Source organism: Plecotus auritus (assembly GCF_963455305.1).
Source record: "Plecotus auritus genome assembly, chromosome: 10".
NCBI classification, from domain to species: domain Eukaryota; kingdom Metazoa; phylum Chordata; class Mammalia; order Chiroptera; family Vespertilionidae; genus Plecotus; species Plecotus auritus.
This window is the reverse complement of record NC_137785.1, coordinates 59633423-59703651: the sequence shown is the minus strand read 5'-3', so window position 1 is coordinate 59703651 and position 70229 is coordinate 59633423. Positions and strand designations below refer to the sequence as shown.

General features: G+C 55.5%; 1 protein-coding gene and 1 long non-coding RNA gene across 3 annotated transcripts; one reads left to right on the top strand and one right to left on the bottom strand.

Annotated features, from left to right (window-relative positions):
- Positions 1 to 48354: 48354 nt before the first annotated feature.
- CBLN1 (cerebellin 1 precursor) lies at positions 48355 to 51869 on the bottom strand. Of its 2 annotated transcripts, XM_080646025.1 has the most exons (3): positions 51571 to 51869; positions 51300 to 51419; positions 48355 to 50020 (listed from the first exon to the last, which is right to left on the bottom strand). In XM_080646025.1, exons 1-3 carry the CDS (start codon positions 51832 to 51834, stop codon positions 49823 to 49825), a joined length of 582 nt encoding a protein of 193 aa, XP_080502151.1. In that variant the 5' UTR covers positions 51835 to 51869; the 3' UTR covers positions 48355 to 49822. The 2 variants fall into 2 exon arrangements, with proteins under 2 accessions (XP_080502151.1, XP_080502150.1); XM_080646024.1 differs by lacking the exon at positions 48355 to 50020 and having other exon boundaries at positions 50300 to 51419.
- Positions 51870 to 52385: 516 nt separating this feature from the next.
- Positions 52386 to 69634, top strand: LOC308236374. The gene is made up of 3 exons (XR_013959271.1): positions 52386 to 52580; positions 64754 to 64898; positions 68752 to 69634. It is a non-coding gene; the product is annotated as an uncharacterized lncRNA (long non-coding RNA).
- The last annotated feature ends 595 nt before the right edge of the window (positions 69635 to 70229 follow it).

The following is a 70229-nucleotide window of genomic DNA, read 5'->3' as shown; positions in this document are numbered from 1 at the left end:
TTCCTAAGTCGCCGCTCAACCCCTGAGCCACACTGGTAGCTACAAATGACCCAAATGCCCATTAACCGGTAACTGGATGAATGAACTATGGTAATTCATACAGTGGTTTACCACTCAGCAATCAAAAGGAATGAACTGTTCATAAATACTGTTCAAAGTCTAGGAAATCCTGGTGGGGATGCAACTGTTCGAGAACAGACTGACAGCTGTCAGGAGGGGGTGCGGGTAGGGAGGCTGGGCGAAGAAGGAGAAGGGATTAAGGGGGGGAAAAACCCTACTTCGTAGGCAGACAACAGTTTGGCGCTTACCAGAGTGAAAGGGGGTGGGAGCGGGTAAAGAGGGGGTTCATGGTGTCGGAAGGAGACTTGACTTGGGGTGGTGAACACACAGTACAATATACCGATGCTGTGGTGTAGAATGGTTCCCCGATGCCCATGCAGAAAGACCTACCCTGGGAGAGTTCTACTTCAAAGTCTACCCTCCTGGGCACGCCCAGCATGGAGGCGTTGTATTCTCCTCTTTCTCTTGGGCTGGAACTTGCTTCCGACTTTAGATCTTTGCTGCGTGCCTCAGATCGTCGGCGTTTAGCCCTCTTCTGGGTGGTTGGGGAGGGGAGTCATTGTCCAGGGTCCAGGCGCAGGAGCTTGGAATCTTGGGCATCCCACCCCTGACCTCCCAGCCCATCCTTATAAAAGGCGACTGGGGTGGGGTTCAAATGCAATGGCAGGTGAAAACGCACCTCCGTGTTTCATGTAAAATTCTGGTGGAAGACGTTATTTTTAAAAAATTTTTTATTGATTTCAGAGAGGACGGGTAAGGCAGAGAGAGACAGACACGTCAATGATGAGAAAGAATCATGGATCGGCTGCCTCCTGCACGCCCCACACTGGGGATCGAGCCTGGAACCCAGGCATGTGCCCTGACCGGGAATCAAACCCCGACCTCCTGGTTCCTAGGTCAATGCTCAACCACCGAGCCACCATGGCCGGGCTGGAAGATCTTATTACTGGTGGCTTCTTGCAAGTTGGTCTTCCCTGAGCAGCTCTGTGACACACTCCTGAGGGCCGAGAACAATTTCTCTCCCTGTTTGATATCCCCAGAGGATCTTCCTCCTTTCTTCCTGAGGGACTCAGTGTGTGGAATGAATGAATGAATGAATGAATGAATGAATGAATGAATGAATGACTTTGGGCTTCGATTCTAATACAAATTCCTCAGGATGATTCATTTTGATCAAACTTTTTTTAAAAAACATCAATGGGTAACGATAAAGGCCTGATGCTGTGATCGCTGGCAATGTGGTGTGCGGTTCTGGGCATATCTGTAAAGGACATAAAGGCGCTGGGGGGAGTGAGGAGGAGGACGTCAGAAATGATCAAGGAGCGGGGGCCGGAATGCCGTCCAGGGACAGATCAAAATGGGCCCCTTTGTTCTGGAAACATAAAGGCTGAGAGGAAAAGCTGATCAAAGTCTAGGAAATCCTGGTGGGGATGCAAGGGCGGAGGCGATTTCCCCTGGCCCCGGCCCTCAATGCCCACTCCACAGGCAGGATCCTGGGCTCAACCCCAGGCGCTGTTGCTAAGGATGTTCAGATGGTCTGCACGTGGAGAACCACTGTCGAATGAGCCCTTTTCAAACTCGCGTCCGGCGTGGAGCCGCTGCCGCTCCGTGGACATCTGGAATCCACGGAGGACGTGGCTGAAGAAGAGCTTGTGCTGAGGGCAGTCCATCGAGAAGAGCGGATTCATCAGCAGGGCCGATGCAGGGCCGGCGCGGGAGAGACACCGGCGGTCCCGTGGCCTTCCGGTCGTGAGTGAGCAAATACGTCTGGGCGTTTACAAGAGGGAGGACTTCAGAAGCTGCCCCTACCGGCTGTCCCTGGCTGAACTGGAGGGCGGGGTTCTTGGGGGCGCCGCCTGCAGCCCCCCGGGGTTGCTGGCACCTGCTCCTCCTCTGAATGGACTGCTGGGTAGTCGGCACGCGGTGTGGACTCCGGACAGAGCTTAAGTACCGGTTTCACGACTCAGTTAGTTAGGGGTCATTTTATTGCAAAATGATAAATAATTCAAATTGGTTTCAGGACTAAAAGAATTCTTCTGGGTCAAGTTCATGCAATTGTAAAGACTAGGCAGAGCTCAAACAATGTCATCAAATAAAAATTCTTACTCTTTCTCAACCTCCTTCCTTCCCCCTTCCCCCCTCCCTCCCTCCTCCCTGCCTCCCCCTCCCTCCCCCTCCCCTCCCTCTCCCTCCTGCCTTCCTCCCTCCCTCCCTCTCCCTCCTTCCTTCCTCTCTCCCTCCCTCCCTCCCCCCTCCCGTCCCTCCCCCTCCCTCCCTCTCCCCTGCCTCCCCTCCCCTCCCTCCCTCTCCCCTCCCTCCCTCTCCCTCCTTCCTCCCTCCCTCCCTCCCTCTTCCTTCCCTCCCCCATCCCTCCCTCCTTCCTCCCTCCTCAAGAACAGGTGCACACCCACCTGTCTATCACACAAGCATAGCACAGGAAAGCTTTCTCCAGACCCATCCCGTAGCATCTCTGCTCTGGGAACCTGTACCACCTTCTGGTCGCCCTCAGATGCTGCCCTTGCAATCATGGTTTTGTGGCGGGGGGCTGGGGGGGGAGGGGCTCCCAAGAAGCCCAAATGCCAATAGAATAGAAAAGCATCTTCTCGTTCCCGTCGGAAGTCGGAGAGAACATCGCCCCGCGTTTTGAGAGTTGGGGGAAAGGGTTCTCAAAACCCTTCAGGTGCGGACGTCTGTGGAGACCCTGAGGCCCCGATGCCACCTTCTCACCCGCCGCCCCGCCCACAGCCAGGAAGCCGCTGGGACGGCCTCTCTCCCCAGCTCTGCCTGTTGCCCTGAGGGCCGGGCTTGTCCTCCTGTTTCGCAGCTGGGCACTCACTGCTGAGGGGTTAAGCCAGCCGTGGGCAAACTACGGCCCGCGGGCCGGATCTGGCTGTTCTATCCGGTTCTCTTGCTCTCCCCTCCGCTCCTTTACTTTGAATTTATATTAGTTCACACAAACACTCCATCCATGCTTTTGTTCCGGCCCTCCGGTCCAGTTTAAGAACCCATTGTGGCCCTCGAGTCAAAAAGTTTGCCCACCCCTGGTCCTCAGAGGCTCCCACGTGGGAGGGGGAAGCAGGGGGGGGGGCAGGCTGTCGCTGCATTTTCCCCTCCCCGGCCTGAGGAGTCAGAGCTCCTCCAAGACCATGAGCAATTAGCGGAGCTGCCTTCTGAGTCGGGGGCAGGCAGCCTGCTCTGCGGGCGAAGGAGGGTGTTTGCATCGTAAGGTCTCTCCCACCCCCCCACACCGGGGCTCTGTTCACGGGTCCCAGGGTCCTCAGAACGCCAGCCCGCACACTCTCCCCGGGCCGGGCGGGAGCTTCGGAAACACCCACCACGCTGGCACCATGACCGGCCCCGGGCAGAAATGTGTGGCTTTCGCCTCGCAGCGTGCATCTTCCCTTTCCTGGTGACGGCGCCTCCGTTCCCTTTTGTGGGAACAACCCTGTTCTCCACGCTCAGCCCGTTGGCTCACGCGGCGTCTCACCTTCCCATTTCAAGAGGGACCGTGACTCGGTCCTGACCCCTCAGAACCTTTCACCCCCGGGGCCCGGGGTGTCAGCTCGGGAATGGAGAGGGGACTGGCGCCGGCTAACTCAGATCCCGAAGGCTCTGTGGGAACGACGGTAAAGGGACGGGCTGAAGGCTGGCTGCTCTGCCAGGAGGACATAAGCCTGGCGTTGCCCGGGCCGCCTGGTGCACGGGGTGTGCCTGAGAGTGAAGACGGGCAGAGATGGGGGTGGGGGGGCGGGGGGGAAGGTTTATCCACCTCACCTGGCATCAGGATGTGTTCCTGCCCTGAGGCTCATCCTCTGCCTCTCGAGAGCACCAGTCTCCTCTGGCTTCTTCATCCAGTTTGAAACGCTTCCGCCTCAAACCCCTCCCTTTCCCCCGAGCCTGTCGCCTTGTTCCTCTCTCCCTGCTCGGGTGACCTCTGTGCCTTGACTTCCCCGTAAGAACACGTCCGAATCCAGCCCGGACTTCAAGGCCCAGCTCAAGTCCCATGACGCTCTCCCAAGCCGCTCACACCAAGGATCTCACCCAGGAGGTGTGTCTCCCTCTGAGCTGCCCCGTCGAGGCCTCGGTGATCCGTGGAGATGGGCAGAGGCGGGCAGACTCGGGGTGTCTTCGGGGAATACGGCGAACGGGACTGACCGATGGTTTGGATGGTGTGCTGTACACCATGGCACTGGTTTCCCTTTGACCACCGGCTCCCTCCACGTTTCTCTTTGGGAGTTACTGCAAAATCAGGCCACGGTGCCTGTTACGGATACTCTGATCCCTTCTCATTCGCCGATGACAGTTTCACCAAGTGGTCTCTCTTCCTCTTTTGACATCTTTATTGTTGAAAGTATTGTAGGTCCTCCTTCCCCCCCCCCCCCCCATTAACCTCTTCCAGCCCCCTCCCATCCCCCTCCTCCCCTTGATCTGTGTCCTCACAACCTCTTCGTCTGTGTCCACGGGTGATGCCTTAGATCAGGGGTGGGCAAACTTTTTGACTTGAGGGCCACCATGGGTTCTTAAACTGGACCGGAGGGCCGGAACAAAAGCATGGATGGAGTGTTTGTGTGAACTAATATAAATTCAAAGGAAAGGAGCGGAGGGGAGAGCAAGAGAACCCTCTGCTCTTTCGGCTCCGCGGGCCGGATAGAACAGCCGAACGGGCCGGATCCGGCCCGCGGGCCGTAGTTTGCCCACAGCTGTCTTAGATGCATACAAGTTCATCTCTTCCCTCCCACCCACCCCCCCCACCTTCCCTCCGAGGCACAGGGGGAAGACGGTGTGTTCATGCTTCTGTGTCTCTGGGTCTGTTTCTGTTCATCCGTTTATTTGGTTCCTTGGATTCCACCTATGAGTGAGGTCATGGGTTACTTGTCTTTCTCCGACTGGCTTATTTCGCTCAGCACAATGCTCTCCAGGTGCACCCACGCTGTTGCCAGTGGTAAGAGTTCTTAATTTTTTTTTACAGCCGCGTGGTACTCCATTGTGTAGCTGGACCACAGCGTTTCTACCCACTCCTCTGCTGATGGGCACGTAGGCTGTTTCCCAACCTTAGCTGTACAAAGGGTTTCCTGACACATACCATGTCTACAGTAAGACGGCAGCCACGGAAATGGTGATGCCTCAACTTTCCCCTCCAGGATACTGAGGAAAACACAAGGATAGTTCGCTGCAAGTGAAGACGGAATGAGTGAAGGTCCTTTCTGTGCTTGGGAAACTGTGTGGCGCACAGTAGGTGGCCTAGAAATGCTGGCTGTCTGTGCTCACGGGTCAGCTTCCTGGCCCCAGAGGACTCCATTCCGTCATACGGACGTGACGGAGCCACAGGACAAGAATTCTAGGAAGAACGTGTCCTGAGGACCCAGAGCAAGGCCGTGTTAGAGCTTCTAGATTTCCTTCAGAACGGGAACGCAGAATGGAACGGAAGCCAAGATCTTGAGAGCCCATCACCACCAGCCAGGTTTGCCAAAAGCTGAAAGTTGGTGTTTTGGGCGCCTGACCCCAGGGGACCTTCGGGGAGGGTGTGGGTAGGAGACCCCAGGACAGGACGTCGGGAGTTAGCTGGGAGGTGGCGGGGTGGCGGGGACCCGTTGTGTGCGAGGCGGTACCTTTTTCTCGATCTGGGACAGACTTGCTAGCCGGCTGCAGCCCCAGGAAATGTTATTAGGAGCTGCAGCAGCAGTGGGTCCAGATGCATTTTTAATATCTCCTAAATGCTTCCTTGGGCTTTGCGGGAGATGAGCTCCATCACTCTCCCCTGCTCCTTAATTAAGCTAATGACTTCATTTCTTTCTCCTTTCTGATCGGCTCACGGGCAGCGTTTCCCGCCTCGCCTCCCGCCGCAGCCTGCGGTGTGCATCTGGTTCTTAGCGTTGGAGCTCACATTGTTCCCTCCTGTTGGCGTGTATACTGGCTGAGACGGGTCCGGGCAGGGGCGGCTCTGGGGCTGGGGGCACCCCAGCTGGCACAGTCCCACCCACTCCTACAGAGAACGAAGCCCCTTACACGTGCGCCCCACCTACAGGGCACGAAGCAGTTGCACCGCATTGTTATCTGGCGGATCCTCCAGAGGAAACGCCGAGGCAGGCGCTGTTCCCCAAGGCGCACAGCCCCCCGGAGTGCGCGAGCCGGAGTGCACAGCTGGCGGGTCAGACGGCAGCCAGGCCGGGCGCTGAGGTCTCTGTTGCTGGCCTGTGCTCTCTGCCTTTCCTCCTCCCCCATCCTGCTAACCCACCCCCCCGCCCCGCTGAGCCCGCCAGGATTTTCTGGGCTCCTTGGGGCACACAGTCCTGCCACTTCAGCTGGGCAGGGGCCTCACGGGGGTCAGAGGACAGTCTTGCCCTGAGCAGGCTGGTCACCATCACTCCGTTGGTTCTCTCTCTCTCTTTTAAATCCTCACCCCATTTCCCACTGATTTTTAGGGAGAGTGGAAGGGAGAGGAGAGACAGAGAGAAATATCGATGGGTTGCCTCCTGCACTAGCCCCAACCAGGGCCCAGGCTAGGGAGGAGGAGGGGGAGCCTGCAACGAAGGCGTGTGCCCTTGACCGGAATCGAACCCGGGACCCTGCAGTCCGCAGGCCGACGCTCTATCCACTGAGCCACACCAGCTAGGGCTCTCCTTTTGTTCCCTTGTCTCCATGGAGCAGCTCAACTCGAGAGAAATCCGAGGATGACAGCGCCACCGTGGTGGACCAAGTACAGGAAGGGCAGGGCACGCCTGGTTCTCGAGAATGACATGGTGGAAATCATCTTCAGACTCCCCGAGCCAGAAGCTCCTTTGGGGCTAACGTGACACCGCCCCCCCCCCCCCCCCCCCGAGAGAGTCAGCCCCTCGCCATCCAGAGGCCCAGAAGCAAGCACTCGTGTACTCTCCCCAGGGCGGGTGACGGCGTCCCCGGTTTCAGAGCCTGGGGGGCAGCCAACAGCGCCCTGAGGGACGACACGAAATCTCTCCGGGCGCTTGAATACATGCTGTGAGCTAGGCTCATCTCTCCGCCCACTGGCTGGAGGAGGAAACCACGGCTGGTGACTTGCCCAAGATCACCCTTCTAGAGAGAGATGGTTCTCCGGCAAAGGAAGCCCTTCCCGGAGAGGAAGCAGCTCCTTCTATTGGGAGACGGCTCGCAAAGGGGGCAGCAGGTGGAAGAATTAGAACGGTCTCAGCCCGGCCCGCGTGGCTCAGGGGTGGAGCATCGACCTATGAACAGGAGGAGGTCAGGGTTCGATTCCTGGTTAAGGGCACACGCCCAGGTGGCGGCCTCGATCCCCAGTGTGGGGTGTGCAGGAGGCGGCCCATCAAGGATTCTCTCTCATCGTTACTGTTTCTATCTCTCTCTCCCTCTCCCTTCCTGTCTGAAATCAATAAAAAATGTTAAAAAATAAAAAGAGAGAGAATGGTCTTGGATCCCTTATATTCTACCCTCCCCCTTACCATAACGACTGCCAATGGGAACATGTCACCTTAGGGGAGGGACAGACACTGTTTGCTTGGGGTCCTTGTCTACGCTTCACCAAAATGGATTCATTCACTGCCAAGGTGACTGCTGAATTGCCCGGGGACACGCTAAGGACTTCATGTCTAAGATTCAAGATAGAACAGGAGTGGGAGAGCACGTCTTCTTGTTGAGCAGATGAAGGTGTGGTGTGTGACAGCTCGCACCTGGGGGTCCACAGTGACTCCTCCCCATCCCTTTCCCTCCGTGACCACAGCCAGAGCCTCCGACCCCCCAGCCCTGCATGAGGAGACCCGCCTGACCTCCCTGAGCAATGTGGGGGGCGGGGAGGATTTGAAGAGCCTTGGCGGGCCACGCATGAGTCAGGAGAAGAAAGGAGGCTCAGAATTCGGTGCAGAAAACCTGAGCAGCAGAACGCAACAAAGGAAGTTGCCCGAGGGTCTGAAACAGGCAGGCCGGCGCTCAAAATGCCCAGAGTGGGGGTGGGGCACCGAGAAGGAGGAGCCGTGGCTGTGGCTGGGAGTTGGCTGTGGAATCATCGGAGACACTTCCTTCTGGCTGACCTGCAAGTCCACCGCGTTAGGCTGCAGGGACGCCGAGAGGGCTCTTTCCCGATGACTCGAGCTGATTCCTGCCCTCGTCACCTGCCTCTGCCGCCGACTCATTGGGCCCAGAGAAGGCAAGTGGCCGCCCGGAACCACAGAGCGTGTCCACGGCAGGGACGGAAACGAGGCGGAGTAACCGCTGGCCCTTCCTCTCGTGTCCTTGCCAAGGAACAGAGCCGCCAGAGCAGCTGCGGGTTCCCTGGCGCCCAGAGATGGGCAGCCGTGCCCCCCTGCCCGCCCTCTCCCCAGCGCCCAGGTGAGCTGTGGCCTGCAGATCTGCTGAGCTCAGAAGCAGCAGCCAGCAGGCTAAGATTAGCTCACTTTTATTGCCCTGGCTGGGCCTCCTCCCCCCCCCGCTGCCGCTGGGCCATAAACCTTGGATCTGCTGATCGGGAGCTGCGCACTCCCACGGACGCCTCCTCCTCGGGGCGGGCTGAGAAAGGGGGGGCCAGAGCCAGAAACTGGCCCCTTCCCTGCAGCCGCCTCCAAGGCAACCAGCTTCGGAGCGGAGGGGGCACTGTCCCCCGGCACCCTCCTCCCCAACCTGTGTGTGGGCACCCACCTCATGATCTGCCACACAGTACCTATAGGGTGCACTTTATGTTTTCCTTCGCATTAATACGCCATTTTTAAATGTTAAATTTGCCCGCCCGGCGTGGCTCAGTGGTTGAGCGATGACCTATGAACCAGGAGGTCAGGATTCAATTCCCAGTCAGGGCACAGGCCTGGGTTGCAGGCTGGATCCCCAGTAGAGGGCATGCAGGAGGCAGCGGATCCATGATTCTCTCTCATCATGGATGTTTCCATCTCTCTCCCCCTCTCCCTTCCTCTCTGATATCAATAAAAATATATTCTTTAAATACTTATTTTTAAAAAATATATCTTTATTGATATCAGAGAGGAAGGCAGAAGGGAGAGAGAGAAACATCCATGATGAGAGAGAATCATGGATCAGCTGCCTCCTGCACGCCCCCTACTGGCGGTCAAGCCTGCAACCCAGGCATGTGCCCTTGGCTAGAATCGAACCTGGGACCCTTCAGTCCACAGGCCAATGCTCTATCCACTGAGCCAAACCAGCCAGGGCAATAAAAATATTCTTTAAAAAGTTAAATTTATTGGGGGTCACAAAGGTTAATAACATTATATAAATTTGAGGCGCACAATTCTATGAGATGCCATCTGTATATTGTATTGTGCTCTCACGACCCTGTTCGCCTCTCCGTCTCTCCCGCTTCCCTGCCGGTAACCACCCTCCTGTTGTCTGTCTATGGCAGCCGTGGGCAAACTACGGCCCGCGGGCCAGATCCGGCCCGTTCGGCTGTTCTATCCGGCCCACGGAGCCGAAAGAGCGGAGGGTTCTCTTGCTCTCCCCTCCGCTCCTTTACTTTGAATTTATATTAGTTCACACAAACACTCCATCCATGCTTTTGTTCCGGCCCTCCGGTCCAGTTTAAGAACCCATTGAGGCCCTCGAGTCAAAAAGTTTGCCCACCCCTGGGCTATGGGTTCCTTTTCTGTTTGTTTGTTTCTTTGTTCATGTATTATTTTCTGTCCCACATCCGAGTGAGGTCACGTGGTTCTTTCTTACCCTTTTCCGCCTGACATTTCGCTCAGCACAATACTCTCAAGATCCATCCATGTGGCCATACATGGCAACACTGTATCCTCTTCATGGCTGAGTCGGATTCCGCTGTGTTCATGTACCATATCTTCTTTATCTGATCCCCCGTCAAAGGACACCGAGGTGGTTAAGTTCCCATTTTAAAGCTTAAAAACTCACTTGGGAAGGAGGTTTGTAGCACACCCACCAAGAGAAAACCAATGCCACGTGCTTTCGACATCAACACGAGGGAAACAAAAGCCCTTCCTAAGTTACAGCCTGGCCTTCCCTCCGGGGGCACTCAAGCCTGGTCCGGGAACGCGTGCTACCCTTTCTCCTTGGCAGGAGGAGAACCCAACGGCATCGCAGACCCCATGACGCCGTGCGCCCCCGGAAACCAGCAACCGTCTTCCCGAGAGTTACACGGTCCAGCCCTGGGGAGACACTGACCAAAAAGCAAAGGCCGCCTCTCCCATGGAGCCTCCCGGGATTGTCCATCCAGCTCCTCCCTCCCCGCCCAGCCCTTAGCTCCTGGAGCCATCAGCACTTTCTACCTAACGTTTCTTGGGTTTATGGACAGTGATTCTCTCTCTCAGGAGGTTGAAAATGTCTGGACGACCCCTAATCTCTATTTAGGGGCAGGAGCTTGTATCTGAACATCTAACCAGACAGCTAACATGCAAAAAAAATAAAAAATAAAAAAGCTCTTGGCCTCTCTCGGCCTTGATTTCGTTCAACACCCCCAGAAGCAAGCACGGGAGTCTCAGCAGGTGGCCCCGTGGAGACAGGTGTGGGAGAAGGGCCTCCTCAGGCGGTGGATCGGGGATGGATGCGTCACCACGAGAGGAAGTGAGCCCCCTGGCGCTGAGAGGATTCAAGCCGAGTCTGGAGACCCCTTGCAGGGGGCAGGGGTGTGGCTGTGGCTGAGATCACTCAGAGGAGCCTTCTAGCCCTCAGGGTGGGGCTCTGGGCTCCAGGATAACGGGCCCTCCTGAGGGTGAGAGCCATGTGTGGACACGTGTGTGCACGTATGTGCTGTGCATGTGCACAGGGCCACCGGTGCCTTCAGGCCTCCGCCCTTCCCCACGAGCAGGGCTGGGGTAACCCCTCGGGGCCAGGCTCCGGGCTCTCCTGCTCTCCTCCGGCTGCCAGCTTCCTCGCCGAGGCCCGAGGGGTTAATTAAGTTTTATTGAACCGGAGTTTATTGCGCTGGCTCCCGCCTCGCTCCTTAAACACCTCTGCTCCGGCGGCCGGCGTCCTCGGGGACGGGCGGTATTGTCAGCGCTGTTTAGTTTACCCGTAACCGATATTTTACTTTATTTGTTTTCCGAGATCCTCGAAGGGGAGGATGCAGGAGGCCGTTTCTCCCCCGCCCCCCGCACCCCGTCTCCCTCCCCAAGCCCCGCTCCTTATCTTCGGTGACTCCATGAAATCAGGGTGTTTAAATGGAGCCCAGATGTTGCCCATTTTTCATGTAAAGGAATGCATATTCATTTCCATAAATTTCCATGAGCGATGGCAGTTTCTGCTTCCACCGTGTGTGTGTGTGCATGTATGTGTGTGTGTGTGTGTGTGTGTGTGTATGCGTGTGTTACACAGACTTGCCCGGTGGCCCCCAGCGAACACCCGTCTGAAGGGTGGCCCAGGGAATTCTGCGTGTCCATGATGTGCTCCCTTTCTTGCTTTATTCTGATGTGATCGCTGAGGCTCCCCGCCCCGCTCCCGTCATCCCCGATGGCCTAATACGATGAGAGGTCTCCTCTAATCGCGGCCGGATGGGGTTGGCTCGACTGAAGATTGATGTGCGAGCTTTATGGGACACACCTTGCTAGGATTCAGGAGGATGTGGCGGGTTATTATTCATAACATCTGCCACTTGTGGCAAAGAGCCTTCCAGCATGCCTTTAATGCGCATTTAATGGCCCTGACACGCTATAACATCGGGGGAGGCGCGCGTGGCCATGGCGGCTGTGTCGCTGCAGCCTCCGGGACCTCAGCCGTGGCTGTAAGCCTGACGCGGACGGTTTACCGCGGCCGTAACGCCGCATGGAGCGCGCCTGGGCGTGTGAGGACGCACGGAGAGAAACCGGGGTTTGCTGATGCTTCTTTGACTGCGCTTGGTACGCCGTAGCGAGGGGCCCTCTGGCCATTTAAAGCACCATTGAACCCAATGGAGAGCCGAGGCCGAGGTCCTCGGAGAAGCGTTAAGGTGGGCTATTGGAAAGCAGACCTCCCCGGCCTGTCCTGGGAGATCGGGGGCAGCCGTCTAGGCCAACACAGGCCCTGGTGGGGTTTGGCGGATTCGCCCACCAGTTTCTCTTCTTCTATTGCTCTTCCTTCACCCACCTGACCGTTGTCCCGAGCAGCGTCTATCCACCGTGAACTCATCCTCGCGTGTCCGTGTATGAAAGGTGGACGCGGCACACGTGTCTTTAGCTGAGCAGGTGCGACACCTCCTTATCCCGATGCTCCCGGAGGGTCTGTTAGGTGGCGGGGAGTCTGGCGGAGTGGGGGGCTGTGCAGCGGGAGGAAAGAATGCCGACGGGGGCTGGAATCACCGGTTCCTTCCCCGCTGCCGGGCCTCAGGCAGGGAGCCAGCCTCAGTTTGCTTGTCTGTGAAATGGGAATGTTGCTTAGGAACGACGGTTGCTTGATGAAGTAACAGAGTCAACGCGCTTCACGAAGGGTGTGGGGGTAGGGCAGGTCCCGTGTCCCCGTTTTGTGAGGCACTGATAGAATGTTTCAATGAAAGAAGCGCGTTTTGACATCTTTTAAAGGCCATCTACCCCTGCCGATCGGCACCTAGGCCTGCAGGTGACATGGTCACCACACTGCGTAACACGGTCCCAGCCCAGCGACCACCTCCCTGCTCTGAGGCCTGTGTCGCCTGGCTGCGTGGCGTCTCCGGGACCTCCCCAAGTCTCAAGTGTCCCACGTGGGGGAACCATGGAGTGACCAGGAACACCCCCATTTGCAGAAGGGGGTCCCGGGGCTCAGGAGCGGGAAGGCACGTGCCCCACACCACGGCTCCTCCCTGGGGCGGTGCCAGCCCCGCTGCTCCCGCCAGGAGAGCTGTGGTCCTCGTGGGCTCGGCGGGCGCCACTCCCCTTTGGTGAAAGCTGCGAACGCGGCTCTGCCTTCCCCCCCGTTTGTGGACCCGGTACCCACCCATCTTCCGTGACCCCGGGTCTCCAGGGTGCGCGGACTGCAGAGGAGGGTGCAGAGAGGGCCTCGCCGGGGCGGGGCGCAGCGAGCCGCAGAGGGCTCTCCTGATGCATGACCACACTGGTGATGGGGGGGCTGGGACTCCCTGGCCGAATGTGCTGAACACGTAGCTTTCAAAAGGCCCTCATTACAGACCCGCCGCCGTCTCCTTCCTGCCGGGTCTGGAGTAAAGATGTAATCGGGGAGCTTTTAAAGCTGCGTTCGGTACAGTGCAGCCTGCGCCTATGGCTCGCTTGTTTTATGGGGTCATCAAAGCTGTTGTTGGGAGGAGGCGGAGGAGGGAGGCACCGGCTGGGTGGGGCAGGCAGCCATGCAGGGTGCTCGCAACCTGTCTGGGGATGGGAGAGACCAACTCGGGCAAGACCCTCGAGGGTCTGGGAGGGGTGCGCGCCCATGCGGAAGGCTGCGTATCCCGCCCGCCCTCCCGGGAGACTCGGAGACAAGGTCACTCAGAAGGTCAACCATGGCTCTGGAATTTCTTCTTTTCCAAAAAAAAAAAAAAGTCTTATTGTACTGTCAACATTTTATGGTGAAAATATTCCAACATCAGTAAAGTTAAGGGACTTTTACAACGAACCAAGGTACCTGGAGTCGGCCATTAACATTTCCGCATGCTTGCTTTATCGCTCATCTCTCCGCCCATTAATCCATCTTATTTGGAGGATATGTCAAAGTAAATTGAAGGCATCATATATTTCCCCCTAAATAGTTCAGCGTGGATTTCATTAATTAGAATTCAACATTTGTCTACAGTCTCCTTGTTTTCATGTACAATTTACATACAAATGAAATGCACGAATTTCAAGTACATGGCATGAGGTTTTAAAAATATATACTAATATATATATATATTGATTTCAGAGAAGAAGGGAGAGGGAGAGTCAGAAACATCAAGGATGAGAGAGAATCATGGATCAGCTGCCTCCTGCTCGCCCCATACTGCGGATCGAGCCCGAAACCTGGGCATGTGCCCTGACTGGGAATCGAACTGTGACCTTCTGGTTCCTAGGTCGATGTTCAACCCCTGAGCCACGCCGGCCGGGCCATTCCATGAGTTTTAACAACTGTGTCCCTACCAAGATATTGCCCTCACCACTAGGAGGTGCCCTCCTGTCTCTTCCCAGTGAATTCTTTTTTTTTTTTTTTTTTAAATATATTTTATTGACTTTTTACAGAGAGGAAGGGAGAGGGATAGAGAGTTAGAAACATCCATGAGAGAGAGACATCGATCAGCTGCCTCCTGCACACCCCCCACTGGGGATGTGCCCGCAACCAAGGTACGTACCCTTGACCGGAATCGAACCCGGGACCCTTCCGTCCACAGGTCGACGCTCTATCCACTGAGCCAAACCGGTTAGGGCCCCAGTGAATTCTTACTCCCATTCCCCACGAGGCAACCACTGTTCTGATCCCCCCCCACTGCAGGCTGGTCCTGTCTGCTCAGAAATCTCACAGGAATACGTGCACAGCACCCGCACCTTCTGCGAGCCTTCTTCCACTCAGAATGAGGTTCTTGAGACCCATCCGTGTCGCTGGGTGAAAGAGCATTGCGTGAACATACCATGGTGTTTAGCCAGCCCCCAGGGATGACTGCTATGAATAAAGCTGCCATGGACACTCATGTACAAGCCTTTTAGTGGGCATTCCAGAGCCATCTACCATGGGACCGTACTGAGAAGTGAGATTGCTGGCTATTGGGTACTATGCTTCCTTATATAAGAAACACCAGACTTTGAAATATGGGCTCGATCGTTTTACATGCCCAGCAGTATGTGAGGGTTCAGGCTGCTCCACAGCCCGACCAGTATTTAACGTTGTCAGTGTTTTTCAGCTTAGCTGTGCTGATAGGTAGAAGTGGCCTCTCCTTACGGCTTTGATTTGCATTTCCCGATGACCAACCATGTCCATTTTTCATGTGCTTGTTGGCTATTGACACATCTTCTCGTGGGCTGTGCCTCTTCAGATCTTTCGTCCCCTTTTAATTGGATGGTGGTCTTTTTTGTTGTTAAACCGCAGGGGCTGTTTCTACATCCTGAACACGGTCCTCTTATAGCTATATGTTTTGACCACCTTTCCTTCTTACCTGCCGCCTGCTTAGTCGCCTTCTCGGGGAGCTGAACTCGGTGTACCCGTTGATGAAAAGAAGTGTTAATTTTGATAAATTCTGAAGATCTTTTTTCTTTCACGAAAAGAGCTTTCTGTGGCCTGTTTATCTGCCCCCACTTCTCTAAAATCCTTACGGTCTGTAGCTTTCTGCACATAGGTCGAGGACGCCCCTTGGATTAATTAATGTTTGTGTCTGACATGAGCTAAGAGCTGTGGTTGCTAATAAGAGTATAGCGTTTTGCCCTAGCCGGCTTGGCTCAGTGGACAGAGCGTCGGCCTGCAGACTGAAGGGTCCCAGGTTCGATTCTGGCCAAGGGCACATGCCTGGGTTGCGGGCTCGATCCCCAGTAGGGGGCGTGCAGGAGGCAACTAATCAAGGATTCTCTCTCATTGATGTTTCTATCTCTCTCTCCTTCTCCCTTCCTCTCTGAAATCAATAAAGAAATATATATATATATATATATATATATATATATATATATACACAAAGAGTATAGCGTTTTCCCGGTACAATGCATTGAAAAGACTTCCATCTCCCCACTGGATCGCCTTGGAACCTTTGCTGAAAAGCAAATGTTGCTCAAGTATGGATTCTCTACTCTATGTCACGGCCTACCGCCCGATACCCACTGAACTACTGAAGTTCTCCCCAAGTCTCGAAATCAGGTAGTGGGAGTCCCAGCTTCGTTCTTTTGCAAGATAATTTTGGATATTTTAGAACTAGCTTTCGGAATAGCTTGCAGGCGTCCTCAAACTACGGCCCGCGGGCCACAGGCGGCCCGCCGAGGACATGTATCCAGCCCGCCGGGTGCCGCTGTCTGTCCTGCTTAGCAGCCGACGCGTCCCGGGCCCGCAGTGCGCATAGGAATTTGTTCATAGTTTTTTTTTTTTAAACTATAGTCCGGCCCTCCCACGGTCTGAGGGACAGTGAACTGGCCCCCTGTTTAAAAAGTTTGAGGACTGCCCTAACCGGTTTGGCTCAGTGGATAGAGCATCGGCCTGCGGACTGAAGGGTCCCGGGTTCGATTCCGGTCAAGGGCATGTACCTGGGTTGCGGGCACATCCCCAGTAGGGGGCGTGCAGGAGGCAGCTGATCGATGTCTCTCTCTCATCGATGTTTCTAACTCTCTATCCCTCTCTCTTCCTCTCTGTAAAAAATCAATAAAATATATTAAAAAAAAAAAAAAGTTTGAGGACCCCTGGGCCTTAGCATTTTAATGCTGACGTTTAACGTGAGACCGTTTACAAGTGAAGGGGGCTTTGGGGAGCGTCCGGTCCTCTGAGCTCACTGAGCAGATGGGGTATTGGCGCTTGACTCGTGCGCTAGCCTTGTAGGCGCCGCGAGAGCAGAGACCATGCGTGCTACGACCCCCACCACGTCCCCTGTGCCTTCACATTTCCTGGTGTGTAGTTGGCGCTCAATACATTCTTCTGTTGTGGAGCGATAGTGCGTGAACGACTACAGGAGTCCAGACCAAATTAAAATGTAGGGAGCCTTCATTAGCCGGCCGGTGACTGCTCTGCCTGTCTCCACGCAGGGAGTCCAGAGAGCAGCCCCAACCCTTTGTGCAGGACCACTTTATTAACCACAACCTGTTTTTGCAGAGCAAGTAACCCGAAGACAAAACAGTTTTTCCCAAGCAACGTCAGCGTCATGCCATTGACGACCGTGTTATTCACAGGGTCATCTGTTCTTCAGAAAGCTGACAGTGATCTATGAAAGAAGGCCTACGTGCTGGGAAGGGGCCATGAGACTGTATCTCAAGGCCTGGCTTGGTGTCAGCACTGACAACTCTATCTGGGGCACAGTCCACGGCCTCTCTGGAATGGTAATAGTAAGCATGCTCAAAAATTCCCACTCTTTAACAACTTCCTGTTAAAATGGGTGGACGAATGAGGCTTAGAGGTGGTAAACTTGTCAGAGGTCCCATGGGGGAGACTTAACTGGCTGAGATGGGACTAGAATTTGAGTCTCCTGACTCCACTGGCCGATGGTCACCTACCATATCCAAGTGGAGATGGGACAGTTGACTTACTTGGGTTTGCTGACCTTGCAGGAGCACCTGGGTCAGGGCTGGCCTTGGACATGAGGTCCATTTGCCCTCCTGGCGGGACCAGGCTGCGGGAGCCCCGTGGAATGCATCCCTCCTGCCTCCCCAGGCTCTCCCGGTGGGTTTACCTGCGTCTGAGCCTTTCCATGCTGTGAGCCCCACACCTGGGCCCAGAACTGACGTCAGCAAAGCTTTGCCAAGTGAGCGTGCACGGGCTCGGGGCGCCTTCCAGGGGGCGGGGGGGGAAGGCATTTGGGGTGCTCTCCTCCCAAGTGAGAGCCAAGCCAAGGGTAAAACCAGTCAGGACCAGTTCAGAGCTGGGATGGGGTAGAGGAGGCCTTCCTATGCTTAGGTTGAATGGGAGTGTCTCGCTCCAGGTGGTTACAAACACATCCGCCTGTGGGTCCAGGCAGGATTGCCGGTTAAGTGGGCCGGGTGGGGACCAGGACCAGCAGCCAGCGTTTGCGCCCACCAGCCTATGACCCCCAGCTCTCTCTGGGTGAACCCCGATTACCAGATCTTGTGACATGGTCAGGACTCGGCCTCTCCCACTCTTCGCTCTCCTCTCCTCCAATGTGGCTCCAGTCTCAGACTTACCTGGCAGCAAGATGAGGCCAGGCCCTCCATCCATGCCTCATCCTTACCTGAAGTTTACCCCGGGGAAGGGATGGGACCAACTCAGCTCTCTCTCTGAGCCACCCCTGAGACCCTGGTTGTCTTTGACTTGGCTTCTCCCCCCACAACATGGGGAAGGGGTGCAGCTCCAAATCAAAGCCACTTTTCCTAGAGAAGCTAGAAATCTGAATGTTTCTTTAAAAAAAAAAAAAAAGAAACCTATAGATTTTTATTGATTTCAGAGAGGAAGGGAGAAGGAAAGAACGATAGAAACATCAATGATGGGAGGGAATCATGGATCAGCTGCCTCCTGCACGCCCCCTACTGGGGATGGAGCCCACAACCCAGGCATGTGCCCTGACCGGGAATCAAACCCATGACCTCCTGGTTCAGAGGTCAGCCCTCAACCACTGAGCCATGCTGGCCGGGCTGAAATCTGGGTGTCTCTATACTTAGGCCATCTATTCTGACGTTCTTCCCCGGAAGCATTATGCAGCCTAAACAAATTGTATTTAAAGGAGCTTAGGCCGGCGGTCTGCGACCTCGGAAAGATTAAAAGGCATCGCTCAGATCTTCTGCGGGCCTGTCAGGTCCTGGGGAGTCCGGGAAATCCCTGATGGAGAGGCTGGGTCAGGGCATCCAAGGATTACTTTTTGACAACAGCTGCAAAGACCTGGAGCAGCTGCTAACCGTTCTGTTGGGGGGGCGTCTGGGGCGTATCCGGGACAACATCGACCGTCCCCGCGGCCCTCGTGCGCCTGCGTCTCCTCCGGGTGTTACCTGCACTGCGGGGGCTGGTGCCGTCGATACTGTGGGCGAAGAGAGACGTCTCCCCCTAATGACGCCCTAATCGTTGCTGATTTCCGCGGCACGGATTGTGCGCCATCAGGTGCAATGAGCACATTTGCTTCTAATGCGCCTGCTACAAAGCGTTCCTGGAAAACGGCTCCACCAGGGAGGAGCTGGGGGACACTGGGGACCCGGGAGAGAGCAGGAGGTCTGCAGGTGGTGGGGGACCCCCCCGCCCCGGGCAGGACACATGCCAGCTGGGTCTGAGCCCTGCCCTCCCCTACCCTGTAAGCTCCCACCCACATTAATAATCTTAACTCCCCGACTTGCAATTAACCCAAAAGCTCTGTAATGATAATGGGATAACGTATGTAATTCCGTGCCAGGAGACGCGAGATCGGCAGGGCTGGAAGCTTCAGTAATCGGTCTGGTTGTTCTGAGCGGGGTGGGGACCCCCCCGGATCCCCGTGTCCCTGCGCAGGGAACCATGTGGGAGCTCTCCAGGTAGGCCAGCCCGCGGGCCCTCGAGCTGGGTCACAGCGGCGGGCTTCTCTGCGGGGTTGGGAAAGCATGGCCTGCCCTACCCCACCTCCCCCCGGGGGAGAACTCTGCGGTGGGCCCTGCTTTGCTGGCCCTCGTGAGGTCCTTGGCAACATTTGAGATTATGATTATGATCTGCTCTGGGGGGGGCATGGATCTGTGTTGGGGAGCATTGTTTTGCTCTGGGGGGGGAGCATTGATCTGTCCTGGGGGCACTGATCTGTCTTGGGGGCCATTGATCTGTCCTGGGGGGGTCATTCATCTGTCCTGGGGGGGCATGGATCTGTGTTGGGGAGCATTGTTCTGCTCTGGGGGGGGGGGCATTGATCTGTCCTGGGGGCATTGATCCATCCTATGGGCAGAAGTTAGACCCAGCGGAGCCTGGCGTCCCGGCTTCCACGCCTTGTGGATCGGTGGCTCTCAGGGAGCTCTTCCTGGTGGATGTGAGACCTTGATCCTCACCCCCAAAGGTTTCTGTGAAACAATCACAACAGCCTAATGACCAGCCCCATTCACTGCCACAGCGAGGACTAGGTAATTACCGTCAGCCCACCAGGAATCCCAATACAGCGTCTTTGCCACTTTTGGCTTCTTACACGCAATTATAATTGTACATAGAGAGACCATTAATTAAGGTGCAATCGCACCTGTCCTTGCCGGCGGCGGTTGCTATAGCTACTTCCCTCTGGCTGCCCTCCATCTGGAGCTGGGCTGGGGGATCCTGAAACCCACCCCGAGTTGCAGAGAGCACTCGGCGGCTCTCGGGCCGATTCGCAGCAAGGGAGGGGTCCGTGGAGACACGGTCCAGAAAGGTCAGGTGTGGAGACCTGCAGAGGTAGAGGGCTCACAGGTAGCTGGTCCCACCTGCCACCTGATGGAAGTGGAATCGGGAAGAATGAGTCCCGGACCCCATTTCTGCTGCCTTCTCGCTGCCCTTGCTGAGGTCACGGGGCTGTTCCAGCCTCGGTTTTCTCCTCTGTGATACCCACCCCCCCGCACCCCCCCCCTCACACACACACGCCCTCAGTGAGAAGCCAGGATTCACTACCGTCACCTACGCCGGAGGCCCAGCCCAAGGCACCTGCCCCCCAAGGCTGTGCTAATAAGACGAATCCGGTCACGGGCCCCCTTCACTGGGAGGAATGAAGGTTTTCATCTTTTATTAAACATGAAAAATGGCCAAAAAGTGCTGCCTCTGAGAGACAAGGTTGGGAGAAGCAAACTGATCTATTTTGCTCATTAAACCATTAAAAACCTCATTTAGGTGTAAATAAGGAAGGCACATGAAATCTTAATGTACAGCGGGGGGGGAGAGGGGTGAGCATGGCTCTTGGCTAGCTTGGACTTGACCCCAGGGAAGTGACTAAAAATAGAACTTCAGCCCGGCCAGTGTGGCTCAGTGGTTGAGCATCAACCTATGAACCAATAAGTCACTGGTTCGATTCCCAGTCAGGGCACATGCCCGGGTTGTGGGCTTGATCCCCAGTGTGAGGCATGCAGGAGGGCGCTGACTGATGTTTCTATCTCTCGCTTCTCCCTCTCCCTTCTTCTGTCTCTCCAAATCAATAAAACAAAACAAAACACATAAAAAAATAGAGCTCCGACCAAAGATTTTTCTGGCCCCTTTCAGAATGGGAGATAGTCCCCCCAACATGAGACATGCAACTCACAGAGGCCACAGTGGAAGGGAGTGTACTCCCCGCCCCCAACCTCCCCAGGTCTCCCTCCACCCTCCCGGCTGCTCATAATTTAGGGAAGGGCGGCTTCAGGACCCAGCGGATTGGGAACCGCTTAAGCCAGTGGATCTGTAAGTGGGTCCACTGGGCGTGGATGGCCCTGAGCTGTGGTTCGCGCCATCGATCAAATCGGATTGGGCGGCATCCATCTCTCCTCGCAGAATTCCATGAGGACGTAATGGGACCCTGTGTATGAAGCCGTGGTGCGGGGCCTGGAATATGATAGGTGCTCAAAAATACTTTAGAAACCTTTTCTGGAAAAAAAAAAAAAAAAGAATAGAGTAAAAATCCTTGAGAAAAACATACACTAACATTTTAGCAGTGGTATTTTCTTGGTGGGTTTGATTTCCTATTATTTACTCATCAATATTTTCTAATTTTCCATGATACATTTACATGACTTGTGAGTTTAAAAAGCGCTCGAATGACCTCTGTTTTCTTTTTTAAAAAAATATATTTCTTTATTGATTTCAGAGAGGAAGGAAGAGGGAGAGAGAGATAGAAACATCAATGATGAGAGGGAATCATGGATCAGCTGCCTCCTGCACGCTCCCCACCGGGGATGGAGCCCGCAACCCAGGCATGTGCCCTTGGCCGGAATCGAACCCGGGACCCTTCAGTCCGCAGGCCGACGCTCTATCCACTGAGCCAAACTGGCCAGGGCTGACCTTTGTTTTCTGCCGGCTCACCACCCTCAGTGCCAGACCACAGCTACCGAACCCCGAGGGGGTTACCTTGACAGTGTAGACACTTGGGCATCTTCACTTTTCTAAAACCCGACATGTTTTATCTTTTCCGAAGGGGAAGGGAGGAGTGAGTCCATTTTAAAAATAAAAACATGGGCCGAAACCGGTTTGGCTCAGTGGATAGAGCGTCGGCCTGCGGACTCAAGGGTCCCGGGTTCGATTCCGGTCAAGGGCATGTACCTTGGTTGCGGGCACATCCCCAGTGGGAGGTGTGCAGGAGGCAGCTGATCGATGTTTCTCTCTCATCGATGTTTTTAGCTCTCTATCCCTCTCCCTTCCTCTCTGTAAAATATCAATAAAATATATTTAAAATAAAAAAAAATAAATAAAAAATAAATAAAAAATAAATAAAAACATGGTTCTTTATAAGCGGCGAAAGCAAGGCTCTGGGGGAAGCAGGAGCTGTCCAGCTGCTGACTGAGGAATCCGTCCGCCCGGCCGTGTTGTGTCCCCTCAGCACGGTTTTACGTCCCATGGGACCCGCTTGAGGAACTTTTGCTTAGAAAAGGAGTTGTTCTTGTTTTTAGGGAGATGTGGTTCCTCAGGGACGATAGCAACGGCAGAGGAGAGCGAATAACCAGTGTGTCTTGGGGTGTGGCCGTGGGAGGTGAGGGTGGGGGTGGACCGGGGCTGGGTCTGCTCTGTGTTCATCCCCTCAGGCCCACGTGGAAGCAGTGCAGGCTAAAGTGTTTCTATCTCGTAATCGGTAATCGGTCGTCACAAGGGACTGCATTTTTTTTTTAATATATTTTATTGATTTTTTACAGAGAGAAAGAGAGAGGGATAGAAAGTTAGAAACATCGATGAGAGAGAGACATCGATCAGCTGCCTCCTGCACGACCCCTACTGGGGATGTGCCCGCAACCCAGGTACATGCCCTTGACCGGAATCGAACCCGGGACCCTTCAGTCCGCAGGCCGACGCTCTATCCACTGAGCCAAACCGGTTTCGGCACGAGTGACTGCATTTTATCAGGGCTGGGGTGAATGCTGTGAGTCGAGAACGACCGATCTCCCCTTTCACAGATGGAAACACCGAAGCCTAGAGTCCAAAAGGCACTTGAAAAAAAAAAAAAAAGCTCAGGTTTAACTGCTCCTCACTCCCAATTCTAGTGAACGGGCAATGTCCTTCTTCACCTATGTCCTCATGAAGCCACCTCAAGTCTTTCTCCTCAGAACAGGCTCGGTCTCAGAAAGAATCAGCCCTCCATTTGTCACAGTTTACAAAACACACGGTCCCAGTCTCACAAGAGGCAAGCTCATTCATCCTGCACCACAAGGGCCTTCGTGGTCTGATAAGGCATCGGTGAATCCTGGGAGCCAATGAGATCCTAAACCAGCCGTGGGCAAACGACGGCCCGCGGGCCGGATCCGGCTGTTCTATCCGGTTCTCTTGCTCTCCCCTCCGCTCCTTTCCTTTGAATTTATATGAGTTCACACCAACACTCCATCCATGCTTTTGTTCCGGCCCTCCGGTCCAGTTGAAGAACCCATGGTGGCCCTCGAGTCAAAAAGTTTGCCCACCCCTGTCCTAAACCCTCTTCGGACAAGGAGCCTGCCTCGCCTCCTTGTACATCCTGCCCAGCAGAGGTTCCAAACCAGATTGATAGTTGGGCTGCATCAGAGTTACTCGGGAACCTCTCAAGAACACCTATCCTTGGACTGCACTCACCGAAACCCAGATTCAGTAGATCGGAGGTGAGCGTTTCTAGAAAAAGCCCCATGGGATTGTGAGGATTAGCCAAAGTTTCGCAACAGCTCACACCGTGCTAACATATCCCACGAGGCCTCGGTAAAGACCTGCTAAATGACTTTTGAAGGATAGACCCAACTTCTTCCTCGAATACCAACAACTTCCCAGATACTTGTGAGGTTTCCAGTGACACTGTTCAGCATTAAAGACTGCAGGTGGTTCTCTCGTCCTTTTTCTTATTCAAAATCGTAATGGAATTAATCTCCTTTTCAGGATAATTTGTAACACACTGTGCAGGCGGATGACTGGAAGATATTCAGTCATTAATAATCCAGCAGAACTTAGCTTCAGTATGATGTAAAGGTATTAAAAATTATCTTCGGATCGTTTGACAAATCATGTCAAAGGTAGGGTGAGAAAGAAGATGGAAGCCCGGGGAGGGGGGAGCATTCTTGTGCCAAGACCAAAACAAATGGCACCCACTCTATTATGACAACTGCCTAGCCTGCGAGAGTTGAAAGGAAGATCATAAATAAAGATGCTCATGGCCCGAGGCCCCGTGTCTGCCTGGGAGCCAGTGGCCAATGCGTAGGTGCTTCTTCCTTGATCCAAGCCAAAGCTTCAAACACAGGACCAACAACTGGAGCCACCAAGGTGACCTAGGCTAAGTCTGATCTATCCAGATGTTGGGTGGAGACTGCCCATGAACCCCAAGTTCTAAGCCGTAAAACTGGCCAGCTATTGGGACTGGGTAAGGATAAGGCTCTTCGGTCCACGTCTGTGGAAGAACCAGCTTGTGTTCTCCAAGGAGACGCTAGGAGGACAAACTTACAAGTTAGTGTTCCATCATGCATATGGATAAGGGCTGTCGCAACTTGACTGATGACAAAGCCGCCTTCTGAGATACATATTTCTTAATCCTGCTGGCCTTTTGTTGTCGCTAAAATAACAATATTACAAGAAGGGATGAGCCAACTGGCAGAAATCCATCAGCAAGTGATCCCAATAAGAACTGCTTGTGTCTGCCCCCGGACAAGGTCACACCCTGATCTCCAAACTGCCTGTTCAGCAAACCTCCCAACATCTGCGTGTCAGCATCTCAAGAGAGCAAAGTCATCTTCAGATCAGAGAGAAGCTCAAGGAATTTAGATGAAACTAAATGATGAACGTGGGGACCTAGAGAGAGTGGAATGACAAGATTCATACTATTTTGTAAGTGTGCCCTTTCATGCACTATCAGAAATAGAGGAAGTGGTAAGAAGCAAAGGGCAATTCTCACCATATTTATCCAGTTGGATCCATGTTAGGTAACTCAGCTAAGTACTCTGAAATTTTTCTCAGATCCCTACACCATAGAACATTGGCACAGGCATACTTTGAGACATCTCACAGATATCATGAAAGAGAAAGGTATGTTGGATGGGTGGTTGGATGGATGGATGGATAGATGGTTGGATGGATGGATAGATGGGTGGATGGATGGATAGATAGATGGATTGATAGCTGCTTGGATCATTGGGATGGATGGATGGGTGGTTGGATGGATGGATGGATGGGTGGATGGATGGATGGATGGATGGATGGTTGGATGGATGGATGGATGGATTGATAGATGGCTAGATTGTTGGGATGGATAGATGGGTGGATGGATGGATGGATGGATGGATGGATGGATGGATTGATGGATGGCTGGATTGTTGGGATGGATAGATGGGTGGTTGGATGGATAGATGCATGGGTGGACAAACAGATGGATGGACCCAGGTCTTAGTGCATAGAAAAAAGTGAAGCATTTACAGAAATATAAGTCCTTTAGGAGAACTTGGATCAACAGTTTCTTCTTTCATTCACTCTTTCATCTCCTTCAACTGCCTTCATTCTCCCATAATTAAGGCAATGAAATGAAAAGTTGAAGGCTCCTGGGCCCGGCTTTAAAATTCTCTTTAATACGTACTCTCATGCCTTTGCTGAACTCATCTAGTGTCATGCTTGTACATCATCAACTAAATGTAGACAACCTCCAAGTTTGTACCCCCAGCTTGGACCTCTATCCTAACGTTAGACATATCCATCTATCTCTGCAACACCGCCCCTTGTATACATGAAAGCTATATCAAACTTAACATGTCCCAACTAGACTCCTGATCTCCAGTGCCCCACACCTGCTCTCCCCAAAACCTCCCTCTCTCTGTTAACAGCATTTCTGTTCTTTGGATGGCTTCAGCCAGAATCCTTGAGGTCATCAAAAACTCTGTTCTTTCTCTCACATCCCATAGCCAACCCATCAGCTGGTTCTACAACACAACCAGATCTCACCCTTCTTGCCGCTTATGCTGATTCAAATCATGGTCCAACCTTCCACCACCCCTCAGTTCTCCCTGGTTCTAGTTTGCCCTCCTTTGGGATATTTTCAACAGAGCATCACAATGATCTTGCTAATAGGTAGGGTTGATCGTGTCTCTGCTCAGAACCCTCGGAGAGCTTCCCCTCTCACTCAGCATGAAGACTAGATTCTTCAAGTGAACCACAAAGCCCCATGAGATCCAGACACTCTTACCTCTGAACTGGACTGCTATCTCTCCCCCCACCCCCACCCCCGACACTCTATTCAGGTACACACGGCTCCTCAGCCCCATCCTCTCTGCCTGAGTCCTCTCCCCTGATTTCTACCCAGCTCACTTCTGCCTCATCCCCTGTATATTTTATTCAAGTGTCACCTTTTCACGCCATAATATTTACAACCACACACACACACACACACACACACACATCCCTCTTCCTCTGCCTTGCTCTATTTTTCTTCAATGCAGTATGGCTTCAGAGGCAGCCAAGGAGTCGAAGAACATTCAATTATTCCTCAGAATAGCCACTGTGTCACCCTTCGCCTTCTGCTTCCTTTTCATGAAAACTGTGCAAAGTTATGAGGCTTGACTCCTTCTTCATTTCCCTGGAAATCGGGCACTAAATCCTAGAGCAAGTGGCCAAAATTAAAGATATTGATTTGCTTAAATGAAGACCACTTTCTGACACCTATTTTAAAGGAGGAAAATCTCTCGGTGCTGTCAAGACACTCCACACTCTGCATCCTTGAAACAAATGCCAGGAGAATGTCGTTTGTCTTTGCACTTTTTTTCCCCTCTGCGATTTTTCATTGTATTTGAATTTACCCTTTGTTAGCTAAAGCAGCAGGGGGAAAATTCAATAAAAATGCCATCATGGCTGAGATAAGGGGAGAAGTCTCTCTCTCTCTCTCTCTCTCTCTCTCTCTCTCTCTCTCTCTCTCTCACACACACACACACACACACACAAACACACACATGCTTCTCACATAACTGCCTTCACAAGTTTTTTATCTGCTCTTCCTGACTCAGAGACATCAACAAGGCAGGTTGGGAAGTGCGTCGGCCAATGCCAAGATCCCGCCTGGGTAGTGGGGGTTGAAGGACAAGGTCCTGGTGCTATTACTGTCTCCCAGATGCATCCATTCAAAGGCCCTTTGGTTACTTATTGTTGAAACGACCCAGCAATCATAGTCATAATTGATGTAAGCACATCGGCCGATCCATCACTCGTGTCTTGTCATTATCATCCAGGCTCCTTCCTTTTCTGTTTCCCACACTCACCACTTTTCAGTTCATGAAGGAACATGGTGACTCATGAGTGCTCATCTCTGAAAATGCTCATCTGACATCTTATGGGACCGACCAGACCTTTTTCTTTTTCTCCTGCTCCCTATACATGGAACCACGTATTCCTTTCTGGGGTGACAACAAGGATAATGATCCACTGTGTGCTGAGACCTTTGGGACATGCCAGAGTGGCAGCTTCCTAACGGATCTTCCTGTTTCTAGACTTGTCCCCAGAGGCAACCGCACATGCCTTTTATAAAAGGAAGTCAGAGGTTTTCCTTGTCCCGTTAGGCCCCCTGCACTGGATTCCAATTCAGATGAGAAGTAAATCCCAATTCCGTAGCCTGGTTCTTCCGGTCCTGAGTGATCTGGCCATTGCTTTCCTCTCAACCTCACATCCCACCTCTTTCTATCTCATTGATTTCAGAGAGGAAGGGAGAGGGCGAGAGAGAAACATCCATGATGAGAGAGAATCATGGATGGGCTGACTCCTGCATGCCCCTCACTGGGGATCGAGACTCCAACCCGGGCATGTGCCCTGACCGGGAATCGAACCATGACCCCCTGGTACATAGGAAGATGCTCAACCACTGAGCCACCGCAGCCGGGCTCCGGCTCATATTTTACTCTCCGTTCACACTGGCCTTCTTTCTGTTCTTCTACCAGCCACGCTTATTCCTGTTTCAAGGCCTTTGCACATTTTGTTACCTTTGCCTAGAAGACCAGTCACTGAGAGGCCTGCCTATAACTCAGATCTCATTTCTTCTCTTTCCCCACCACCCCACTCCCCCACCCACCCCAGGAGTTTCCTCTACTCATGACTCTTTGTAGAATTCTCATATGTATTGATTTGCTTACTTGTTTACCATCTGACTTCCCGATGAGAATCGAAGTGCCAGCCGCGGCTGCTTGCTGCATCCCCAAAGCCCGGAACGGTTCCTGGCATGGAGTAGAAGCCCAATAAAAAATTTCTAACATGAAAGAATGAGGACGTGATCTCACTTCGTTCTCACAGTTGCCCAGTTCAGATACTGCCGGCAAGGCTTCCCAACGTCAGATTGTTTTTCCAAGGCTGTTACCAGAGGCAGCAACGATGCCCAGGTCTCCTAAACCACCGTTGCTAGGGGAAGACTCTGGGGTCCTTTGTCTGCTTGTTTTTCCTGCTTCTACAATGCTTAGAGGCATGCCTCCACCCTGACCCAGCCCATCCAGGTCCAGCACCACAGAATTAATGGTTCAGGTGGTTTATGCAAACTCCCATGCCAATCCTCACTCCGCACCTGGCCCTCTCTCAGGCAGATGTGTCTATTCAAGCCCTGTTTCAAGGCAGGCAGACCTATGTTTGTGTCCCAGCTGAGTGGCCATCACGCCAGGTCTTAATCCCCTTATTCTTCCTCTCAAAATGGGAGCCTGCCTCCTAGGGTTGCTGTCCAGATTAACCGAGACAGTAGACACAGAGCACTTCATCCTGGGCCTGGAACACGTAACGGTCCATCACAAACGCCCTATCTGTAATGTTGTTGCCGTGGTTGAACATGGGGTAACACATAACGGTCCATCAAAAAACGCCCTATCTGTAATGTTGTTGCCGTGGTTGAACATGGGGTAACATGTAACGGTCCATCACAAACGCCCTATCTGTAATGTTGTTGCCGTGGTTGAACATGGGGTAACACGTAACGGTCCATCACAAACGCCCTATCTGTAATGTTGTTGCCGTGGTTGAACATGGGGTAACATGTAACGGTCCATCACAAACGCCCTATCTGTAATGTTGTTGCCGTGGTTGAACATGGGGTAACACGTAACGGTCCATCACAAACGCCCTATCTGTAATGTTGTTGCCATGGTTGGACATGGGGTAACACGTAACGGTCCATCACAAATGCCCTATCTGTAATGTTGTTGCCGTGGTTGAACATGGGGTAACACATAACGGTCCATCAAAAAACGCCCTATCTGTAATGTTGTTGCCGTGGTTGAACATGGGGTAACATGTAACGGTCCATCACAAACGCCCTATCTGTAATGTTGTTGCCGTGGTTGAACATGGGGTAATTCGTAACGGTCCATCACAAACGCCCTATCTGTAATGTTGTTGCCGTGGTTGAACATGGGGTAATTCGTAACGGTCCATCACAAACGCCCTATCTGTAATGTTGTTGCCGTGGTTGAACATGGGGTAACATGTAACGGTCCATCACAAACGCCCTATCTGTAATGTTGTTGCTGTGGTTGAACATGGGGTAACACGTAACGGTCCATCACAAATGCCCTATCTGTAATGTTGTTGCCGTGGTTGAACATGGGGTAACACGTAACGGTCCATCACAAATGCCCTATCTGTAATGTTGTTGCCGTGGTTGAACATGGGATAGAGGGGCCCCGAGAACTGGTTTGGGCTCCCTGCCGATCCAGCTTCCAGTCCTGCACAACGGCCGCTTTGGGCAAGTTTTGTAGCTTCTCTGTGCTTTGATTTCTTTGTTGGTGATGGGGGGACCACGGCACCTGCTCCGCTGGTTCTTATCTACACTAATAAAAGAGAAACATGCAAATTAACCATCACTCCGCTACACCCACCAGCCAATCAGAGTGAGTATGCAAATCAACCCAACAAAGATGGCGGTTAATTTGCATATGCAGATGGGGTGAAGACTGAAGACAGCATAGAAGGAAGAGGGAGGGAAAGTGGAAAGTGAGGCGGAAGTGGCGGCGGGAGGGAAAGTGCGGGGGCTGGGGGCTGGGGGGGGGCAGCTGCAGGAGGGAAAGTGCGGGGCAGCAGCGACGATGGGAGGGAAACGAGGGGTGGGGGGCAGAGGCGGCGGGAGGGTAAGGGAAAGCATGGGGTGACGGAGGGAGGGAAAGCGCGGGGGGCGGGAGGGGTGGCGGTGGCGGGAGGGAAGCCCGCCAGAAGCCCTGTTCTTGCAGGAATCTTCCTGCAACGGGCCTCTAGTGAGGAATGAAAGAGAGCAGAGCCCACGTCTGTGTCCGCCTGGTGAGTGAGCAGAGCCCAGCAGTTACTGCTGCTGTTGTCCTCACCGTCCCAGCGGGTGAGGTGAACGTGGGGGGGGGGGCTGGTGGAGAATGGAGGGGAGTCTCTCTCTCTGCAGTTTCCAAGCCTCGACCCTGCGATCCCGGAGTTTCCCAGGCCCCACCAATCTCTCCGTCTCTTCTCCGGGCTGAGACCATGGCCGCTCGAATTCCCCGGGTCTGAACCCTCCCCTTCAGCAGCCAGAGCCAGCCACGCTGCTAACACGCTTCCCTTGAAGCCTCATTGCAGAAACACGGATGCGAGCACACACGCTCACACACACCCCCCCACACGCGGAACCCCGCTCAGCTCCGGAGGAAGGAACAGCGTGGCTGAGGGGAATGTCCGCGTGGCTGCCGACCACACCTCGGGGGTCTGTGTCCCAGTTCCTGCACGCTCTCCTGGGAGGGGCTCCTGCCAGCAAAGGACACCCTGGGTTTCACTTTCTGTCTCCTCGCTACCAGTTGGACAGACTTTGAGGACCCTTTTAAGACATTTGGGGGGGAGGGGGGGTTGTTTCCCGGCATCCGTGGGCAGCGTGACTGTTTCCACCCCTTCAGGCGCACTTAGCAACATCAGCAAAGCAATCAGGCCCTGTTTTCGGGGAAACGCCAGCGGTTCCGCAGCGTGTGGATGGGAGTCTCAGCCCAATTACTCCCGGCCCGGCGTGCGCGGCGGGGGAAGTGGACTGGGCTTCATTAGGACGTCGGCAGCCGCTGATTAAGAGGCGGCTGTGCTGGAGACAGTGAGGACAAATGAAACAATTAAACTTGTCATCAATAAAACTGCTGTGTACCTCAATACAGGCTTTTACATCTCTCCCGAGGAGTGATTAAAATGAACTGCCATTTGATTGACTGGACAGCCTCTGTCCGTGGTGCTGAAACGGAACTTCTACTTATTGCTCTTCTTGGCTTGGGCCATAAAACCCGGCTGCAGGCCTGGAGGAGGCCAGTGACAGATGCGCGGAGCCCGGTAGGTGGTGCTGGCCCCGCCCAGAGTCTGCGAGGGATGGGGCAGGCGGGATGATGCCCCCAGAGATGCCCTATCCTGGAACCTGTGAGGTTACCTTCCCCGGCCAAGTGGGCTTGGCAGATGGCATTGAGGTTAAGGACATTGACAAGGCGAGAGTATCCTAGATGACCCAGCTGAACCCAAATCTAGGCATGTGAGTTCTAAATAGCAAAGACCCCTTCCTGGGGACGAGACCCAGAGGAGTCAGAGAGAGGTAAGGCTGCTGGCTTGGCAGATAGAGGATGGGGCCAGGAGCGAAGGGATGCGAGCGGCCTCCCGGGAGCTGCAGAAAGAAGGCAGGGAGATGCATTCCCATCAGCCTCTCCTGAGGAAACGCAGTCCTGGCGACTCCTTGAGCTTAGACCCTGGTGCACATAGGCTAACCTATCCACCTGAAAGAGCATAAAGGTGTATTGCTCTAAGCCACATTTGTGATCATCTGTTACCGCAGCAACTCGAACCGAATACAGGGACCTGGTAGGCCTGGGCAAGAGGCTTGGCACTGGGATACTGACTCTGCAGAGGCTGGGGCTGGAGCCGGACGCCAGGCAGGGAGCAACTTGAGCGCCCGGGAGAGATCCGGTTCCGTTGTGAGGAGCGCACGTGGGGAGGAAACGCCCCGCGCCCCGAATGTGCTAGGTCTCCAAAGCCACCTGTCCCAGCAAGTCTGCAAGGACATTACCCTTCACTTGTTTAGCAAAGGCCCTGTCCAGAGCAGGAGCTCAGTAAGTGCTGAGTCACTTAAGGGGGAATGAAAACTCCGCTAAAACCATGAGTGAATAGAAAAATAAATGTGAATCGAAGGCATGCTGAGTGAGTAAACACGACATGCCCACGCTCCGTGACCTGGACCCTGGACCACTGTGTCAGGAAACCGTACGTTTCGCCAGGCAGAACCCCAGGGCCGCCAGGAGGCAAAACAGGCCCACGCCCTAGTTTCCTGTATGCCTGTGGGCGCATTGAGCCCGTTTCCAGGGCTCGTCTGAGAGTTGTATCGAGATGTGGGGCCAGGATTGAGTTCCAGTAGGGACTTACCACTGGTCTCAGTCTGCTCAGGCCGCCATAACAAGATACGGCAGGCTGAGGGGGGTTGTCTGTTTCTCACCGTTGTGGCTGGAAGTTCAAGGTCAAGGTGCTGGCAGATTCGGTTCCTGGTGAGGGCTCTCTTCCTGGCTTGCAGGTGGCCAGCTTCTTACTCTGTCCTCATATGGCCTTTGCTCCATGCAGGTGCTGGTTGGGTTGGGTTGGGGGGGGGCAATTAGCTAGCTCTCCTTCCTCATATAAGGCCACTAACCCCATCATGAAGGCCCCACCCTTATGGTATCATGTAACCCTGATTACCACCCAAACACTCTATTTCCAAATGCCATCCATTGAGGTTAGGGCTTCCACATGTGAATGGGGCAAACATTCCCTCCCTAACTCCACAGCGGCTGTGTGGCCTCAGCTGGCTCACGGAACCTCCGAGATGTCCATCCACCCATCCGCAAGGTGGGGCTGGGGATGCCCGTTCAAGGACACAGGTACAGGGTACCTGCCACATCCCAGGTCCTGTGCCCCATGCTCTCTGGACATGAAACTTCTTACCGCTAACTCTACATTCGGAGAGAACGTCACCATCTCCATTTGACATAAGGACACAGATAAGGCCTAGAGAGGTGAAGCCACTTGTCTGTGACCACAGCGGCAGAGCCAACATTTGGGCTCAAGTCTCTCTAAAGACCAGCAATGGGACTCTGAACCCAACCGAGAGGAACCACGTGGTTACGCTGATGTCACGATTCCTTGAAAAGTCTTCAGTGGGAGAACGACCTGAGGGAGCGAGGCAACGGCAAGTAAAGTCATGAGGACCCTCTCTCTTAGGAAGAGCTCAGCCCGGCCGGCGTGGCTCTGTGGCTGACCGTCGACCTATGACCCAGGAGGTCAGGGTTCAATTCCCGGTCAGGGCACATGCCTGGGTTGTGGGCTGGATCCCCAGTGTGGGGCGTGCAGGAGGCAGCCAATCCATGATTCTCTCTCCTCATTGATGTTTCTCTCTCTCCCTCTCCCTTCTTCTCTGAAATCAATACAAATATATTTTTAAAAAAGAGAAGAGTTCAAAGGAAGCTCTACACTTTCTACAAACGTGCATGTGTGTGTGTGTGTGGTTCTGCCCACGCACATCGACATTGCGCAGAAACCGTCGCCGTGCGGTGGCGATGTCCCACACGGAACGCGGTGCTGCGTGAGGCCTGCCGGGCACGCAGCGCCCCTCACCGCGCGTGCCCGCTGCTGCTCGCCCTGGAAGAGGAATGTGGCTTCTGTATGGCAGACGGCGGTCTCTCAGAGGCCTCCCGTGAGTCACATGGCCGTGTATGCTTCATCCTTCCTGGCACACGGCCAACCGGGGGGCCTCTCCGCTGCCTTCTTCCTAGCAACCAAGGTCTTTTGTCACCGCAGCTTCCAATGGGCTCACGGTCGCTTTGTGGGTGGGACTCAGGGGCCTTCCTCCCCGGCTTCTGGCATTGAAAGCAACATGAATCAGTGTGGCCTCTGCCTCGGCCATGAGTTCAATGCCAAAGCCCACGTCCACCTTGTTGAGGACAGTCCGCCCACACAACCCAGTGCGTCACCTGCTCAGAAATACGGGGCTTATGTGGGAGGAGCCTATCATTAGGGCTGAGCTGCGAAGGGGCCCTTCCTGTACCCTGCGGTGGGGTCCTCGCTCTGCCTGTGAAGCCTGGGAGCGGGGTGGCGCGGGGGGGAAGCACACACATTAGTCTCCAGGGTGGAAGGAAGGGAAGCACGGAGGAGGGAGAGGTCCTGTGCGTCCCGAGCGAGGTCTGACCTTGCAGATGGAGCCCATCTTTTCCCAGGGTCTCCGAGAAGCACCCCTATGCCTGTGACTCTCACGTTCCATCTCCAGGCAAAACGCCTTCACCAAAGAGCCAACACAGCATGGTCCCCTCACCCTGCAGGCCTTACGGGCATCTCACCCTCACCAAGCCCAGCGGTGTGGTCTCCCCGCTGCATCCGCACACCTGTGCTTGTCTCGCTCTCACCCGCTCCGTGAAGGACACCATGGCTGCTTCGGGGATGGCCTCTGACCCGCCTCTCTCCGCCCTGACGTCCGGCTCAGCAGCAGGTCTGGTTGACGCTGCTTCCCAGACACACGTCAGATCCGCCCACGTCCCGCTGTCATCACAGCCACCGTGGCCTCCGAAATAGCGCCACGTCCCCTTCATGGCTCTCCCAGGCCTGCTCTCGCTCCTCGTCCCCACCTCCCACCATGAGTCACGTCCCTATATCAAGAGTGATCTTTTTTAAAACAAGAAGTGGGATCGCATCACTCCTCCGCGCACAGTCCTTCCGCAGCTTCCTCTCTCCGCCCCAAATGTCAAACCTAAAGCCCATTCCTTGGGCTACAGCGCCCAACACGACCTCCTGGTTCAGAGGTGGACGCTCAGCCACTGAGCCCCTCGGGCGGGGTTGATATTAAATCACTGACAGTGGCACCTGGCCATGCACGATGAACACGGATCTGACCTTCACCTACATTCCCCAGCCGTGGACATGTTTGCCACCTCTTTGGAACAAGGGTGTCATTTTTTTTGCATGGGGCCCTGGAAATGAGGCAGCTGGCCCTGCCTCCAGAGGACACAGTGGAGAGAGATTGTCAAGGAATGGTCGCTTCTCACATCAGGATGGAATTTTTTTTTCTCTCATCTCTCACCTCTCAGACCAAAATAGATTTTGAAAGTCCAAAGCGGGTTCTTTGAGAGAAGGAGAAAATTGTCTCAAGGCTGTCTCAGCTCATTTCCTTAGCGAATGTGGGACCAACGGCAGAGTTCACTTTAATGTCCCCGGGAGTTGTCACATTCCCCGAGGTGCCCAATAAATAATTGGCGGGGCTCAGGGATTGAGCATCGACCTATGAACCAGGAGGTCACGGTTCGATGCCCGGTCAGGGCACATGCCCCAGTTGCCGGCTCAATTCCCAGTGGGGGGCCTGCAGGAGGCAGCTGATCTGTGATCCTCTCTCATCATGGATGTTTCCATCTCTCTCTCCCTCTCCCTTCCTCACTGAAATCAATAAAAATATTTTTTAAAAAATAATGTCTGAAGGTAGAGGTTCTATCTGTTATAAGGCGGAGAATTCCAATAGAGTTTTCCCAGGCCTCCTCTGTGGAACCTCAACATCTCCTTTTAGCATTTTGCAGGTCTTTAAAGAGCCATGGTTTATTTATGAACTGCGAGTTATTAACTGTTTGAAACTTCATTAAGTCCTTCCCTGGGGATAGTCTCAGCTGAGGTCTTTTTAGACGATCCCTCCCCAAATATCTGTCTAATTTAGATTTAATAGAACAGTTTATTGTATGTTGATAAAATAATAATGAATTAATAAAGCCTTCACTGAGACTTAGGTAACAGAGACGTTATCTATCGTCTTTAAAGAGCCGGGCAAATGTTTTTAATAATCAGCATTTAATATGCAGCCACCCGGACGTAAATCCAGCCTCAACACACATTTGGAAACTCATTTTCAGCAGCTCATGCATTTCTTGGAGACGGGAGGAGCGTGAGGCCGATTGCACAGCAGGGTATGTGGTGTCCCGGAGCGCCTAACGCCTTCCTTCAGGCCAAGGGGTGACCCTGACACTGGACGATGCCCCCAGCCTCCTCCTCCCCGCAAGATGGGGGTTCGTAGATTCTTCCTGCTGCTGCCGTGATATTTACATGCTCCACCAAGAAAATGAACGAAGGGCACAGTAACCAGGTGATTAGAATGCCCAGGTGCCCAGGACAGCTACTGAGGGAGCCTCAGAGAGTGGCTGAAGGACCTCCGTCCCCACCTCAGATTTGAACGCTGGCTGACCTTTCCCAGACAGCGCGTCTGCCTGCACCAAACACTGAACCCAAATGCCACCACGGAAGTCATCTTTATCTCTTTTTCCTGTGTCTCAGTCTTCGAAGAACGTTGGTGCTTGGGTGGCTGGTGCTTGTAGTTACCTTGGATTTGTGGAGGAGGTCCCATTTCCGGTTAGAATTTTATGATCTCAGACAGGTACCCAGGAGGGGCGTAGACACGTTGTCACGTTGAACCTGTCCCAACACTTCCGGAAAGCTAGCTCTCCTCTCAGGTAGAGACCTACAGCATGGCCAGACAGCCCCCACCATTGACCAGTCTCCACGCCTGTGGTCCCCACCAGCATCGCCTTTCCTTGGGACTCACTTTAAAACCGGAAGTTGGTGACGTGAGAGAAGTATGGGCTTGAAATGACAAGACTTGATTTCAAGGCCAACCCACCACCTTCCTAGCTGTTGGTCCCTTGGGTGGGCCCCTTCTCTTCTGTGAGCCCGAGAGAGGACACTGGGCTTCATGAACTTGAAGAGCACGCCAGCCCTGCCCTCTGTCCCCCGGGGAAGTGAGCCCTTTGATTTCAGTAGCAGCCATGTCATATGAGCACGGATTAGTTTGCTCCATAAGGGAACACCTTGGAAGACAGAGAGAGCTCAATGAGAGTGTGGCCACTTGTAAGGCAGGCGATTGGGCTGAAGACAAAGGGTGGCTGCTGGGAGGATAGGGTCTGGCATGCTCCCCCCCTACACACACACACACCCCAATGGGAAGCTCTGGGCATTGAGGAATGAGATGTGGACATCTTCAGAGCAAAGAGAAGAATAAGGAAGGAAGGGAAGAATGGCAAAGAAAAGCTTGGCCGTGTTGGCCTTTGGGCCAGGAATGGCCTCTGGCCACTGGGGATAAGAAATCTCAGGAGTGTGTGGTTCATCTGAGAAGAACAAGGTGCATAAGGGCCAGACTATGTGGCTGAAGGAATCCTGACAAGTTGCTGGAACTCACTGTGCCAGCATGTCTTCATCTGGGACCTGGGACCCATAATCCCCAGAGAGCTGGCGAGCGAATCAAATGAGTTCCTCCAGGTAAGGCCCAGCTCAGCGAGAGGGCGCTGCTGCTTCCCCTCCTCCTGCCCCTGTGCCTACTTCCTGGGGAGTGGGGAGCGGGAGCGCAGGGAGGGAAAGCTGGATGCCCCTGTCCTGTGGCTGCAGCCCCATTAGCTCCTACCCCACCTTCTTGCAGGTTCTATCCTCTCCTAGACAGCCAGGTCAAGGCCAAGGCCTCCGACAATGGCCTTGGGCAACATAAAAGGGATTTATAGTCCAGCTGGCAACTTGGGTTGCTGCCTCCCCGGGGGAGGGCGGGGGGCGATGGGTATTAGAGGTTCTGAAATTCCAAGGAAGAAAATGACAGTGTCAGTGCTCAGCCTGGCCCCCACCACCTGCCTGGCACCCCTCGGCATTTCCAGATGTGATTACACGAGATGCACATGTACACATAGGTTTGTACGGATGCACCTACACACACAGGTTCGCACGGATGCACATGTACACATTGGAACACATGTTCACAGACAGGAGCCCCCGTAAAACACTTATACAAACCCACACCCATATACACTTACACAAAGGTGTGTGTGCACACACGGACACATATTCTGATGTGCGTTCCCAAGAAGAGAGACCACATGCACAGAGGTGTGCACGCTAACGCAATGTCACTCGGCACATGGCTGCACTGTCACAGCTGTGCACCCATGAACGGAAGCACATGCCACAGGGGAAATGGGATATAAAAACTAGATCCAGAGACACATGGCAAGGGAGGGGGGGTGAGAGAGCAATCAAAGGACTTGTATGCATGCACATTAGCATCACCAATGGACACAGACACTGGGGCGGTGGGGGCTTCCCCGGGGTGGGAATGGCTGGGGTGGGGGCGGTCACTCGGGGAAAAAGGAGACATATGTAAAACTTTAGACAATAAAAAAAAAAAAGAAATGGGATATGACTCTACTTGCCTTTGGGTCCTGCACCCATGCCTGTGCTGGGGCCCCAACTCCCCGCTATCGCTCTCGGGGCTGAGTGGACTTTATTGACAAAGGCCTAGTGAATCAAGTCCCTCTAATGTAAATGTGCTTCTCATTATGCTAATGCCAGCAGTAGACATGCAAATCCATAAGAATTTGCATGCCTAATGCAACAGCCCTTGTCCATCCCGCTCGGCTGCTATTTACTATCTAGTTTTTATGACTTATGGATTCCCGGCCCTTTAAATTTATATCAGCGCCGTGACATATCTGCAAGCCGCGACAGCTTTATGAGCACTAAAAAAGCTGCAGCGCACCGCCACTAAATACTAATGACATAAATGGTGGCTGTAATGGCCCCTGTTTTTATTACAATACCAAACCTCGATAGATTGCAATTACTTCTGCCCTCCGACCACACCACGCCACGCTGTCCAGGAGCCAGCTCAGCGAGGGGGATGCCACCAGCAGCAGGGTCTCGGGGTCAAGCCGGACTCGTGCTGCGGAGCGGAGGTCAGCGATTGCAGCGGGAATTTCCTCTGCGGGTCCCCTGGGCCTGGAAGTCCGAGGTCCCCATCACTGGCTTAGAGATGGCCCAGCGGGTTGTGCGTCCTGCTGCTTCCTGCCATCCCCAGGAAAAGGAAGTGGAGGATGGAGAAAAAGCCCTCAGGACGACCGGTCCCAGTCCCAACCGAGTCTCTAACCTGCTGTGTGACCCTGAGCAAGTGTCTTCCCTCTCGGCCTCACACTCTCCACAGGGAGGGGTTGGACCCACTATCTCTAAGGGCACTTCCAGCTCCGACCTCCGGGGACGGACGCTGTGGAAAATTCAAGCCTGAGATATAACCATTCATTTTCTCCAGAATGAAAATATATCCACCGGGACAGTTTTATGCCTGGTTTTATAAGTCCTGATTTTTGCACCTTAAAATAATAACACCTTGAATTTATTTTATGGCGTTTTTCATCTAAAACATTTTCTGTTTCTCTTGGCATTTATCCTCCATGTCCCTGGAGAGCTCAGTCCAAGAGAAATGATCCTTTCTGCCGCGCAGGGGGTGGGGGGAAACTGAGGCCGGGAAAAGTGGAGGGGCTTGCCCAAGGTCTTATATAATAACAGGATCAATGTAGGGATCAACACCCAGGTCTTCATTGGTAGCTCTCTATTCAGCTGTCTCCACCTCTCCAGTCCTTACCCCTTCCAGAATCTGTGAGTAAAAATGACCCTTTCCGCCCGGCCGGCGGGGCTCAGGGGTTGAGCGTCAACCTATGAACCAGAGGTCACGGTTCCATTCATAGTCAGGGCACATGCCCCTGGTTGCCAGCTCCATCTCAATCCCCAGCAGGGGGCATGCAGGAGGCAGCCAATCAATGATTCTCTCTCATCATTGATGTTTCTCTCTCTCTCCCTCTCCCTTCCTCTCTGAAATCAATATAGATATCTACACTAATAAAAAAGAAACATGCAAATTAATCATTACTCCACTACACCCACAAGCCACGCCCACCAGCCAATCAGGAGTGAGTATGCAAATTAACCCAACCAAGATGGCAGCCAGCCACAGAGCTGGAGCAAGCAGGAGGCTTGGGTTGCCCCGGCAATGGAGGAAGCCAAGCTTCCTGCCCTGGCCTGGCCCTGGCCTCCGATTAAGGAGGAGCTGGGAAAAAAAGAAAAAAAGGAGGGGCTGGGACCTTGGGTCGCTGGGGGGTGATCAGGCCAGGATGGGATGGCAGGGGCCATTGGGGGTAAGCAGACCAGCAGGGGGGGCCAGTTGGGGGTGAGCAGGCCATCAAGGGGGGCATTTGGGGTGAGCAGGCTGGCAGGGAGAGTGGTTAGAAGCAATCAGGCAGGCAGGCAGGTGAGTGGCTGGAGCCAGCAGTCCCAGATTGTGAGAGGGATGTCCGACTGCCAGCTTAGGCCCGATCCCTGTAAACTGGCAGTAGGACATCCTTCAAAGGGTCCCAGATTGGAGAGGGTGCAGGCCGGGCTGAGGAACACCCCTCCCCCCTCATGCATGAATTTCGTGCACCGGGCCACTGGTATATATATAAAAAGAATGGCACTTTCCTAGTACCATGAGAAGAACAAGAGAAAGGATTCCTGAACAAGCCCCTCTCTGTACAATCTCAACTTTTCTATGAATCTAAAACTGTTCTGAAAAAATAAAGTCTACAAAAAAAACACAACAAAGCCACCTCCTCCCTGAAGCCCTCGGCTTCCTCCAAGATCTCCTGGGATTGGCACCTCCCCGCTCCGTGGCGCTGACAGCATTTCCTCCTGCTTAGCCCCGTCCCCAGTCTGCCTAGCCCCCTCCCCAGTCCCTATGCCTCCCGGGAGCACTAGCCCCATCATCCTCATCTTCGTAACCCTGCCATCATTTAAACAAGGAGAATCGTGTCTTCTGAGCACTGTCCTGGAGACAGGAACCCGTGCTTGGGTGCAGGGGTTCTGGTCTGCTCTAGAAACAGCTGTCCCACGGCCCTTGCTGTCTCCGGGGACTGCTGTCTACATTCAAGGCCCCACGGGGCTGAGGTTCTGCCCTCTCTTCAGGGGCAGGGAGCACGGTGGTCACTCCAGGACAAAGCCCCAGCCCCGAGGCCTGTCGCGGCCCCTCCCGTCTTGCCCAGCTGCCCTCCGCCTCCTCCCTGGGGCTCAGGGGCCTCCTCCGCCTCGCCTCGGTGGGCTCAGGTGCGTGGGACCAGGAAGGCGGCTTTAGTCCGGGTTGTTTCTCTGCCTGAACAGGGAAGTGGCTCTATTTTTAAAGCCCTTGGTTGCTGTCCTTCTCGCTCAGAAGCCGCTGGTGCTCCGGGACCCAGCTCAGGATAAACACGGCGTCCTTTGCTCCCTCCTCTCTCCTCTGCTTTTATGCCATTGCCAATCCCATCCTCCCCGTGTGCCTGTCGGGGGAGCCAGGCTCGTAATTCTTCCAGGGGAGGCTTTAGGAAGGAAGAAATTAGGTGCAATCAAAGTGTCAGGGCTGACAGGCGTGTGTGTGTGTGTGTGTGTGTGTGTGTGTGTGTGTGTGTGTGTGTTGGGGTGGAGGTGAGGGGAGCTCAATAAGACCTGCTCTGTGCCCTGGTCTTCTCCCTGTCCTCTCCCCCACTCCCACCCCACCATAACCCACCCCTCTCTGGATCATAACCCAAATTATGAGACAACAGGACACACACACACACACACACACACACACACACACACACACACACACATACACAGCTTCCCCTGGGCCGGCTCATCTCTGCTCAGGGCTCCTGACCGACCTTCATGCCCGGGGGCCCAGATATATTCCTGCAGCTCCAATCTGGGCCTGGCCTCCAGATTGCTCTCTCGCTGTCTAGGGGACATGGACGCATGAGGTCTCACAGGAACCTCCACTGGAACATGTTCCGAAGTGACCTCACCACACCTCTACCCCTCACCCCGCCCCAGCTCCAGCCTCCTCTCCGGGAGAGGCAATGGTGACCATCTGCAGCAGAACCAGACACCCAGGAGACTTCAGAGAGACCACCCTGGCCGGCCAGTGTGGCTCAGGGCTTGAGCGTCGACCTATGCACCAGGAGGTCAGGGTTCAATTCCCGGCCAAGGCACATGCCCGGGTTTCGGGCTTGATCCCCAGTAGGGGGCGTGCAGGAGGCAGCCCATCCATGCTTCTCTCTCATCACTGATGTCTCTCTCTCTCTCTCTCTCTCTCTCTCTCTCTCTCTCCCTCTCTTCCTTCTGAAATCAATTAAAATACATTTAAAAAGGAGAGAGAGCACCCTGACACCCTCTCTCCCTCGCCTCTGTGTCCTGGCCCATCACTCACCCCGGGGAGGAACGCCTCAATGCCTCTCAGTCTCTGCCCCGTCCTCGCTGCCTCGTCTCTAAGCCCGACGGCGGCCACAGCCTTGTGCCTGGACCACCTGCTCCCAACCCTGTCCCCTTCCAGGCCTTTCTCCGCCCAGCAGCCAGCCTGACCCCTTCTGCTCCCCACCGTGGGGCGGCGCTGGCCCTTCCTGTCCTCCCAGTACTCACACAGCGCCATGTGTTCCACCTCAGGGTTTGCACATGCTGTTCCTTCTGCCTGGAATGCTCTTCCTGGCCCCAGCGTCGGCCTGGACTCAGGCATCCTTGGCTATTTTGGTTATGGGCATCCGTTAATTATTTTGGGAATGTGTTACCAAGGCCAGTTTGAGTTGAGTCTCTAGAATCCCAGTGGATACAGTGACAAAGGCAGCCCTGTACCCCAGCTCCGCTTAATTCAAAGCCTGTCCTTGACCGTGTAAAGGAGGGTGAAGCCCAGCTGGCGTGGCTCAGGGGTTGAGCATCGACCTATGAACCAGGAGGTCAGGGTTCAATTCCCGGTCAGGGCACACACCTGGGTTGTGGGCTCGATCCCCAGTGGGGGCGTACAGGAGGCAGCCGATCCATGATTCTCTCTGATCTTTGATGTTTCTATCTTTCTCCTTCTCCCTTCCTGTCTGAAATCAATACATAATAATAATAATAATAATAATAATAATAACAATAACAATAACAATAATAAATAGTGGAGGGTGAAGCCCAAAGGTTGTGAAAATTGACTTGGACCATGAGGACCTACCCGTGGTGCGTCCTCACCACGTCGCCTTCAGCTGGACTGTGGGCGAGGCGGCTGCTGCCCGGGTTCCCCATGGGCCTGCAGAGCAGGGAGCGTGAGCGGAGCATTGCTGAGTGCATGTTTGATTGACAGCTCCAGCTCCCTGGGGGTTTCTGGGGAGGATACTCTGCGACCTGGGGACCTGTGTCTTTTTCCGACAGCCTGAGACTCCCATGGCCGCCATTTCTGCCCCCAATGCCGCCTTCTCCCACCGCGGAGAGAGCCGGGAAGCCGCCTCCTGCCTGTGCCCAGGTCTAGGATCCTGCAGGCCTGGCCCTCTGCCCTGCCCGCCTCCACCCCTCTCCGCTCCCCGCACAGTCCCAGTTCCAGGAACGGCGTCCCAGCGGCTCGTCACCTCCGCCCCAGGCCAAGGTCCCTTCCTCCTCTTATCTTGCTTTCGCTTGTTGCTTGCAGAACAACTTCAGTGGAAAAATCCAATAATTCCCGCTCGCGATTTTATCAACAGACGCGAACAAGCGAAAGAGCCATCCGTTGGGCCAGTGGAGACCAACTGCCCGGCCCCCGGCCTTGACCTCGCGGCTTCCCAGGGATGGATGTGGCTCCTGGTGGGTGACGTGTCTGAAGGGTCCCCGGAGCTCCCCAGAAAGGGACCCACGTGCCCGGAGGCAGCAGGAGCCTGAGCTCTAGGGAGCGGGTCGAGTGGCAGGCTTGCCACTCAGTCAATCACATCTGAATCAAGCCCCTACCGGTTCCGGTTCTGTTCCAAACTCAGGGCCTAAAGTGATGGCCAGCACAGACCAGGTCTCTGTCCCTGGGAGGGAGGGAGCCAGCAGGAAGCCAGCAGACACATGAGCATCTGGGGGCGTGAATAGAGCTCACCTGGTGACCTCACAGAGGGGCTCAGTGTCACGGGGGGGGGGGTGGCCTGCTGAGACGGGAGGAGAAGGAGACAGGCACCCAAAGCCTGGGTGGGGGGCGGAGGAGTGTCCCTGACCCCCAAAGGCTGGGCATGGGCACAGGTGCTGAGACAGGAGGCAGCTCGGCACCGCCTAGGAGTGGACAGGAGGCAGGAAGGAGCTGCTCCGCACGGAGCAAAGCCACAGCCGGAGAGCTGTGGTCAGCGGGGGCCGGACCGCGAGGCCCAGCCTGGCGCAGGCGCTGGGTGGCTTTCAGCAGAGGGTGCTCGGCTTGGTTTGCGCTGAGACGCTCACTCTGGCTCCCGAGGGGAGAGTGGGTTTAGAGGAGGCGGAAGAAGAGGCAGCGGCAGCGCTGAGGCCTTGGCTGGGGAGGGGGGGGGGGCGCGGAGGGTGGGTGTCCGGGTGCAGCACGAAGACCCAGCTGCTGTCTGGAGAGGCCTGCACGCCACAGGCTTCCAGCTGGGATGGCCGGAGAGGCAGTGCCCTCTGCTCCCTGGGGAACAGGCCTGCTTCTGCCCTCAACAGGGACCCCAGCTTCTCAGGACAGAGACTGGGGGGGGGGCCAGTTAGACGACCCAGGGGAAGAGCCACAGGCCGAGGAGCCGCCCTGGCCATCCCTGCACGGCCATCACTCACACGGAGGCGGGCGATCGTGCAGGCCCCCGGGGCTCACGGCTCACGAACCCGCCAAGCAGGTTCCCACTGGGGAAGCGGGAGAGCCCAGTGGGGGGGCGGGGGGCAGGAAAGGCACTGGGCAGTCAGATGCCGAGTGCCTGATGAGCTGCAGCCGCGCCCACAGCTCAGGCCGCATTGCCGGCCTGCCCTCTCCCCGGGCACCTTCAGAACAAGCAAACAGTCCGCCGACCTGAAATGAACTCCTTGGAAGAGAGAGAGAGAGAGAGATTGAGAGAGAGAGAGATGGAGAGAGAGAGAGAGAGAGAGATTGAGAGAGAGGGGGGGGGGGAGAGAGAGAGAGAGAGAGATTGAGAGAGAGAAAGAGAGAGATGGAGAGATTGAGAGAGAGATTGAGAAAGAGAGAGAGAGATTGAGAGAGAGAAAGAGAGAGATGGAGAGATTGAGAGAGAGAGAGAGATTGAGAGAGAGATTGAGAGAGAGAGATTGAGAAAGAGAGAGAGAGATTGAGAGAGAGAAAGAGAGAGATGGAGAGATTGAGAGAGAGAGAGAGATTGAGAGAGAGAGAGAGATTGAGAGAGAGAGATTGAGAGAGAGAGAGGGGGATTGAGAGAGAGAGAGAGATGGAGAGAGATGGAGAGCGAGCACGTGGAACATCACTGAGACCTAAAGGGACCAACGCTGGCGAAGACAAGGTAGTGAAAGCCAGGCCTCTCCCAGCCGCGCGTGAACTCCGTCTTTGGAGCCAGGAGGTCATTATGGCCATTCCAGGACTGTCCGCTGGAAGCCCGCACCGGGGCCTTTACTGCTGAGTCCCTCCCAACACAAAGGGGAGCCTCTCCGACCCAGGACCTGGCAGGGCCCCGGCTTCCTTTCACACGAGGAAGAAAGGGGGGCCCGCTGCCTCTCCTCTGCGGGGCAGCCCCTCTTGCCCCTTGGACAGTTTCCCTGAAAGTCTGCAGTCCTTTCTGACTCGGGAGAAAGGCGCTCGGGGCCTCCCCGGGAAGCAGGTCGCAGCTGGCCAGCAGGGCCGTGGAGGGAGCTCCTGGGGCTGCACCCCCAGGGGGACCCAGGGGCTGGGGAGGAAGGGGACCTGGGGGAACCCCTGCGTTTCCTTCTGCCGCTCCACCTCCACGGTCCGCAGCAGAGCCCAGCGCTGCCAGGGCATTTCAGAGGCGGTTCTGTTTTCACTGGAACACAGACCAGAGACCCCACCCACGGCCAGCCACGAGCCCAGGTCTGCGGGGCAAATCCCAGCTCCCCGTGGGCCTCCTTGCCCCTCTGCTGGCACCAGCCGGTTGGCACCACCAGCTTCTTCCTTGCTGCCTCTGCTCACTTCTCTCTCAGGGTCAAAACTGGGGCTTCCTGGGGACAGGCTGGCCCAGAGTTAGATGGAAAGCGGTGAGAGTTAGAACAGGTGTGTGGGAAGGGTTCCCTGCCTGGGCGGGGTCTGGGGGCACCTCCTGTGGGCGCTCCTGTCAGTGATGGGGGGCCTGGGCCGCACCGAGAGGTCCAGGAAGTTCCCGAGGAGCTGTGCTCACTGGCTGGCTCCCTGTCCTGCGGCCCTGCCAAGCGCAGTTTGGTTTCACCATGACGCAATCGCAGGACACCTGCTCTGTGCCCGGCGCCGTGGGAGGCGCTGGCCTGAGCTGGAGGAGCAGGTCCCGTCCTGCCTTGCGGGGGCTCACCCTCTGAAGGGCCGCAGCCATGTGGGCGGCTCGGGCCCTGCGGGGGAGCATGCAGACACGCAGACAAAGGATATTCATCCACATGAACCACAGGGCTGGAGAGGAGGCCGTTCCGGCATGAAACCACCTTTTCTCCTGACTAACTGGAGGAGGGGAGGGAGACGGGGGGCGGGGGCCCACAGGACATTGGAGACCCTTCTCCGGGGTCTCCCTACTTGCTGGCTCCGTCCCCCCCCCCCCCCCCCGGCTGGCTCAGTTTTCCCACCTGTTCCCTGTCCCCGTGGGGCCTGCGCTGTGGCAGTGTGATTTGCTCCTGCTTGCTGCGGCCTTTCATCCAGCACCTACTATGTGTCAGGCAGCGCTGAGCGTTCTTTATGCCCTTTAGCACCGTCCTCCCAAGCACCTGCTGTGAAGGCCTTATTGTCCCATTTGAAAGGTGAGCAAACTGAGGCTCCAAGGGAGTGTGCTTGTTTCCTCCATAAGGAACCCTAGGCAGCCATCGGGGACCTTTGTCATTGCCCCGGGGACACCCTCCCCCCACCCCAGGAATTGGCTCAGAGCAGGTGCACCCGGCTTTCCCTCCCAGCAGGCCTCCCCTGGAGTAGGTGAAGTGTTCGCTCTTTTGTTGAAAGCCAACAAGGACTGGACCAAGGCCATGCTGGGAGGTGGGCGGGGAATGGAAAGTGGGCGGGGAACAGAGGTGGGAAGGGGAACGGGAGGGGGGGGAATGGGAGGTGGGTGGGGGGGAATGGGGAGGGGAAGGAAGACTCCTGGAGGCCTGGATCGGAGGGGACCCCCTGGGGGACACCCTGGACACCTCTAGGCCACCCCTCACATTCGGGAGCTGAGGAGGCAGGGTGGTAAGAGAGACCCTCCTCCAAAGAGGGGGGCCAGGAAGGGGGACCGCTATTCTGATCTGGGGTGAGGAAGGCTTCCCAGAGGAGGCGACATTTATTTCTGAGGCATCAGGAGAGGAAGGAACCCAGGTGACCTCGGCAGGGAGGAGTGTTCAGCCTGAGGGTGAGGCTGGATGAGGGGGTGCTCCTGGAACCCCTAAAGGCCCATGGCCCTTTCTCTCACTCCTTCTCAACCCCCAACACACCAGCGCGAGCCCCACCTGAGGGAGGGCCCAGCTGCTAACTCCAAGTCCGAGGAGCCCCCCCAGGCTAATGGGAGGCTCAGGCCTGAAGGTGAGGCAGATTCGGGGTGGAGAACCCCACGTTCTCCAAGCCCTCGGGGCAGGAGGGCAGCTCAGTGCTTCTGAGCACTTGCTGGTGAGTGCCGCTGCCCATGAAACCACTGCAGAGCCAAGGGCGCCCCCCACCCCCCCACAGGGCCTGGTGGGAGGGGCCGCGGGGTGGACTCGGGCAGGCAGGGCCTGTGCGAATGGACAGGATTGCTTCCCGGGGAGGCAGCCTGTCAGCTGAGCCGCTTAAATTCCCAGAAAGACTCGGGTTTTGCAAAGCAGAGAGAGATTGTACTTCAGCGTGAAGCAGAGAGACAGAGGGGGCAGGGGCACCAAGATGGTGATGCGGGTGGGGGGGGGCTCCCCTGAATGGCAGAGGGAAGGGCTCTGCAGGCAGACGTGACTGGGACCAAACTGAGAAGTATCTCCAATGCCAAGGTCAGGGGCCTGGGGAAGCAGCCGGACCCAGGGCACATCAAGGGTCACGCTCCCCTCTCTGTCCCACTGGGAGCCCATGTGCTCCCCTGGTGAGCGTGAGGGCCTGGCTGCACAGGCCTCCCCTCCGCCTCAGGCCCGGTCCCAGGCCTGGCCTCCGGGAGCTGGCCCTTGGGAGCCAGGTCAGCGCCAGCTGCAGCCAGGACTCCCTAAACCCGGGCAGGAAACAAGCCAGCGGGGGCCTGGAACAGGGGGCACTCTGGGGGAAGTTTAGCCCCCTCTCTGTCTTTAGACACACGGGCAAACTGAGCCCCAAGAGGGGGCTTGCCAAAGTCATCCAGAAGGGGCACAGCCTGGTGGTCCCACCGCCTGGACCCCCGGATGGTCCCCTCCTCAGGAAGAGGGGTGACCACCCACAGGCAGCCTCTGAGCTCCATGCGCATCTGGCACAGCTTCCTCTGGCACAGCTTCCTGGGCGGCTGCTGCCCCTCCTCCACGGGGAGTACCTGGGCGCCCAGAGGGAGGGAACCTGGCTTTGCAAGGGCAGAGCGGTTGGTTGGGTCTGGGTCTAGCTAGTTCCTCTGCCGATCTCTCCTCCCAACCCAGGAATGCGGGGAGAACATTTTTGAGCGTCTCTAAAAAGAATCCCGTTGTGCGCTTTTGAACACGAAGCCCTCCAGGGTTCCTACTCCACCTCACCTCCGCTTCCCTGGGGGCTGACCTGCGGGGAGGAGAACTGCGAGGCGGGAAGAGAAAAAGCACTCCAGTCCATGGCTCACTTCCCAGGCCCCTACCCACCCCGCTCCCTGGGCCTGGGCGCTGGGGCGGCAGAGCGCCCGCTGGGGATGCGGGATGCGCCCTGACTACTAGCGGAGGAGACTCCAGGAAGGCCGCTTGCTGGGCGAATCTCTCAATCCTGCGATATGTTGCTTATTAGGCCATAATTGCCCCTTCTTCCCAGCCTCCAGGAGCTAATTCAATTCCTCCCCGAATCTCGGGCCGGAGGAAAAACAAAAAAACAACTTGTAAAAGGTCCAGAGCCGGAGGGGCCATCCAGGCCAGGGCTCCGCCCGGAGGCCCGCAGTCGCCCGCCCACCCACCCGCTTTCCCGGGCCCGCGCAACCTCCCCATTGCCAAAGCGACTGGGCCAGACTTCCAGATTTAAAACGACGTCGTTTATTTCAATGTTGCTTTCACATTATGTTCGTACAATCAAAACTCCTAAAGGAACCTCTCGATCAAAAGCCCCGTGATGAGGGCCAGTCCTGGGCGCCGGGCGGTATGGAGGGCAGGCCCTGGACTGAGAGCGGCGGTAAGGAAATGCTGCTGGGGGAGACCAGGAGCGCACGGCGGGGGCGGGGAGACGCCCGGGGGCAAAGGCTTGGGAAGCGCGCGCCCCTCCGCGCAGCCTGTACCAGCTCCAGCGATTCGCATTATTCCCAATGCACGTGGACTTCGAAAAACCCCAACTTTGCTTCCCGGCCGACAGCCCCGCCTGGCCTAGTAAGATTTCGGTCACATCTCTTCCGTTTGCGCCAAAGCAGGGAACGCAGGCGAGTGCAGGGCTGGCCCCAGGCCTGGTGCGGGGAGGTGCGCGCTTGGGCGGCTGTGCGCAGTAGCCCTCCTGGTTCCAGGGCCGCAGGCTCGCCGGTCTCCCACGCGCTCGGAGCCTCGCCCTTCTGCACGCCGACCCTCCAACCTCGCAGCTGGGGGAGATGCGGAGTTTAGGAAGCGGTGTCAGAAAAATAAAAGTCCCGCTTCAACTTTATTGGATGAAAGCAAATTCAACTCTTGGCTATTCACACGTATGTTACAGAGGACGGACGAGGAAGGGCCGGGAGGAAGCTCCCGGCGTCGGTTAGTGGAGCCACAGAACACCAGGGGTTCGACAAGCGTCAGAATATCAAGCAGCCTTGGGGTTCACCATCACTCCGAATGGGGACATAGAAATACGGAAACACAGCCAGTGTCCACTGGGAAGTCCTTCGTGTACAAATGATATATATTTATATATATATATTATTTTTTAAACCAGTCACCACCCAGGTGAGTCCATTCTCTGCTAAGCAGCAGCCGCGGACCAAGTATCTTCAGCCAATGGACTCTTGAGTGGTGTTGTAAGGAGAGCAGTACCCGCCAAATTAAAAACCACCTCCTCCGTCACAAAATAAAAATACAAACTTACCCCCTGTCGACTAAAATGGGGGAGGGGCGTTATTGGATTTCAGCAGGGGACCCGGGAGGGAAGGCATTTCACGTTCTACAGTGAAATACAAAGTTTCTTTTCTGTAACTCGTGGGGAACGGGGACAGGGTGGGGTGAGGACCAATGACGAGGCGGTCTCTCTTCCTCCGTTACTGCAACTGGAAGCGGGAGGCAGCTTATTTTTGGAAAGGGGAGTGCGCAGAGCTAACTGGGATCTACTTCTCCAAATGAGTAACCGGACACAGTCGTCCCACCGCCTCCGCGGGCCGCCTGCGCGCGCCTTTCACACAGGATACAGTTGCGTTAGGTGGTGGGGGAAGTTTCGAGTCCTTCACATGTCAGCCTCCTGCTCATCCCCCCCACCCCCACCCCTCCTGCCTCGGCCCGCTCCCGGCCTCCTGTTCCGGAGACGAGGCAGTCAGAGGGGAAACACGAGGAATCCGGAGAAGGTCGAGTACTTCCAGCCGCCCATCAAGTTCCCCCGCTCCAGCTTGAGGTAGGCTCGGTCGCCTTTCTCCATCTGGATTAGGACCCCGTTGCTGGCGGCCTCCCGGGTCACGTCCTGGTCACCGGCGAAAGCTGAGATCACCGGCCACCCGTTTAGCATAAGGCTCACCTGCGAGAGAGAAAGGCTCGCTTCAGAGTTGCAGCCAAGATGGTACCCAAGCGGCAGCAGAGACGGGACCTGCGCGCTGAGCTAACAGCCTTAAAGGCCTGGAAGCGGGAGGGAGGCGGGGGGGGGGGGGGGGGTAGCAAAGGGGCTTTGCAGGTTACTGCCGAGGGTCCAGTGGGGACAAAAGGCGCCCATCTAGATGAGAGGATGGGTCTGCCCCTCACCGGAGTCACCTTCATTCGCCCATCGCATCCTGAGGGCGCTTTTTCTTTTTTTAAATCCAATTTGAGGGATCCATAGGTGGCTCAAGCGCCCTGACACCTTAGTCCCCTCCCCCCTCAACCCCACCCCCAAGGCTCAAATTGAAACTCAGACAACCCCGCTCTTGGTGCTTCTGGGAAAACAAACACACACAAACCCCGGCTCCTCCAGCTCCTAGCGGCCTGGCCGGACACAGAGGAGCCGGGGAGGAGCCGGGCGAGGCTTCGGACTAAAGAGAAATCTCGCGCAGAGCTGCATTCCGCGCTCCATCCCCAAAACCCAGGCTCAGTTCCTGTCCAGCTCCGGCCGCTCCCCCGCACCTGCCGCCTGGTTTTGTCCTTGCGGTGGCGTCGGCAGCTAATGGGCCCCGCGCGCCCCCTTTTCGCAACCGCGCATTCCATACCCGTCTCACCCCAAAGGAAACCTAGACACCTCCGAGAACCCGGGGAGCCAGCGAGAGGGGGCTGGGACAAAACTGGAGCCGGGAGGGAGTGGCACGAGGCCCCTTCCCTTCCTTCTCCACCCTTCACCCGCTCGGGCTCCGCGCCGCTAGTTCACAGACCCGGACCCGGTACGAAAAGCAACGCCTGAGCCCACCTGGGCGCTGTGCGCAAAGCTAGCGCACCAGCGTCTTGCAGGCTTCGGGGCCGGAACTAGGGGTCGGGTACTGTCCGTGGTGCTGAAGGCTGCGGGATAGGGAATTCTGATGGAAGCGGGTGTGAGGCTAAAGCCATCTCTGCGGGAAATCCCTGCAGCCTCAGAGGAAAGCGCGAGAGAGCCTCTTTGGAGGGCTCGGAAGGCCGGAGGAGGGAACCTCTGTCTTTGGGGAGGGAATTAGGTTCCAAGAGCCAAAGACGGGAGAAGCAAGGGGCAGCCCAAGCCGCAGAAGCAAGAGGCCCTGCTCCTCAGCCGGACGGGCCGCGCAGCCGCTCCTCTTATCCCCCACTCCCACGCGGCCGCTCACTCCCGCGGCTAGCAGCCCCCTACCCGGGCCGGGCCTGGCCCAGAGGCGGCGGCTGACCTGGATGGTCTGTCTGTTGTAGACTTTTACCACGTGGAAGTTAAAACTGTAGATCCCTTTGCGCGGGGCGATGAAAGTGCTCCGTTCTGAATCAAAGTTGTTCCCGATGTTCACTAGTACCTATAACGAGATGGGGGGGCGGAGGGGAGCAGGCAAGAGTCAATCCGAACTCTGCCAACGCGCCTCCGCAGAGACCTTGGGGGATATGGGCACCTACCTTCCGCCTCCCCCTCCCCACCCCCTACCAGTCCAGGCTAGGCGTAGTGCTCACCTGGTCGAAGTAGATGATCATGGTGCGATTACTCATCTCGGAGGGCTCGTGGTTGGTGCTTCTGATGGCAGAAAAGGCCACCTTGGCGCTGCCCGAGCGCACAGAGATGCCCAGCGCTGTGCCCGTGGGATCGGACGTAGGGTTGGAGTCGCACACCACCAGGCACTTGCCCTCCAGCACGATGGGTTCCGTCTCATTCTGCCCCCGGGCCGGGCCCGCCAGCCACACCGCCCCGAGCAGCAGTAGCTCCACGACACCCAGCATCGCGGCGGCGGCGCCCACCCCGCCCCCCACCCCGGGGGCCGCCTGCGCCAGCCGCCCCCCCGCCCCAGCCCCGCTCTGGAGCCCCCTCCTCAGCTCCGTGCGCAGCTCCGCCGAAGCCGCTCTGGACACTCCTGCTCTTCCTTGCACTCCTGAACAGCCGTGCCCCCCGCGCGATGCTCCCGGAGCCCCGCCGGGGCCTCAGGGGAGCCGCGGCTGTCCAGCCGCACTTGGATGCATAGCCGCTACCTCTCGGTCCCCGCTGCTTCCGCCGCCTCCTGCCCGCACCCGCCTCTGGCACCGCCGCCGCCGCTCTGAATTATCGATGCAGCCGGCGCTGCAGCCGGAGCGGCGGAGAGCGCGCGCCAGGCACAAAGGCGCGGACCGCGGCCTGGCCCCGCCCCCTCCGCTTCCCCGCCCGCCTCCCTCTACAGCCCCGCCCCCGCCCGGCCGAGGCTCCGCCTCCCGACCAATCCGGGAGCTCCGCGCTCCCCGCCGGGCCAATGGCGGCGTTGTCCGCGCGCGGCCACCTGACCCCGGGCGCCGTTGTTATTAGGCTGGGCGAGGCGGGCGGCGCGCGGCAGCGGGGTTGGGCTCTGGCTTGGAGACGACGGAGGGAGCGAGGCCGGGAGCGCGCGCGCGCACCCGAACCGTCCTCCGCGGCAGCTCGCTCTCTCGCCTGCTGTCTCCTGCCACCGTCTTGTTCAGCCCCCTCAACCCTTCCGCCCGCCTCCCTCTTCCGTCCGCAGGTAGGAGGCGCGCGCGTCCTGAGTAGGGAGTAGAATCGCAGGGGACGTGCGGCATCCGCAGTGAAGGCGCGAGGGGTGAGAGGGGAGCGCCCCCCAGCGGGCGCGGGCGCAAGGGGCAGCAGGCTTGTGGGCTGGTCGGGCTGCCTACTGCAGGGCGCGTGCATGCGCGGCGGGGCGGGGCGGGGCGGGGCGTGCGCGGTGGCCTCGGGGAGGTGCACGTGCTGCAGCCGGGGAGCCGGCTGGGCCGGGACTCGAGGCCTGTGTCTCCCAGCTCACCTTACACGGCCCGCGGCCACGAAGGTTGGCGCTGGACCCGCCGCCCTTGTCCGCCACTCGAAGAGACTGCTCTGCGAGCCATAGAGGTCAAGCGTGCGTTCATTCCTTCGTTAGTGCTTTTATTAAGGCTGCATCATTGAACAGGTACCAGTGCCAGGCCCTGGGGCAGGCACAGAGGGCGCAGGTGAGCAACATCCGAGGCCTTGCCCGATGCCTCCTGCAGCTCAGCGCTCCAGGCAGGAGCTAGCGCACGGGCGGGGCACGCGGGCTTTTGCCGGATGCCGTGTTCTCTTGCGGTAAAAGCGCATACTTGGCATCCTCACTTTTTATTCACTGTGCACCTTTATAGCGACGCTCATCCACGGCGCCTGCGCATCATTGCCTTTAGTGCAGACCCCCAAATCTTGTGATTTATAGGCGCCTTTTCAACAGTCATTTTGACCCTAAATGAATGTTCGCGTCAGGCGTTGACTTGGAACTTTACACACACACACACACACACACACACACACACACACACACACACACACACACACACACCTGAATGTGAAAATACAGCTTTGCTGAGTGGAAGGAGAGGGGGGCTGCGGAGAGGGAAGAGGCAGCCTGGGGTGCGGGCAGACGGGGACCTGGAAGGGTGATCGCAGGCAGCTCAGTGGGCGGAGGCAGGAGAGGCAAGTCCAGAGGCGGCTCGGGATGCCGCCCACCTGGGCACCTGGCGCTCGGGTCACGGCCGGGCGACCTTGAACCTGCGTGCCCAGCCGAGCCAGACCAGCCGTGCAACTGGCGGCGGCCAGACGCGAGCCTGGGGACCCGGGGAGAGGTGGGGCGGGGGATGACTGCACCGCCTCTGCCGCCCCCGGGGGCACGCCCTCCCCCAAGCCTGAGGCCCGCCCCGGTATCGCCCGCAGCCCCGCCTTCCCGCTCTCCATCTCTTTTGTCACGTGGCGACACTGACGGGTCTCTAAAGAGTTACCTGGGGGCGGGGCAGGGGGGTATCTCTGACCCCACCTCCCTTCGGAGGCCGGCAGGGGTCACTGGGATCACCCAGGACACAGGGAAGGGGCGGGGCGGGGCGCCGGCAGGAATCTTAGTTAAGTTAAAACGACAGGAAGATATTTTTCAACTCTTCTCCTTGAAAGCAAGCCGCTGCCAGCGCGCTGACCCCTCCTGTGGGAGCACGAGCTAATTTAAGAGGTGAAGGCTCAATAATGACACTGCCAGCACCTGTCACCCGGCGGTCCCGCAGACACCAGGTAGCGGGCGCCTGCTCTCGGCCCTGCACCGTCTGTCTGCCAGTATTTACAGCGCTGCCCCCTGGCTGGGGGAAGGCCTGCTTTCCCCGAGCCCCCTGCAGGCCTGAGGTTCCCAGTGGGTGGGGGGGGGTGGCCAGCCCCTCCTCTGCTCCTCACGTGGGGCTCCGGAGGGCAGTGCCCACGCCTGAACTGCCATGTGGATGCCGGTGTCCTTCACCCCGCATTCCAGTCTCGGCCTCGCCGCAGCCGGACCCGTCCTTCCATCCTTCCGTCCTTCCGTCCTTCCGTCCTTCCGTCCTTCCGTCCTTCCATCCTTCCGTCCTTCCGTCCCTCCGTCCTTCCTTCCGAGGGCTCTGCTTCCATGTCCTGCAGGCGGGGTGAACTGGCCGGACTTGGTCTCCTCCCCGGCCTCCCCAACTCTTTCCCTGTCTCAGTGGCAGCAGCTGCGCCACCCTAGGGACCCCGCACATCCAACTGGCCCGCAGGCATCTCTGTGTCCTGGGGTTTGAGCCATTCGTAGAGGCCCTCTTGTTTGAGGTTCCTCCTCCCTGACCTGGGCTCTTCCAAGAGCCTCCTCGCTTATCCTCTGGGGCTGTCCCCGGCTCGCCTCCTGGCCCGCCTGGACTCTCGCACCTTCTTTCATTTGCGGGGGGGTGGGAGGGGGGCGGGGGGGAGTGTCTAGTGGGCGCCCTGAGGTCTGTAGTCTCCGCTTTCCTCCGTGGAGGGGGCTGCCTCCCAGCCACCACATTTCGGGTGGCTCGCCCCCTTGGCACGCTTCATCCCTCTTCCGCTGGGAGGTGTTCAAACAATAACAGACGCCAGCTGAATGGTGACGGCCGTGTGCTCTCCTGAGCTGGGAGGTGCCAGCGACTTGAGGCGCACGAGGAGGTACACCCTTCGGAACCCTAAAGGCAGTCTGCTCATTCTCAGTGTTGACACGTTGACTCGGGCTTCCTTCCGCTGCAAGTGAGCCGAGCAGCTCAGACGGGCTTCTTGAGGAGCGCCCTTGGGCGGGGTCTTGCAGGGAAGGGGTGGCCGGAGCCCCCCGCCGAGGTTATAGGGTCTGCGTCCCCGTTTTGGCTTCCTTTTCAAGCGACTTGTTTCCATAGGACGGCTCCTAGAATGGCTCCTAGAAGCGACGGCCAGCTGACTTCTAGCTGGAAAACAAGAGCTTTATTTTTCCCCTCAGTATGTGCACAAAAGTCTCAGGGTGGCCCTAGCCGGTTTGGCTCAGTGGATAGAGCGTCAGCCCGTGGACGGAAGGGTCCCGGGTTCGATTCTGGTCAAGGGCACAGACCTGGGTTGCAGGCTCAGGCCTTGGCCCCGTTGGGGCATGTGCAGGAGGCATCCAATCAATGTGTCTCTCTCTGTGTCTCCCCCTCCCTTCCACTCTCTCTAAAAATCAATGGGAAAATATCCTTCGGCGAGGACTGAAAATAAAAAGGTCTTCGGGTAGTTCTTCCAGGGCAGCCTCAGGCTCTCCTCCCTCTCCGAACAAGTCCTGCCCACTGGGCGTGGGTCCAGGCGTCTTCCTCTGGACAGGGCTCTGGTGTTGGCTGCACCCCAACCAGACTCGGGGACTCATCCCGAGGGACAGCAGAGAAGGGACACCGGGCAGGCGGGAACAGCACGTCTGCTCTCGTCCTGCTCACACAGGTCACTGCGGAGGTTCCCCCATGCAGTCGCCAGAGCTACAGGCGTGTGTGTATCCGGGTCTTTCCGCGGCATCCAGACCTCAGCCACACATGAGGTCAGACACTCACCACATTGCTGTCACCTAAGGGTTAGCTTCCAACTCTGAATGCACTTCCTGTGGTAGAACCAGGTAAGTATCAATAACTAAGGAATTGTAACAGTGTAGCATGGTAGAACCAGGTAAGTATCAATAACTAAGGAATTGTAACAGTGTAGCGTGGTAGAACCAGGTAAGTATCAATAACTAAGGAATTGTAACAGTGTAGCATGGTAGAACCAGATAAGTATCAATAACTAAGGAATTGTAACAGTGTAGCATTCTATTCCAAAGGGGTTCTTTACTTTGTAAAAACAATGAAAGAGAGCTTTTTTTTCTTTTTGTTTGAATTGATTATTTTTCTTTCTTTCTTTTCTTTCTTTCTCTCTCTCTCTTTTTTTTTCTCTGTCCCTAGAAAGGCAAAAATGTTATTTCTTTGTGGCTAGGTGCCCAAAATTCCTCATGATTCATCGATTAATGGAAACAAGTGAAAATGTGAGAAAGTGTGAAACACCGAAGGAGCGAGTGCGCCGTTTCCGCAGTGGAAGACTGCGGGGTTTGCCTTGCGAAGGCGTCGGGGCTCTTGAAGTAGTGGGGGGGTGTGATAAATCCATGGCGCCCCTAATGCGTTAGAGAGATTTCGGGAGCGACGAGATCGCAAATAATGCATCTCTCCTGTCGCTCTTACAGCCTCTCCCTGCTGTCTCTGCAGCCCTGTGTGTGATGAGGTCAAAAGTCCCCCCCCCCCCATGCATTTCCAATCTCCCAGCACCAGGCAGCTGGGGAAGTGGGGGTGACTTCTATTCACGGAAGCCCCACCCTCAGGCCCCACCCCCTAGGGAAGGAGCAAGCGTCCCTATTGTGGGAATGAGAGAACATTTTTGGGAAAAGGGGAATATTTTGTCCCAGGAGATGAAGCAAACTCATTCTTTTATTAACTCAAAATGGATTCTCTAATGTTCATGTGCATCAAACAGTATTTCATCCCTTTTTAGTCTTGGTTCAAAGCCCCCAGACAGTACCATTCCCTAGTTTTTCGTTCATTTGCTCATAAAGCAGGAGAGGGAGGCTGTGCTGTTCTGAAGAGTGTTAAATTTAGGATTTCAAGGGCCAATTAACGATTGGGTCTAGATCAGTGGTCGGCAAACGGTGGCTCGCGAGCCACATTCGGCTCTTTGGCCCCTTGAGTGTGGCTCTTCCACAAAATACCACGGCCTGGGCGAGTCTATTTTGAAGAAGTGGCGTTAGAAGAAGTTTACGTTTAAAAAATGTGGCTCTCCAAAGAAATTTCAATCGTTGTACTGTTGATATTTGACTCTGTTGACTAATGAGTTTGCCGACCACTGGTCTAGATGATCACATCTGGGAATGATTCTAAGTTGTGCAAAGTATGAAATAATTTAACTTTCACCAAAGCCTCAGTGCTGAAGTTGTGCTTTTTCTACTCAGATTCATTTTCATACAACATTTTTAAAAATATATTTCATTGATTTTTTACAGAGAGGAAGGGAGAGGGATAGAGAGTTAGGAACATCGATCAGCTGCCTCCTGCACACCTCCCACTGGGGATGTGCCCGCAACCAAGGTACATGCCCTCGACCGGAATTGAACCCGGGACCCTTCCGTCTGCAGGCCGATGCTCTATTCACAGAGCCAAACCGGTTAGCAGCTGTGGGCAAACTACAGCCCGCGGGCCGTATCCGGCTGTTCTATCCTGTTCTCTTGCTCTCCCCTCCGCTCCTTTACTTTGAATTTATATTAGTTCACACAAACACTCCATCCATGCTTTTGTTCCGGCCCTCCGGTCCAGTTTAAGAACCCATTGTGGCCCTCCAGTCAAAAAGTTTGCCCACTCCTGGGTTAGGGCCATCCAACATTGTTGCTGTTAAAGTGTTCCAAGTACGTTATAAAATTAACTTTGTCATGGGGCACTTTTATTAAATACAGGAAAAGGCAGGGTTACTTTTGAGTGAAGGCCTGGTTTTGGTAAACATTTTAATTCTTCCAACAACAACAAAAAATCTTGTTCTGTATATTCAACATGTCTCTAGTTCTTCTCTGAACGCCAAATGGAGCGTTTCCTTAGCCTGTGCTCAGCGGGAGAGACTAGACGTCTTCAGCGTTGAGAGGTCCCGGCCCACTTTTAAATCCACGCCTGCGCCTGCTGTGGTGCATGACGGTAGACATGTTGTATGAAGCTGTTATTCAAGTCGATGACATTAAGGTCAAAGGGAAAAAAAAAACACCCATAACAGCCCTACAGAGCTGCTCTCGAGGGAAAAAAAACCACATAGATCCACTCCAAACACTTGCTGGAATTTTCCCAGCGCGCAATGATGTGTGTGCTTTGGGGTGGCGGCTTGTGGGGACCAGCCAAGGTTTGGCCGACTCAGCCATGGTGTACCGAGGGCCTGCAAAGTGCAAGACGCCGTCCTGGGCCCGGAGCTGCTGCCATGACGACGGCCCACGCGGGACCCTGCGTGCGGCCAGGACTTCCCCTGCAGACGCCTCTGGCCCCGGGGGCGGTCCCGCCTCCACTCGCGCGTGGGGCTTTCTCACCCCCCGGATGCGTTCACGGTTGCCTTCTGCTCAGACGGTGCTGGAAACCGCGCACACCTGCACACCACGCAGGCGCGAGGACCGTCAGCCGGATGCTTCCGTCTAAGCTTCAAGGGCGTTGGCTGTTTCTCAAGAGAAACGGTGGGTGTTGTTGCCCCGCCCCCCCCCCCACCTTCACGGTTGCTGGGCGCTGTGGCCAGCCTCGAGAGGGACCCGAGGGGCATTTCGGGGTGCGGTCTGGTGATGCTGCTTGAAGCTCCCCACAGCGCTGAGCTGCCCGCAGGGCGGCTGCACCCCAGCTTCTGTGGAGCCGGGAAGTCAGTGGAAGGGAGACTTTACGTGGAACTTGAGGGGGAAAACACAGAAGAGAAAAAGGTTTGGGGATTTTTTATTTTTTTTTAATTTCCTAAGCGGGACAACCCCCAAATGACATTTTCTGGTAGAGGTGTTGGAGGGTGGGGAGCGGTGCCTGCTTGGTCCTGCCCCTGCCTCGGGCCTCGGGGACAGCAAGGCGACTGAGGGCCCTGACGCTCACATTCCCGCCCCTGAGCCATCCTCTGCCTTCCGCACCCACATTCTTACCTCTGGAGCCTGGTCCCTTCCACGTGCCCGGGTCAGAGAGGGAGGAGAAAGGGATGGGGTACGCCTTCCTGCTCTCTCAGTGCAGCTGGCGTGGAGCAGGCTCCCTGACAAAGCTGGCAGTGCCACCCCCCCCCCCCCCCCCACTTTCAGGACTGAAGCTCCTGCCGGAGCCTCCTCCTCCCTGGGCTCCAGATCTCACTCCAGTAACAGCCCTTCTTCCCTTTGTGTCCTCAGCCTGGTGGGAGGTTTGCCAACCGCTGGGTCCCCAGCCTCTGGTGTGGATCCCCCCCCCCGCCCCGCCCTGCCCACACCTCTGTCAGTTGTCCCTTCATTAGCATCTGTCCATTGGAGCTTTGGCGTTTGCTTCCTTTCCTCCCGGGCCTCAGTGATACACTGTATCCACACACAATCTTGCTTCCCCTTCAGAACCCGAGGACTGGAGGACTGGATACATGTATCCTCTGTGGAACCGTAAGTTGTTTTAATCATTGGTGGTACCACAGGGGAAAAAAATCCCTGTGAATTAAACCCCCACTTATTACAAATTCAGATTAGCTGCATGACATTGCCAAAGCTGTGCTATATTTCAAAGAGAACCGTTCATCATTAGCTTTAAAAATTAAGTACCCATAAGTGTAATTATACTGTTTTCTGAATATTGAAGTGAAAATATTAAAGAAGCATTTTTTTAAAGTAGCAAATGTTAAATCTCCAGTAAGTTCCATCCTCTATGCTGGCAGTACAAGGACATGTTAATACCTTGAGAAAATACAATATTATTTTGTGAACTCATAAAGCTATTTTGAGTGTTTTTTTAAAGAAATATGAAAACCTTACCAAAATGTGGTTTTATGGTTGGAAAAGCAGGACAATTACTGCTATTCAATTTTTAAGCTTGCAAACTTCCATCTGTGCATGTTCTCAACAAATAAGGATTTCATTGTTATTCTATAAAATAGGTTGTTTCAGACTTTAAAATAGCAGATCGAAAGCAAGTCATAATATATTTCAATATATAGGTAGTTAGGATGGAATCCTCTTAGCTATCCATTCAGGTTAACTGTCCCTTTCACACCTACCAAAGCAGGGTTAAAGGCTGGTTAGTAAACAGAGCAACTAGAGAGTAAGCTTTGACAAGTAGGCTGTCCACCCACAGCAGCCATCGTCCCAACTCATTGGTCCACAAAGTCATGACAGCCAGAGTCTCTTCCTGCTGAAACACCCTTAAAGAGATACCCCACACCTATTAGCTACTATTTAAAAAATATATATTTTAGCTCCTATTTAAAAAATATATATATTTTATTGATTTTTTACAGAGAGGAAGGGAGAGGGATAGAGAGTTAGAAACATCGATGAGAGAGAAACATCGATCAGCTGCCTCCTGCACACTCCCTACTGGGGATGTGCCCGTAACCAAGGTACATGCCCTTGACTGGAATCGAACCTGGGACCCTTGAGTCTGCAGGCCAACGCTCTATCCATTGAGCCAAACCGGCTAGGGCTGGCTACTTTTTTTTAATGACATGAAAAAAGCTGTATTTCTACCTTGGGATTTAATCAGAAAAATAGTCAACATTTTAACTTTTATTTTTCATGTTTAATCTTACTTTTATTTCTTTTTTTAAAATATATATTCAGGGAGGAAGGGAGAGGGAGAGAGATAGAAACATCCATGATGAGAGAGAATCATTGATTGGCTGCCTCCTTCACTTCCCCTCCTGGGGATGGAGCCCACAACCCGGGCCTGTGCCCTAAACGGGAATCGAACCGTGACCACCTGGTTCACTGGTCGATGATGCTCAATCCACTGAGTCACACAGGGGGCGCTATTTCTATTTTTAAATGTAAGCAACGTCAAGGGCTGCAGGAGGGGAGAGCAATTAATTCCTCAGTCTCATTGGTGCATGATCGGTGGAGAGGGGCTGGCTGGTTTCTAAGCCTCTGAAAAGTTTTTTTTTAAATATATTTTATTGATTTTTTACAGAGAGGAAGAGAGAGGGGGAGGGAGAGGGAGAGAGAGCTAGAAACATCCATCAGCTGCCTGCTGCACACTCCCTACTAGGGATGTGCCCGCAACCAAGGTACATGCCCTTGCCGGGAATCGAACCTGGGACCCTTCAGTCCACAGGCTGACGCTCTATCCACTGAGCCACACCGGTCAGGGCCCTCTGAAAAGTTTTGAAACTAAATCTTAACACGTCCTTGAACTATTATTCCTCGTTTTCAGGACATGCCACGTTAAGGCGCTGGGAGGCAAGTTTGATGTGTGTGTGAGGTTGGCCGCTGGGTGCTGGAGGCTGGTTGTCTGCATGAGCCCGTCCTCCCTCCGCCCTGCAGGCCGGAGCCTGGGGGCCTGGCAGCCCATGCCGGGGCTCAGCCGCACGTGCACCCCTGGAAGAGTGACAGGGTCCCCACTCCTGTGCCTGCATGGACACTGCTTATATGTCTCTCCTCACTAGTGAGCCCTCCCCACCCCCTCGGGGAGCAGCGGGGAGGCTCTGACACTGTAAACACGACCGCCAGTCCTCCCTCCCCCCTCCCTCGTCTCCTGCTTCTTCTAAGTGACTGTCTGTGTTTTGCTGGGGCCCTGGTTCTCTCGATAGAACATTCCCCCCTGGAAATGGCCCACGGTGCTGAGAGCTCACCTTTTCTAAAAATATATATTTTTATTGATTTCAGAGAGGAAGGGCGAGGGAGAGAGAGAGAGAAACATCAATGATGAGAGAGAATCAAGGACCGGTTGCCTCCTGCACGCCCCCTGCTGGGGATCGAGCCCACAACCTGGGCCTGGGCCCTGACCGGGAATTGAACCCTGACCTCCTGGTTCATAGGTGGACGCTCAACCACTCAGGAGAGCACAGCCTGTGGGAGGTGAGCGTGGGGGAGAGGGTGTGCCCTCAGCATTGCCAGAAATGGAGGGAGCTCTCTGGAGCGCCCAGAACAACGGACAGCAGCTCCTCGGTGTATGAGCCAGGCACACAGCGTGCTCTCCGGGGAGGGGACGAGGCCCTCCTTCATTTGGGAGCAGCCGCTTCTCGCTTCTCGGCTTGGGAGCATGGGGCTCAAGGTGCAGCCACAAGGGGGGGAGGGGGTGTCCTCGGCACCTCACAGAGCTCTGCCCTGGCTTCAGAGAGGTCCCTGAGCAGCCCCAGGCTGAGCTGTCCGGCAGACGGGCTCTGGAGATGAGGGGTGACCCCCTGCAGTGGGTTCCTTTGTTCCCCTGGCACTGTTGCTAGACAGGCCTACCTTTCTTTCTTTCTTTCTTTTTTTTTTAACTAGAAGCCCAAGTTCTTCGACTCTTCCCACTCATTCTAAATGAGAACGTTTGTTTCTGTGCAACGAGACGAGGAAAATGGGGGCTCTTACACGTCCATCGTCCGCTGAATGATTTCCATTGAAACGACTTCCCCACGTATTTGAGACGGTTCCCAAGCGAACGGCCTTTAGAAGTCACTGGGTTTTAAACAGGAAGGAAGCAAGAGGCACCGTTACAGGCTGTGCGCGCAGAAGTTATAAAATGTAACCATCGAGAGAGGGCTGGGGGGGGGGGACGAGGGGGGGCCGGGGGGGGGTCAGCCCGGTGGTTGATTTTTGTCTCTGATTAGGATTAGGATTTTTTTTAACCTTCTTTATAGTTTTGGGGTCCCCTGCTCCCAAACTTCCACCGCTGTATTTTAATACAGTTTTTTTAAATGCCTGAAAGAGCATTTCCTTTTAACAAATTTAAATTCCACATAATGCAATGGAGGGGGACAGGAAGCCTGTGTGTATAATACTTGCAACAAAAAAAGGTTGTTTGCTTGTTTTTTTAAAAAGAAAAAAATACTAAACTCCACATACATCCACTGGTACCATGGAGGCGTTTCTCTGGTCCTCAACCCCGCAGACGGCGCGGGCGGGGCTGGTGGGAGGCCTCCCGATCCCGAACAGGCTGTGATCTGCGTTCATCAATAAATCATCCGCAATGAGAAGCGGAATTCTTTTCCTCGCCTATAACGCGCCCGTTTCTAAGGGAGCTCCCTTTTGTGAACGCCTGGCATCTTGGGGAGTCAGGATAACCTTTGCGGTGCGCATCGCTCTACTCCACGCACCCTTTTGTGGGGCGGGCCCAAGGTTACCCGTGTAAGAAAAGCACCCGCTTAATCCCATTAGGAAAACCATCGATTCCTGGAGCACGCACCGGTGAAAAGACCCTCAGGAGCCCGAGCAGGAACGGATGGTTGGATAGAAGCAGCGAGCCGTGCGTCTGACAATGGGCCACGCCGAACAATAGCCCGCACTGCGGAGCGCTGTCTACTGAAAACCCAGCCCCCTGTTCGCAGGCAAAGGCCCAGTCCCGTCCACCTGGGGCTCTGGGGTGTTATAACACCAGGTTTGGGGGTGTCAGCGTGCAGGCTGATGGAGGGCGATGACTAGCCCCAGGTCCCCCGGCCGGCAGGGGTGGGTGGGGCTATTTTCTGTCCTCGGCTCTGTTCCCCCTGCGACAGCGCCCCCTGGCGGTGGTGTGGTGTTTCTCGCTAGGCGTTAGCTCCGATGAACTCTAAATAGGAAACCTTCTGGCGCCTGTGAAGCATGAGGGTTCCTCTGTATGTTTTCAAAGATGAAAGGCCTCTCTCCTTTTTCTCTCCTCGCTCCTGTGTCCCGAAATAGCGTTCCACATACACTGAGTGGCCAGATGATGATGATCTCTGAACGCATAATAATCTGGCCACTCAGTGTGTGTGTGTGTGTGTGTGTGTGTGTGTGTGTGTGTGTATTAGAGGCCCAGTGCATGAATTCGTGCATGGGTGGGGTCCGGCCAGCCTGGCCAGGGGGAGGGGACATGGGCAGTTGGCCAGCCTGCCTGCTGGTCGAACTCCTTGTTGAGGGGACAATTTGTATATTAGCCTTTTATTATATAGGATAGACACTGAGTGGCCAGATTATTATGCGTTTAGAGATCATCATCATCTGGCCACTCAGTGTGTATATATATATGTATATTAGAGGCCCGGTGCATGAATTCGTGCATGGGTGGGGTCCGGCCAGCCTGGCCAGGGGGAGGGGACATGGGCGGTTGGCCAGCCTGCCTGCTGGTCGAACTCCTTGTTGAGGGGACAATTTGTATATTAGCCTTTTATTCTATAGGATAGACACTGAGTGGCCAGATGATTATGGGTTCAGAGATCATTATCATCTGGCCACTCAGTGTGTATATATATATGTATATTAGAGGCCCAGTGCATGAATTCGTGCATGGGTGGGGTCCGGCCAGCCTGGCCAGGGGGAGGGGACATGGGCAGTTGGCCGGCCTGCCTGCTGGTCAAACTCCTGGTCGAGGGGACAATTTGTATATAGCCTTTTATTCTATAGGATAGACACTGAGTGGCCAGATTATTATGCGTTCAGAGATCATCATCATCTGGCCACTCTGTGTATATTCCTGCAGGAAACAGTATCGGCGCTCACTTTGGCTTTCCCATACCTTTTAATGATGCTCACACTGTTGGCGTGACAATAATGATCCCTCCCTTCTCAAAACACTGTTACAAAGATGCGCAGAGGAAACAGGCGAGCAGAGGGCGCAGCCCCCAGCACCCACACAGGTGGTCCCTCTGGAAGGAGGCGGATGCGGTTGGGTGGCTGGGGTACTTGCTCATGTCGAGGCTTCAGCCTTTGACCGAGTGAAGGCAAAACGCACAGGCCTTAAACCTGGTCCCACCACGACGAAAGGGTATTTATTTTTCCGTTTTCACATCATCCAATTTTTTTTTTTTAAACTCCAGGGAGGATGCTTACTTTGGACCAGCTGACGCACGGGTTACCAGTCTGTCCCGTTGACAGCTCTGTGGACAACACGCTGAGGGTGGGAGCGTGCGGACCGTACTCGCCGCTCCTCCCAGTTGGGGACTGCCGGGGCTTGATGATCCGGTGAGTTTACGTGTGCCGCGTTCACGTCCGCCTGTCGTTTGGAAGATTTAAGTTTCAAATTTTTAAAAATCTCATTTTATTGAGATACGTTATGGATGTGTCTTTCTCATCACTTAACAGGAGGTCCTTGACTCTGTTGCCCCTGCCCACCCCACTTCCATCCTCCCCGCTTCTCCCCCAACCCCCGGGTTCTCTTTACAGCTGCAAGACGATTGGCTGCTTGGAGTGTCTATAAACAGGGGTCCTCAAACTACGGCCCATGGGCCACATACGGCCCGCCGAGGACATTGATCTGGCCCGCCGGGTGCCGCTGCCTGTCCTGCTTAGCAGCCAACTCGTCCCGGGCCCACAGTGCGCATAGGAATTTGTTCATAGTTTTTTTTTTTTAAACTATAGTCCGGCCCTCCAACGGTCTGAGGGACAGTGAACTGGCCCCCCGTTTAAAAAGTTTGAGGACCCCTGGTCTATACCCTCCCCCGGAGAGCTTCCTCTTGCAAATACAGGCTCGTCCCCTGAGGTTCCGGACACGGCGGGCTGTGGCCTTTCCTCACGTGCTGTGTCCAGGTTAGCAACTTGCAAAGTATCATGTGATCCTTGATTATCCAGACGTGGAAGCCCCTCGAAGATCATGTTCTGGGTAGAGACACCCAGACACCCAAACTTTTAACCTGATGACCTTACTAAGTATTGAAGCTGACTTAATGAGCCTGAGATGCGTGAGGTTTTACTGACGGTTTTGTTTCGCTCTTTCCCCACCCCCCCGCTCCTAAAATGCATCTGCCTAATTTTCATATTATGTTAGAACCTCGGCATGAATGTGCCTGAGGGGAGAGCATAAGTAAACATTTTTAAAAATATGGTTGTTGTTTTTTTAACATTGATTTTTAGAGAGAGAGGAAAGGAGAAGGAGAGATAGAAACTTCGATGAGAGAGAATCATGGATCGGCTGCCTCCTGCACGCCCACTGCTGGGCATCGAGCCTGCAACCCGGGCCTGTGCCCCTGGCCAGGAAATTGAACCAGTGGCCTCCTGGTTCCTGGTATGACCCTCAATCACTGAGCCACACCAGTGGGGGGCTGTAGGTAGACATTCTTTAACCCAAGTTGGCGTGGTCACACTTGTGTATTGGGTTTATAATCTTTCTAACATTTTAATTTATAATATTGAATACTGATTTGGCTACCAAGTTCCGTCTTCTTTGGCTACAGACTGTAAACTAGGAGTGTGGTCAGCCTGGAGAAGGGGAAAGGGAATAGCAACAGCGTCTCAAACCCGAACATTCAAACCAGAGGGTTCGGTCATGAAAGAGACCTAGATCATGCCCCGTCCCTTCCGCCGTCTTTCTTCACCCAGTGAAGGCGCTTCCCCTCTGGATTCTCTGCCGCCCGGCTGTGTGCTAGGGAGCCGTGGTTTTCACAGACAGACTTTGAGAATGGGCACCTTTGTCCTGTAGTCAATATGCCAGTTTCAGCCTCTTTACGAAGGAGACGTTACCCAGCAGAAAAAAAAAATCTGGACCTGGCGATTCAAATACCACGCAAAGCAAATATTTAACCTCATAACTGGAGCTAAATGTGAGGCCTCAGGGCGGCTGCACGCCCGCTGAAGACGTTTTTTAATAATGGGGTTAGCCCACCGCGCCTGCAGCGAAGAGAGGCAGGCCACGTGCCCAGACAGACGCCAGCCGCCCGCCCTGCACGCTCTGACCTCCGCCCTCTGCAAGGCCTTGGAGGATCGCAGCGGCCACGCGTGGATTTCCAATGCCCTGAGCACCCACGTGACGCGCCGCGTTTTATAGGTCGCTCATAAGAGCCCATCGTCGTGGTGGGTGCGTCCTCTGCCTGCCTTGTTTAGGTTAATCGTCGGCATCATCTTCCGATGACGGTGCCACGCAGTTGAGTCGGCTGAACCCAAGGAAAGACCCCTCGGCTCATCCACAGGGACGGCTGCTGACAGCGCTGCGTCACGGCGGGACGCCTGTCATTGCATACGCGTGGGATCCGCTGCGCCATAAAATTCACGGCGATGTGAGGTTTCGTTCAGAAGCTCAGCCTTCGTAATGGATTGCTCACGTGGCCCCGTGGTGACGGTTTAACAAATCTCCACGACACTGCTGGTTTGATGGCGATATTTCTTACCCACGCGTCTTCCCGCTCCGTCCGCGTGGAATGCTCCCAGGATGTGGCGGCCGCGGCAGGCTCGCCTCAGGGCGCCCAGTGACTGTGGCTGAGAGGGGCCCTCCCACTCGCCATGAGCGCTCCCCGTAGATTACGGAGTAACCCCACCAACTTTTTTTTCCCCAATTCTTCTAACAGACTTCTACTTTCCATTTTCTTTTTAAATTATTACTATTTTTAAAATTGTAAACTGTTGAAAGTATTACCTCTGTCCCCCCTCTCCCCACCCATCGGCCTTCTCCAGCCCACCCCTGCCCCCCCATCCCAGGCCTTCACCACCCTATTGTCTGTGCCCATGGGTTACGCATAGCTGCACACAAGGTCTTTGGTAATTCCGCCCACTTTGCGTGGGCCCTGACTGTGTAATACATTTTTTGAGCCAGGAGGTGTGAACTGGGATATGGAGCAGAACCTGATTCTGTCCTGAGAGAGCTCATGGTCTAGGGCAGCGGTCGGCAAACTCATTCGTCCACAGAGCCAAATATCCACAGGACAAAGAATGAAATTTCTTTGGAGAGCCAAATTTTTTAAACGTAAACTTCTTCTAACGCCACCTCTTCAAAATAGACTCGCCCAGGCCGTGGTATTTTGTGGAAGAGCCACACTCAAGGGGCCAAAGAGCCGCATGTGGCTCGTGAGCCACAGTTTGCCGACCACGGGTCTAGTAGAACGATGATGATGACATCATAGATAGAGAGACAGGCAGACAGACAGACAGACAGACGGACAGGTAGACAGACATCCTACACCTGAGGCTCAGATGGTTCCGGAAGGGAGCGAAGGCAAGGGGCTTTGCGCTTGTTTCCCGTGCGTGGTGTCCACATAACACCTCTCACGCCACCCGCCGCCCGCCGCTGCTCTGCGCTCCCGGAGGTGGTGGCGCAGGGGGCAGGGCCCAGGCCGGGGCCTCGGCTCTGCACGGCCAAGAACTTACTCGGTGAACAGCAGTCGCCGGGAGGACGTCTCCCGCAGGCAGGCGCGCAGGGGCAGGAGCCCAAGTCTGAGAGGTCACCACACCCCACGTCCACACACTTCTTAACAAGCAGCCAGCGCGAGGCTCCGCGCTCCACAGCAGCAGAGGCGAAATGCCACCGTGAATGCGCCCGAGTCCCCGGGGCAGAGCCCAGCAGGCTCTTGAAGTGCGGACGTTTCCGTGAAAAGCATGCTCTGGGAAGCCACGCCGGCCATTGTCCGCTCTCAGAATCGCGCTTGGCGGGAGACACCGGGGCCGGGAATGGAGCAGAGAAGGTCGGACAGCAGGCGGGCCCGGGAGAGGGCTGGCGTTGCTCCTGGGGACCAGCGACCCCCCCCCCGCCCCCCGGAGGTTCCAGTGGAGGACAAAGGAGGGTCCAGGTCACATTTATACCCCGAGGTGAGAAACACAACTGTTGGTGTGGAAAGAATTTAAACAGCTTGCATTTAGCCCGCAGTATATGCCCGGCCGGCGTGGCTCAGTGGTTGAGCGTCGACCTATGAACCAGGAGGTCAATGGTCGATTCCCGGTCAGGGCACAGGCCTGGGGTTGCAGGCTCCATCCCCAGTGGGTGGCGTGCAGGAGGCAGCCGATCCATGATTCTCTCTCATCACTGATGTTTCTCTCTCTCTCTCTCTCTCTCTCTCTCTCTCTTCCTTCCTCTCTGAAATCAATAAAAACATATAAAACCAAATAAATGAAGCTACAGTAGACCCATCCCACAGCCAGTAGAACGGTCCATGAATAGGAGGGAAATCGAGTGATTCCCGGGCATCCTTACACTAAGCAAGGACGGCGGGTAACTTCTCCGTCCACGCCAAGCCTGTGCCGCCGGCTGAATTCCCTGTGTCGGTAGGAAACGTTGCCCGGGACCCACCCCGTGTTTCTGGCTGCAACTTCAAGACCATCTTGGCTGCTCCCCGGCTCTCCACACCCAGCAAGGCGGCAGCCCCTCGCTGGCGTCTCTGCCTTCCCTCTCTGTCCTCAGTCCCATGGCCCCTGCTGTGGTCACGGCCTCTCACGGTCCCCTCGGGCGGCCTGCTGCTGTCCTTCCCCTCGTCCCCTCTGCACCGTCTCCCAGGCCCCGGCAGCGGCCTCCTGCCCGCCAGGGAAGGCCGTGTACACAGTGCGCAGCTGGGCCTTGGCTCACGTTCCCAGCTGCACGCGCACCCCCCCCCTCCCCCCGCCCCCCCGTGACCCTCTGCTCGTCTCCTCTCCATCCCCCCTGAGCGCAGCTTCATTCTTTGGACGCTCCCAGCGGTTTCAGGCCACCATTCCTTACCTGCGGGGCCTTCTGCCCGGCTCACCGCCTCCCTGAACCTCCCGCGGCAGGGGAACCCCAGCAAGACCCTCATCAAGAGGATCCTGTGGTGGCCGAAACCGGTTTGGCTCAGTGGATAGAGCGTCGGCCTGCGGACCGAAGGGTCCCGGGTTCGATTCCGGTCCAGGGCATGTGCCTTGGTTGCGGGCACATCCCCAGTGGGAGGTGTGCAGGAGGCAGCTGATGGATGTTTCTCTCTCATCGAAGTTTCTAGCTCTCTATCCCTCTCCCTTCCTCTCTGTAAAAAATGAATAAAATATATTTTAAAAAAAGAGAATCCTGTGGTGGTTTCTCTGGCTCGCCGCAGCAGTAAATGCCCAAAGCTGCTCCAGTTGGGCGGCTGGAGAACTGAGTGAGGGGTGTTCGAGGACAGGGTGTGTGGCCACCACAGGGGACAGTGCAGGGCCCCAGGACTGGAGGGGGAGGGGGGCCAGTCACCAGACCTGGAGGGAGGCATGGCCAGCCCTGGGCCAGCCCTCGGAGCGGGGACAGGAGGTGTGAGTGCCCGGCCTCTCCCGTCGGCCCCGGCCGGGAGCCAGGGCTGGGGAGCCCCCAGCTGTTCTCACTCGTCAGCTTGTGGGGCGCAGAGCACGCTGGAGGGGGCCGTGGGTTTGGGAGGACAGAGGACGGGCCTGCAGCGCACGCTGGGGGGGGGCCGTGGATTTGGGAGGACAGAGGACGGGCCTGCAGAGCACGCTGGAGGGGGCTGTGGATTTGGGAGGACAGAGGACGGGCCTGCAGAGCACGAGGCGCGGGCAGCCTGCCACCATGAGTTCCTTTGCGTTCCGTTCCCTCCCGCCTTCGGGGCTGTCACTTCCCACGCTGAGTTCCCCGCCCCGGGTCAGTGTCTCCGAGTGCCC

What these genes read in the sequence shown, in the direction of transcription:
- CBLN1 (XM_080646024.1), bottom strand. Translation starts at nt 51,834, where the DNA reads ATGCTGGGTGTCGTGGAGCTACTGCTGCTCGGGGCGGTGTGGCTGGCG. An exon ending in TGATCATCTACTTCGACCAG is followed by an intron (nt 51,420 to 51,570) that starts GTGAGCACTACG and finishes ATCTCGTTATAG; the next exon opens with GTACTAGTGAACATCGGGAA.